The sequence below is a fragment of the Pleurodeles waltl genome, chromosome 3_1 (assembly GCF_031143425.1).
Source record: "Pleurodeles waltl isolate 20211129_DDA chromosome 3_1, aPleWal1.hap1.20221129, whole genome shotgun sequence".
NCBI classification, from domain to species: Eukaryota; Metazoa; Chordata; class Amphibia; order Caudata; family Salamandridae; genus Pleurodeles; species Pleurodeles waltl.
The window spans coordinates 330,361,343-330,433,431 of record NC_090440.1 but is presented as its reverse complement, the minus strand read 5'-3'; positions in this window follow the sequence as shown (position 1 = coordinate 330,433,431).

The window sequence follows — 72,089 nt, the reverse complement described above, 5'->3', positions numbered from 1 at the left end:
TAGGTAGTGACCTATATGTAGTGCACGCGTGTAATGGTGTCCCCGCACTCACAAAGTCCGGGGAATTGGCCCTGAACAATGTGGGGGCACCTTGGCTAGTGCCAGGGTGCCCACACACTAAGTAACTTAGCACCCAACCTTTACCAGGTAAAGGTTAGACATATAGGTGACTTATAAGTTACTTAAGTGCAGTGTAAAATGGCTGTGAAATAACGTGGACGTTATTTCACTCAGGCTGCAGTGGCAGGCCTGTGTAAGAATTGTCAGAGCACCCTATGGGTGGCAAAAGAAATGCTGCAGCCCATAGGGATCTCCTGGAACCCCAATACCCTGGGTACATCAGTACCATATACTAGGGAATTATAAGGGTGTTCCAGTAAGCCAATGTAAATTGGTAAAATTGGTCACTAGCCTGTTAGTGACAATTTGAAAGAAATGAGAGAGCATAACCACTGAGGTTCTGATTAGCAGAGCCTCAGTGAGACAGTTAGTCATAACACAGGTAACACATTCAGGCACACTTATGAGCACTGGGGCCCTGACTAGCAGGGTCCCAGTGACACATACAACTAAAACAACATATATACAGTGAAAAATGGGGGTAACATGCCAGGCAAGATGATACTTTCCTACAGCGCGCAGTTGCAGCAGTTGGTCAGAGCCTTACGCAGTGTGAAGGCATAGTCATGGGATACCCTCTAACAGTAATGGTTCCACATTCAGTTGAAATTTTGTTGACTCGAACCAAAACTCAGCACATGACAAATGCTTGACTTACCAAATATGAGACAATCATACTGGGGTCACCTAATGTTTCACTGAAACGATGTACTGTGTTGAACCCAGCAACTTTACTTCCCACCGAAAATGTTGAAGTTAATAATGAGGAAGAGGTTGAGCATGACTGTCTTGAGGTAACAGAATTATGTACCAAACTACGACCTGATATTCAAGATACACAGTTGAAAGAAAATGATTGCATTATGTTTGTCGATGGGTCCTGTTTGAGAGATTCCATCGGAACACTGAGAGTCGGTTATGCTGTATGTACCATAGCTGGCATCATTGAAGCCTCCTGGCTCGAGAAAGTGTATTCCGCACAAGTGGCAGAATTGATTGCCCTTACCAAGGCATGCCACGCAGCTGTAAATCTGAGAGTCACTATCTATACTGACAACAGATATGGATTTGGAATCGTACATGACTTCGGCCAATTGTGGTCACAGAGAGGTTTCATGACCTCTTCTGGTTCTCCTGTGAAAAATGGTGAACAAATAAAGGATTTGTTACATGCAATTCAGTTACCTCTTGAGATTGCCCTGGTGAAATGCAATGCTCATGTTAAATCACAAGACTTTGGGCCTGATTCCGCCCGCCTCGCGGGAACCGCCATATGGCCGCTCCGCGGTCGAAAGACCGCGGAGGCCATTCAGGCTTTCCCGCTGGGCTGGCGGGCGACCGCCAGAAGGCCGCCCGCCAGCCCAGCGGGAAACCCCTCCCCATGAGGAAGCCGGCTCCGAATGGAGCCGGTGGAGTGGGTATGTGTGACGGGTGCAGTTTGCACCCGTCGCGTAATTCAGTGTCTGCATTGCAGACACTGAAATACACAGTGGGGCCCTCTTACGGGGGCCCCTGCAGTGCCCATGCCATTGGCATGGGCACTGCAGGGGCCCCCAGGGGCCCCGCGGCACCCCCTACCGCCATCCTGCTCCTGGCGGGAGACCCGCCAGGAACAGGATGGCGGTAGGGGGTGTCAGAATCCCCATGGCGGCGGAGCGCGCTCCGCCACCATGGAGGATTCTCCCGAGCAGCGGAAAGTCGGCGGGAGACCGCCGACTTTCCGTTTCTCGACGGATCACCGCCAGCCTGTTGGCGGTGCTCCCGTGGTCGGTGACCGCCAGGGTCAGAATGACCCCCTTTGTGTCCATGGGGAACGGCTATGCAGATCAAGTCGCAAGGTTTTGCGCATTGAACTGCATATCGTTTAAGGACCAGTGGGAATTGTTACCACAGACCGAAAATGCCACATGCTTGAACCTTGCATTAAGGGTGGTCGATACCCTAGATGAGTTAAAGACACTACAGGGTCGTGCTAGCAAAGAGGAAAAGCGTTCCTGGCAAAGAATGCAATTTGTACAGAGAGCTGACGACTTGTGGGTCTCAGAGGAGGGGAAATTAGTACTGCCAAACAGTCTTCTGTCACAATTCGCTAGGTTATATCATGGACAGGCTCATCTTGGAAGGGATGCAATGATCAGGTCATTCAAAATTGATTGGTTCAACCTGAAGTTCAGACATGCCGCAGAAGTTACCTGTCATAGGTGCATTATCTGTCAACAGATGAATGCGGGAAAAGGGACTGTGGTAACTTTGAGCCACTTTGGGAGAGCTGGTGGTCCATTTAGCAAGATGCAAATGGATTTCATTGAGATGCCTGTTTGCGGAGGATTGAAATATGTGTTGGTGATTGTATGTGTTTTCAGTCACTGGATTGAAGCATACCCCACACGTAGAAATGACAGTCTCACAGTTGCAAAACTGCTGCTTAGGGAACTAATACCCAGGATCGGGTTTCTGGTCTCCATAGAATCAGATAGGGGCACACACTTCGACAATGAGGTGATTAAACTCCTGTGTGCTGCATTAGACATTGAACAAAAGCTGCATTTTAGCTACCGCTCTGAAGCATCGGGTCTAGTAGAGCAAATGAACGGTACCTTGAAATCAAGAATGGCAAAGATGTGCACAGCTACCAATATGAAATGGCCAGATGCATTACCCTTAGTGCTGATGTCAATGAGAAACACCCCTGATAAGAAGACAGGACTATCACCCCATGAGATACTCATGGGTAGAGCTATGAGGTTACCCGCAGTACTTGCAAATGCTCTAGTGAATATCACAGATGATATGGTGTTGGACTACTGCAAAGGTTTGGCTGATGTGATTCGCTCTTTCTCTCACCAGGTAGAAGCTAACACATTGCCACCGATCGGGGATCCAGGTCACACCCTGCAAGCCGGTGACTGGCTGGTTGTCAAGAAGCACGTGAGAAAGTCGTGTTTGGAGCCACGCTGGAAGGGGCCATATCAAGTAATCTTGACAACAACTACTGCTGTGAAATGTGCAGGAGTTCCGAATTGGATACATGCCAGTCACACGAAAAAGGTAACATGTCCAACTGATGAGGAACTTGAAGTTTCTGGCACAACAGTTCCAGAGAGGGAAGTCTCAGGGTCAGAGAACAGCCAAGAAGGAACTGAGACTACAGGAGAGGCCACTGAGAACAGCCCAGTCCCTCAAACAGTGAATGAGTTCAAGAGAGGTGACAATGTGCCTATCTCAGTAGAGGTAGCAGGAGAACTAAATCAAGGAGAAGTTCTACCAGAAGTAGACGGATACGGGTTAGAACTTGAACCCGTTACAGATCAAGAAGAAGAAGAAGGAGAAATAATAGAAGGAGACCACAGTGTACCGGCATCCCCTGAACCAGTTGCAGGTCCATCAAGCGAAAACACCATATTACAAGAGGAGGTGTGCTGTCTAGCGTCCTGAAAAGACAAATCGGAAGAAGACGCACAAGGGTGATAACTGGCCAGAGAAACCAGTCGCAAGGGTAAGAAGCATACCAGGTGAAACGATAACAGAAGAGACTGATACGTCCCGAATAGAAGATCTAAGTGAAGGAGAATTGCAAGGTAAACGCAGATTGAAAAGAAAGAGAATTGCAAATAGAAGGTACACAGGTAATGAGTGGGCGTATGCAACAACATCTGAATGGCAACAAGAATTCCTAGCGTTCTGTTTTGATCGAGAAGTACCAGGCCAATACTACGGTACCTGAAGTAATTCAAAGATCAAGACTTTGTTAAAATAGCAAACTGAAAAAAAAACTAAAGAAAAGAGACTTATAAATTACCGGATGAGACATTGATTACCTGATTTGACTTGAGAAACCTGATTATGACAAGCTTCTAACCTGATTTGACAAAAGCGTCCTGGAGTGAATGAAAACACTGTAAATACACGCAGGGAGAAAGAGTCTTATATCGTCCTCAGTCAATTGTTATTCTGCTATTTGATTCTATGCAGACATGGCTTATAATAGAGGTAGTAACAAGAAGGGTAAAGTATGTGGTTGGTTAAGACTTATAATAGGTATTGTGTGTGCAGTAATAATTGTGGGAGTGATTGTGGGAATGCGGTGGTTAGATAAGAAAACAACTAACGCTGTTTCGAAACCTGAGACTACAACATTAACACAGTGGGAAAGATTTGAGCAGGATGCAAGACACTTGCATGAGGGGACAAATTCAAAGGGGGAACTTTCTACTAATGTCTTCTATCGTTTGCTGAATGAGTATGTTGAGACTATGGATGCAAAAAACTGTTATGTGTGTACAAAGATTCCTTCATCAGTGCACGAAGGGGTCACTTATCACAGCCTACCGTTGACCTATGGGATAAGCTCTAGCTTGCTATTAACCCGATTCTATAATCAAGAGCATGTGCAATACTTTTATTCAAATCTGGATGTTGTGTTTTCCTTTGTGCCTGTGATTGAGTTTCTGAACAAGTTAGCTAAGGAGCATAGTATAAAAATAGTTAGAGGCTTCTTTGAACAAACGCTTACATTTGGAACAGCTTATGCACACCGCAACAATCTGACCTGCTTATTGTCACCTGTGGAGAAAAGCTTCTTGGATCACACTGATGATAGAAGCAAAGCATTAAATGAAAGATTAGAAAAGGGGCTAGAAAAACGCACATATGCAAATGATTATGCTTACACCGCAATCAAGACACAAGGCAAATTAGCTATAGATGCATTACATGTAGGGAGGCTTTGTATATATAGACCAAAATCTGAGCAGGACAATTTATTTGTGGGAACGAGCGAATGCAGACGTGTTTTTGTTTCAGAGCAATGGACATTTATGTTTAATGGACAGGATCCAGCTATCCCTGGGATCTGTTACATCTGTGGGCTAAATGCTTATTACCGTCTTCCTAAGGGATGGTATGGGACATGTTATTTGGGAATAGTTTTCCCAAAGATTTACCAGATTGATGACTTAAAGCAAATGCCTAAAACATCTGAATTACAACATGCAAGACAAAAACGAGAATCAGTGGCTGCTGTCATTGGTGATATATTTGGAGCCATAATCCCTTCAGTAGGGGTTATTTTGAACTCCATGAAGATGCAAAAGTTGTCTACTATTGTGGATAACATGCTAACAAATTTTACAGGGGCAATACTCCTGATGGATACTGAACTTGCTGCAGAAAGAGGGAGGGGTCTGCAAGATGCTCAACGAGCGTCATTGTTGCTCATTCATTCCAGATAATAGTAAAAAGATTAGAGGTATGCTTACTAATCTAACTAAAGATAGTGCAGATTTGAAAGATTTGAAGGAACCTGGAGTGTGGGAGAAATTTGGAAAGGGAATTGCCAGAGTATGGAGCTGGTTTAGCAACATTTGGAATGGGGTACTTGCGAAAATACTAATGGGTCTATTAATTGTTCTGGCCTGTCTATTAGGATTATGGGGAGCATGCAAAATTAATGATAAAATTAAAAGAAATTGGACAAAAAGAACCAGGAAGAACGAAGAAAGTGAAAGGGAGAAAATGTTCAACGAAATTTGGGAAAGTTCACCCAAGGGGCAAAATGTTGAAATGCGCATTATGCATAATGTGAAAAATTAAAGTGAAAGATCAAACTGGGGAAAAGTTTGTGTGATGACGAGCGTCATCAGAGGAGGGACTGAGAGAGCGTAGCATATATAATCTATATTAACATGAAAGATTTTATATATATAATGTGTGATAATGCTGCATAGAAACTGAATTGTGACCACGATGAGTGGCCGCCAATATATACGCGAACTAATATTGATGATTAAAAATGTTATGTTACGTTTAATTAAGCTTATACTAGTATTTGCGTTATTGAAACCGAGCTGAAATATTCATATGCCTTAAATTAGCGTAATCTGCAGCTTGGCTGCCTGGCACTCACATTAAATGCATTTTCTGTTTTTCAGTATGCTGACTCACAAGGGGCCATGACCCCGCAATGTTCTTTTTCTTCACGCTTGGAAGATAAATGTAATCATGTTAAACCGTTCCCAGACACATCTTCTGTGCTCTGGAACAATTGTTATAATATATTGAAACAAGTGTAGATTAATGTAATGTACAAGGTCATTCAAACCGGGACGACAAGGAAACTGCTGACCAAAAGATGTACAAAGAATTGCCAAGAGATGAAGTAACACCGGATGTGCCACCTCTGAAGACGTTAATTACAAAGACCAATCAAAACTTGTAAATTAATATGGGGTGAAGATTGAGATTACCTAATGTCAAATTTAATAGGTTAAAGATAGTGGGGTCTAACAAATGTCCAATAGAATTCTGGGGGAATGTACTACGAGAAAGGGATAAAAACCCATGTCACAGAAAGGTCAAAGAATTTAGGTAGGGAATGTTATTGATTTTATCCAGAAACTCTGTCACTCTGTTTGGTGACTCGAGATTTTATTAAAACCATCCTTGCCCTTAGGCTGCACATTTACACTTTTCCTCCTTATGAGGGAAGTGCTTCCTTATGCACTTTAGTTGAGTCCTGACTTATGGCGATGTGACTGATGTCCTGAAGACGAAAACTGAACCTGTGCGCTGACCTAATCTTTGGAGGGTAATTATGACAATACATTTGTAATTTGTCTGTTTGCTTTTCCTTTCTAGGTACCAACTGCTTGCTTTTGACAGTGACCATAGCTAGATGTTTTCCAAATTGATGTTCTAAATTATTTTGCATGAAGCCCAAAATGTGAATACTAATTAGCGGTTAGGACAGGGGTTTACCAAACTGATGCAAATAGACAAATGACTGACATTATGTTGTGTTGAACTGACGCGTATTTGACACTCTGCTATTCTTGATCTATGTTTACGCGTGCTATGTTCTGATGTTTGTGATTCTCGCGTTAATGAAATCTTATCACAGTTGCCACATTGTGACTATGCTCGTAGATTGTAATCAATAGGGAATAAAATTCATAAAATTCTACTAAACTGGTGTGGTTATTCATGGCTGCAAGGTCATGGTAGCATGTCTGAATTAATTCATGACTTTGACTAAAGTGAAATGCATTATTGTGATAAATATTGATGACATTATTGATGTATTGATTGATATATTGATTAGCTATCTCGTCCTACGATGTCTCTCGACTGGGTCAAAAGATTCATTGGCCTAAAATGAGTCCTGATGTGAAATAAAATTATCATAAAGGGACGCGTTATCAACTGTATGAGTCCGAAGGCAAAGAGACAAGGCCTCACTCTACTTCAATTATTATACTTTCCTAGTAGCGGCCTAAGAATTGCCATTGCAACACTACAGTATTGTATAAGTACATCGCAACAAAATGAGCATTTTGTCTCGCAATTTCCCAGCTTTCACGTACAAAGATCAAAGATCGGTGCTGGTTGTATTCTCTGTTTTTTTATTAGGGTAGGTCTGTACTGGGAAGATTCCAATTCCACATTTCAGGAAGTGGGATCCAGATTTCCTCTGCAATAGAGTACCAAGTATGATTCATAAGAGTCTGAGCATTTCATGGACAGTTAGGTGGTCATTAGACCGCCAGGGGTAATGTGGCGTCCGTACTGACAACAGGCTGGCGGTACGGAGGCCCTTATTACGACCGCGGCGGTAGAGCCGGGGCTGGCCGTTTCCTGCCGTTTTAGCCCCGGCGGTGATAATCCGCCAGGGCAGCGCTGCAAGCAGTGCTGCCCTGGGGATTATGACCCCCCTACCGCCAGCCTGTTTCTGGCGGTTTGCACCGCCAGGAAGAGGCTGGCGGTAAGGGGTGCCACTGGCATGGGCAGTGCAGGGGCCCCCTAACAGGGCCACGGCCAGCTTTTCACTGTCTGCGTAGCCACCCGCCAAGGTCGTAATGACCCCCATAGTCTTTTAGGAGGCAACCAAATGTCTATGCCCACTGAGCGTTGCAATAGCCCAAAGTGAAGGTTTTTGATGGTCTGCACACTAAGGGCTCGATTCACAAAGATAAACTTATACATTTGTATTAGGATACGCTTTTTCAGTATTCACAAAACTGCATTTTAATATTAAGCTTATAATTGTGAATATTTTGCAGTTGGAGCGAAGAACTCCGCACATAAAAAGATAGGGCAGGCCTGTCTTTTTATGTGTCGAGTTCTATACCCCCATATGTGGAGTTTCCGTATTCGTAAATGTACGATTAAAATGCAGTTTCTAGGAATACTGAAAAAGTTCAAACTTACATAAAAGTGTAAGTTTACCTTTGTGAATCAGGCCCTTTGTGCGGTCTTTACAGCAGGATTAGCCCAGTAATCAGACCATCCTATATTATTTATGTTAGTAGCTACATGGACCGACTCAATTTTTGATTGTCTTTTCCTTCAATACTGTCCAAAAGTACTACTTTGTAGTTGTTCAGACACATGTTGGTGCACGGCTTGACCCAATATAAAACATGTTTAATGAAAATTAAAGGCAGAAAGCAATGCAGGCACAGCCCAATCTTGAGAGCCACCTTTGGTATACCAGGCTTATCTGTTGCAAGAATTTCTTCTCTGTCGTTTATACATTTCTGATCGATCTGTGTCCCCATAATCGTGTCCCATTAGAGCCACCTAATTGTACTTTGGCTTCATAGGTGCAGTTCACTGAGTCCAGGGACTCACAGCTAAAGTTGCTAGTAAAGCAAATGATTGCACCAAAAATTTGATTCATTGCTATTTTGTTTTTGTACATTTGATTTCCCCACAACTTATCAAAGCAAATCCCTAAAATATTTAAAGTTCCTAGCTCTTTCCAGGTTTGCTTTATTAATTTTAATATTAATTCTAGCTTCCTTGCTGTGTTTAATAGCATCAATCTAGTTTCATTGGTGCCCAAAACTATATTTTAGCTGAACAATATCTCTCACATCTCTGGAGTAGTTGGTGCAATTACTATTTGGTCTGGGACATGATAAAACATCATCTACAAATAGCAAGATTGCTACTTTGTCTACTCCTAATTTAGGGACATCTAAATCGGTAACACTTTTGCCGATATCGTTGGTAAAAAAGATTACAGACTAGGGGCGAGTAAACACAAACTTGGTGCACTCCTTGATCGATGTTTGTCTTGGAATTATACACCCCTCCCGTGCGAAAATGCAGTCCCCCCATACAGGTTTTGTAGAGCAGATCTTAGTTTATACAGAATACTCTGTGCCCTCAATTAGCTTATAAGGATGGTTTATCCACTGTATCGAGTGATGATTTTAAAGCCATGAAGACCACATATGAAGGAGATTTCTTGATGAATCTATTATTTGGACATATGAAGTAAAGCCTCTCAGCCTCCCAGTTTACACATACAATGACCAGTACTGGCTTTATTACTGGTCCATTTATTAGCGCAAGCTTATATTGTCAAGATTTCAAGTCATCATTTCAGAAAGAGAGATCTGTTCTCCTCTTGGAATAGAGCACTTAATATGGTTCATATTTACTGAATATTTCATAGCGAGATAATGTTTCAGGAGGCAACCCGCCTTTTATGCCCACTGGGCCTTGCAATAGTAGATGTGAGGCTTTTTGATGATGTGAGCACTATATGCAGACATTGCAGCAGGATTATCCCAGCAATAAAAAAATATTTTTTTATTTCAAGTAGTAGCTACATGGTCAAACCCAGGCAACTTTATTGAGCCTTTGCATTCAATGATATCTCTAAATGCTTATCTTTGTAGTTGGTTGCAAAACTTGTTGATTCACAGCTTGATCCAAAATAAAACAGGCTTGATGGAAATTAAATGCTCAATTCGATATTGACCCAGCTTGCTTTGACAGCCACCACTGGTATATTTGGGCCTCAATGTAACATCTGTCACGATGATTTCTTCACTGCCATTTCTACATTTTTGAGTGATTTGTGTTCCCATAATTCTGCCCCAGGAGAGCCAACTGATAATACTTTGACTTTATTGGTGCAGATCTATGAATCGAAGGATCTATGGACAAAGTTAATGAGGTGAATAATTGCACCAACACCTTGATTCATTGACATTTTGGCCCTAATTTATACTTTTTTTTGCACCGCATTACCATCATTTATTGATGCAAAAGTGTCGCAAACTTAAAAAATACATGTGTATTTTGTAAGTTTGCGCCGCTTTTGCGTAAAAAAATGATGGTAATGCGGCACAAAAAAAGTATAAATCAGGGCCTTTGTGTTTGTACATTTGGGGGCATATTTATACTCTGTTTGCGCCACTTCGCGCACAACCCTTTCCCCATATTTAAAATATGACGCCCGACCCCGCGGACGTCAAAAAACCTCTGTGTGCGTTATTTTCTGGATGTGGGAAACCGCCTAGCATTAATGACATGCAAGGTAGGTGTTCCCGTCCAAAAAATGACTTTAAGGCCTGTGCGCCTTATTTATACTCCTGCGTCATTTTGACACACAGGAGGGGCGGGCCTTAAAAAATGGCGCACAGCCTGATGTGTGCTGTTTTTTTAACACCTGGGTGAGGGCAGGCATTAAGGGACATGTGGGCTCACTTCCATGGCCTCAGACCATGGAAGCAGTCCACAGGTGCTCTCCCCTGCCCCTAGGGACACCCCCTGCCACCGTCGCCCACCCCTGGAGGACACCCATGGATGGGGGGACCCATCCCAGGTAGGTACAGGTAAGTTGGGGAAAGTATAATTTTATTGTTTTTTTTTAAGTGGCATAGGGGTCCTAACTTGGGCCCCCCTACATGCCACTGTGCCCAATGCCTATGCCCAGGGGACAGAAGTCCCCTGGGCATAGCCATTGGGCAAGGGGGCGTGACTCCTGTTTTGACCGGCGCAGGTTTGCATCAAAAAGTATAAATATGGGCCTTGATTCGCCCACAAAAACTTCTTGTCAAAGCGAATGCCAAGGTAAGTGAAGTTCCTTATTCTTTCCAGGTTTACTTCATTAATTTTAAATATGGATATTATCTTACTTGTTGTGTTTAGTTGCATGGATTTCGTTTTACTGGTGTACATGGACGATTCTTCAATGGAATAGTATCTCTCAAATCCCACGAGCAGTTACTGCATTGACTGTTCCTTCTGGGGCAGGGTGACATCATCATATGCAAATAGCAATATGGGCACTTTGGCTCTTCCTAATTTGAGGGCATCCTGGTTGTTAAAACAGTTGCCTATGTTATTATAAAAAAGTTTAAAGAGCAAAAGCGAGACAGCACAACCTCTGGGCACTCCTTGATCGATATTTAGCTCGGAAGTATACTCATCTTTCATGTCAGAGCACATGCTTGCAGAGTTCCCTTGGTACAGATTTTGTGGGGAATGTCTTAGTTTATCCAGAACACCCTATGCTCTCAAAGTAACCTATAGTGATTTTCTATCCCTTTCATCAAATACATATAAAGCAAAGCCTTATGGCCTGGTCTACGTTCCCCACTGCCTTCCGGAAGGCTACCTCTAGGTTGCCTCATTGTTTTTGATCCAGTCTTGAAGGTGATTTACCAGCAGTTATCCTTATAGTTTACCAGCTGCCCATAGCATGATGATATCCGTTTTTCATGAAGATGGTATTTCTATGTGGCTCCAGATTGCATTGTACCCAGTCGTCCAGAGACCCAAGTGATTACGTTTTTCTTAAATACATCAACAGGCACTTACCATATTTATACTTTTTTAGCGCCGCATTTGCGCTGCTTTTTAACGCAAAAGCGGCGCAAACTTACAAAATACAATTGTATTTTGTAAGTTTGCGCTCCTTTTGCGTCAAAAAAATGGCGCAATTGCGGCGCTAGAAATGTATAAATATGGATCTGAGCCTGGTGATCTTTGTAGTTTCTGGCTCGAGGTTTCCCACCTACTTCTTCTCCGTAAATTCCTGACCTACAAAGTAAGAGTCTACCACAGCCCAGAACGTCTTTACATCAAGGATCACCTCACGAGTTGGAATGCTTAATTTCCAGGATGGAGCAATGAATAATTTCTGGTTCTCTGCTGGCAAACGGAGAAGTGGTTTACCCTTTCCTCGCAGTTGATGCCAGGCTCCAGATTCATTTTGACCTCTAAATCCCCATCTAACCAGATACTAGAATTGTTTGATGCTTTTTATCTTTAATTGCAAATTGAAGTCACCCTCAAGCTTTGTTTTTGAGCTGGACCTTTTTTTAACTTTCATTGAGGACCTCTACTTTTGCCTAATTTTTTAGCGTTTCTTCGCTCCTCACTGAGTTGTGTCTCAGCCATAATAAAATATTTTTAAAGAACAACCATTCTTCATCAAACCACTCAAGCCATGAGTTTGCACATCCAGTTGTTAATCCCATAATCAATTTCTTTGCATTACCTGAGGTTAAGGTCGAAAGGCACTTCGGCCCAGGGAGTACTCCTCTGTCCTTCAATTTAACCTGTTGAAGATGGTCCCAGAATTACTGCTTCCGTGACTTTACATTGTTTTCATTTGTTCCCTGTCAACTGGGTCGAACGCAGGCAGAGTTTCCCATATAATATTTTTCCAGTTGGGCTTTAAAATGAGTAACCTTTCTTCAGGACCTACTGTTTTTCTAGTTTTTTGGCTTGGCGTAGCCCAATTTAGTCTCCATTCTTTACACATTATCATTGCTCAAAATACACAAAATACGTATTTACATTTGGAATTAAATTTACTGTGTGTGCCTTAATAAAATTAACATATAACAAGCATGTAAAAGTAATAATGTAATGTAATCACTGAAGGAATAAAGTTATTAAAGTAAAAATGTATTCCTCTTCTTCATGTTTATATTTATTTTGAAAGTTAACATGTGCATCTATAATCATGTATTAAAAATGCATATTAAATGTTTAGTCAGAGTAAAGCTAACTTTTACTGACTAGAGGCCTTAGTTCTGGAATGGGCTTTGTTTGGATAGTGTGTTCTCTCTCTTTGCACGTGAGTTTCAAGGCTTGGTTGGCTAGAGAAAAGAGTATGGTCTTATGTTTTAATTGCTGATACTAAGGTCGGACAGAAGAAATTTTGGCAAGAGACGGGAAGATTTAATGAGCAGCTGAAGTCTTCTATGGGAAACAGCCTGAACACGACCCCTGAACAGCAAAGTGCATTGTCCACGAAAGTGGAAGAAACTTTTCCTGAACAATGACCCTGTTTTTCTGTGCCTTAACCACGCATATCCTGAACAACGAATATGCGTGATTAAGGCAGAGGAAAGCAGACTCAGGATCGGAGAGGACGCGGTCAGGTAAGTGGGGTTGGGGTAAGTTTGGGGGTAGTTTTAGGGGCAGGGGTGGAATAGTTTTAATTTTTCAGGGTGGGGGGTCTGGTTAGTTTTGTTTTTTTAGGGGCAGGAGTGGGGGATCTGGGTAATTTTAGTTTTTAGGGGCAGGGTGGAGGAATCAGAGTAATTTTAGGTTTTAATGGCGGGGTAGGGGGTCGGGGTAGTTTTAGGGGTGGGGGTTGGGGTAGTTTTAGGTTTTAGGGGTAGGGTGGGGGGTCAGGTAGTTTTAGGGGTGGGGTGGGGGAATGGGGTAGTTTAGGCTTTAGGGGTGGGATCAGTGTAGTTTTAGGTTTTAGTGTCGGGGTGGGGGGGTTGCAGTATTTTTAAGGGCTGGGGTAATTTTAGTTATTGGGGGCAGGGTGGGGGACCGGGGTAGTTTTAGATTGTAGGGGCAGGGTGGGGAGGTCGCAGTAGTTTTAATGGTGGGGTCGGGTAATTTTAGTTTTTAGGGGTGAGGGGCAGGGGTAGTTTTTGGTTTTAGGGGCGGGGTGGGGGGTCGCAGTAGTTTTGGGGGTGGGGTAGTTTAGGTTTTAGAGGCGGGTTGGGGTAGTTTTAGGTGCAGGGTAGGGGTTGGAGTAATTTTTGTTTTATGGGGTGGGATGGGGTCAGGGTAGTTTTAGGTTTTATGGGTGGGGTGGGGTTGTGGTAGTTTTAGGGGCAGAGGTAGGGGATCAGGGTAGTTTTCGGTTTTAATGGTGGGGATGGGGTCACAGTAGTTTTAGGGGCGGGGTTGGGGTAGTTTAGGTTTTAGGGGCGGGGTGGGGGTCGGTGTAATTTTAGGTTTTAGAGGTGGGGGTGGGGAGTTGTGGTAGTTTTATGTTTTAAGGGTGGGGTAGAGGGTCACAGTATTTTTAGAAGCAGCGGTGGGGGGTCAGGGTAATTTTGGTTTTAGGGGCGGAGTGGGGGCTCAGGGTAGTTTTAGGTTTTCTGGGTGGGGTGGGGTTGTGTTATTTTTAGGGGCAGAGGTGGGGGATTGGGGTAGTTTTAGGTTTTAGAGGTGGGGTCGGGGTCACAGTAGTTTTAGGGGCGGGGTTGGGGTGGGTTACGTTTTAGGGGCGGGTTGGGGGGGTCGGGTAGTTTTAGGGTTTAGGGGTGGGGGTGGGGCAGGGGGTCACAGTAGTTTTAGGGGCAGGGGCGGGGGCTCAGGGTAATTTTGGTTTTGGGGTGGGGGCTCAAGGTAGTTTTAGGTTTTAGGGGTGGGGTGGGGAGTCGTGGTAGTTTTAGGGGTGGGGTTTGGGGTAGTTTAGGTTTTAGAGGCGGGGCAGGTGTTGCAGTAGTTTTAGGGGTGGGATTAGGGGTCGGGATAATTTTCATTTTTAGGGGCAGAGTAGTTTTAGGGGCTTGGTGGGTGGTTGGGGTAATTTTAGTTTTTAGGGGCTGAGGTAGTTTTAGGTTTTAGGGGTTGGGGTAGTTTTAGGGGTGGGGTGGGGGTTGGGGTAATTTTAGGTTTTGGGGGGGTGGGTGTGAGAAAGTAGCCTCTTTCTAGCATGGTTACCCCCACTTTTGGCCTGTTTGTGTGTGTCAGTGTGTTTTTACTGTGTCACTGGAATCCTGCTTGCCAGGACGCCAGTGCTCATAGTGAAAACCCTATATGTCAGTGTGTTTTGCCTGTCTCACTGGGATCCTGCTAGCCAGGACCCCAGTGCTCATAGTTTGTGTCCTAATGTGTGTGTTGTCAGTAGTGCTTAACTGTGTCACTGAGGCTCTGCTAACCAGAACCTCAGTACTTCAGCTCTCTCTGCTTCTAAATTTGCCACAATAGGCTAGTGAATTCATTTACCAATTTAAATTGGCACACTGGACCCCCCCTTATAAGTCCCTAAAATATGGTACCTAGCTACTTGGAGCATTGGGGTTCCAGGAGATCCTTATGGGCTGTAGCATTTTTTTTGCCACCCATAAGGAGCTCAGACAAACCGTTTCACAGTACTGCTACTGCAGCCTGCGTGAAATAGTGCACACACTATTTCACAGCCATGTTCACAGCACTTAAGTAACTTATAAGTCACCTAAATGTCTAACCTTCATTTTCTGAAGGTTAAGTGCTAAGTTACTAAGTGTGAGGACACCCTTGCACTAGCAAAGGTGCCCCCATGCAGTCAAGTGCCAATTCCCTGGACTTTGTGAGTGCCGGGACACCATTACATGCGTGCACTACATATAGGTCAATATCTATATAAAGCTTTGCAATGGTAATACGAATATGGGCATATAAGGTGTCTAAGATCATGGAATTATCCCCCCATTGCAAATCTGGTATTGGGGAGCCAATTCCATGCATTATGGGGGCTCCCAATGGACCCCCAGTACTGTCAAAGCAGCTCTCTGAGGCTTGCAATGAATCTACAGCTGCTACAACCTCACAGGCAGGGTTCTGCCCTCCTGGGGTCTGAGCAGCCCAGTCCCAGGAAGGCAAAACAAAGCATTTCCTTTGGGAGGAGGGTGTTACACCCTCTCCCCCTGTAAATAGGTGTTACAGGCTTGGGAGGGGTAGCCTCCACCAGCCTCTGGAAATGCTTTTAAGGGCACAGACGGTTCCCTCCTTGCATAAGCCAGTCTACCCCAGTTCAGGGAGCCCCTGTCCCTGCTCTGGTACAAAACTGGACAAAGGAAAGGGGAGTGACCACTCCCTTGTCCATCACCACCCCAGGGGTTGTGCCCAGAGCTCCTCCATTGCATCACAGACTTCAGCCATCTTGTTTTCCAAGGTGTGGGGACACTCTGGTGGCCTCCGAGTGGACAGTGCCAGCTGTTGACGTCAGAGACCCCTCCTGATAGATCCATACCTGATAAGATAGCCAATCCCCCTCTCAGGGCTAATTAGGGTTTCTCCTGTGGGTTTCTTGTCAGATTCTGCTTGCAAGTTTCCATCAGGAATCCTCTGCTACTTCATCCTCTGACCTCGGATCGACCACAGACTGCACCAGGAACTGCTGTAACAGCAACAAAGTATCCAGAAGGGCTACTTTTCCTCTACAACTTCAGCTCCAGCCAGCAACTGCAACAGTTTCCACGGTGTGCACGCTCTGGGGACTCCCTGTTTTCACCCTGCACCAGAAGGACCAAAGAAATCTCCCATGGAGTGACGGAGTCACTTCCCTGCTCTAGCAGGTACCTCCTAAGACTACGACCCATTCTTTTGGACTCATCTCCTGGCGACGAGCGACAAGCATGCTCCTTGGAACACAGGTGTTGGAGCCCTTTGACACAGAATGTCCTAAGGTCCTGCTGTCCAAAAGTTGGAGGAGGTAAGAGGTGGTCCCCAGAGCTCCTCCAGTGTGTCCCAGACTTCAGTCATCTTGCTTAGCAAGATGTGGGGGCACTCTGGAGGGCTCTGAGTGTCCAGTGCCAACAGGTGACATCAGAGACCCCTCCTGATAGGTCCTTACCTGATAAGGTAGCCAATCCCCCTCTCAGGACTATTTAGGGTCTCTCCTGTGGGTTCTTTTCAGATTCTACTTGCAAGTTTCCAGCAGGAATCCTCTGCAACTACTACTTGATCCTCTGATCGCGGATCAACTACAGCCTGCTCGAGGAACCGCTGTAACAGCAACAAAGAACACATTTTGTTTTACATTTGGGAGTGGATTTGCATTAAATCAGAAACCACTCACATTGTTCTGTGGCAAGAGTGCTTGTGGAAACTTCATTACTGGAACTTGGGACACATTAGAATTCTACAATCTCCGTCTTCGTGCATTCTGTGGCTGTACACGGTTATTACGTGGAGGCTGTGCAAACCCTGAATTCAGAATCTGGTTCTCAATCATCATTCTATTTGGATTAAGACAAATTTCCCACTTCCAATGGCCTAACTTGTTGCAATAGTGACAAAGATTTGATCTGTTCAAAGTTGGCACATCAATTCCAGTACTCAAGTCAATTGGAAAGCCACAACCTCTACCTTATTGCGGGAACCCATTTCCACCTTTCATCCCACAATCTCCCTATAGAAAAGTACCCTCTTTCTTGGCATGGTTAACCCCATTTTCTACATAATGTCAATGTGCTTGACTATGTCTACTTGGATCCTGATAATCAGGACCCCATTAGTTATGCTCTATCCTTTAAAAATTATGGATAGGGAGGTCTTGGCTGTGTACAGGGAGAGGCAGGGGGTTGGGGTTAGCACCCCATGGTGGCAGCAGCAGCCGCTCAAGTTCCAGGGATTGCAGTGTCATGGAAAACTCCACTGATTCCAGAAACCTGCACAAGAGTGGTCCCCCAAACAAGGTGGGGATTGACATCTATCAAATCTAATCAAATCATTAACATTTATAAAGCGCGCTACACACCCGTGCGGGTCTCAAGGTGCTAGGGGAAAAGGGGGGGTTATCGCTGCTCGAACAGCCAGGTCTTTAGGAGTCTCCGGAAAGCGGAGTGGTCCTGGGTGGGGGTGAGGCTGGTGGGGAGGGAGTTCCAGGTCTTGGCCGCCAGGAAGGAGAAAGATCTCCCACCCGCCGTGGAGCGGCGGATGCGAGGGACAGCAGCGAGTGCGAGGCCAGAGGAGCGGAGGAGGTGGGTGGGGACGTAGAAGCTGAGGCGTCTGTTGAGGTATTTCGGTCCCTTGTTGTGGAGGGCTTTGTGTGCGTGGGTGAGAAGTCGGAAGGTGATCCTTTTGCTGACTGGGAGCCAATGCAGGTGTCTCAGGTGTGCGGAGATGTGGCTGCTGCGGGGTACGTCAAGGATGAGGCGGGCCGAGGCGTTTTGAATGCGTTGCAGGCGATTTTGGAGTTTGGCTGTGGTCCCGGCGTAGAGTGTGTTGCCGTAGTCCAGGCGGCTCGTGACGAGGGCGTGGGTCACGGTTTTTCTGTTGTCGGCGGGGATCCAGCGGAAGATCTTGCGAAGCATGCAGAGGGTGAGGAAGCAGGCGGAGGAGACGGCGTTGACTTGCTTGGTCATGGTGAGAAGAGGGTCCAAGATGAAGCCGAGTTTGCGGGCGTGGTCTGTGGGGGTCGGTGCGGTGCCGAGGGCCGTGGGCCACCAGGAGTCGTCCCAGGCGGACGGGGTGTTGCCGAGGATGAGGACTTCCGTTTTTTCAGAGTTCAGCTTTAGGCGGCTGAGACTCATCCAATCTGCGACGTCCTTCATACCCTCTTGTAGGTTGGTCTTGGCGCTGGCGGGGTCCTTGGTGAGGGAGAGTATAAGTTGGGTGTCGTCGGCGTAGGAGGTGATGATGTCGTGCTTGCGTACGATGTTGGCGAGGGGGCTCATGTAGACATTGAAGAGTGTCGGGCTGAGTGATGAGCCTTGAGGTACGCCACAGATGATCTCGGTGGGTTCTGAGCAAAACGGAGGGAGGTAAACTCTTTGGGAACGGTTTGCGAGGAAGGTGGCGATCCAGTCCAGGGCCTGGCCTTGGATCCCGGTGAAACGGAGGCGGGTGATTAGGGTGCGGTGACAGACGGTGTCAAAGGCAGCCGAGAGGTCGAGAAGAATGAGGGCGACTGTTTCACCGTTGTCCATCAGGGTTCTGATGTCGTCTGTGACTGAGATGAGGGCGGTTTCAGTGCTGTGGTTGGTTCGGAATCCGGTTTGTGAGGGGTCGAGCAGGTTGTTGTCTTCCAGGAAGGTGGTCAGCTGTTTGTTGACAGTCTTCTCTATTACTTTGGCTGGGAAAGGCAGAAGAGAGATGGGGCGGAGGTTTTTCAGGTCGCTCGGGTCAGCCGTAGGTTTCTTTATAAGTGGTTTGCTGCACTAGAGAGGGCCTGTAAAGTTCAGAGGGTCCCTCAAAGGCAGTGGGCTGATATTCTCTGGTTGTCCTTCTCTGACAAGGGGAGGGATAGACTTCTCACTGTCAGAGAGGAAGATTCAGACAATTACAGTATTCTTAAGACAGCACTCTTAGATGGTGTTGGTCTCACCATTGAACAATATAGGATCAAGTTCAGGGAGACCAGAATTGGGATGACTTTGTGGACTGTTCTGTTAAAGCTTTAGAAGGCTGGTTACATGGCAGCAAAGTGTCTGACTATGAAGGCCTGTATAATATATTACTCAGAGAGCATATTTTGAATAACTGTGTGTCTGACTTGTTGCACCAATACTTGGTAGACTGAGATCTGACCTCTCCCCAAGAATTGGGAAATAAGACAGACAAATGGGTCAGAACAAGAGTGAGCAGAAAAGCTTATACAGGGTGTGACAAGGACAAGAAGAAGGATGGTAAGTCACATGACAAAGGTGGGGACAAAGATAAAAACAAAGGGGGTTATTACAACTTTGGAGGAGGTGTTAATCCGTCCCAAAAGTGACGGTAAAGTGATGGATATACCACCAGACATATTACGAGTTCCATAGGATATAATGGACTCATAATACGGCTGGTGGTATATCCGTCACTTTACTGCACTTTTGGGACGGATTAACACCTCCTTCAATGTTGTAATAACCCCTAAAGAGTCTTCATCAGGCCCACAAAACTCTTCTGGGGTAGGTCTAAATCCTCTTCCCTCAACAATCAGAACAAGAAGTCTTGGTGCTATGTTTATAGAAACAAAGGCCATAGGGCAGGAGGCAGCTCTTGCCCTAAGAAAAGCACCAAAGCTCCCACTGCCACTACCCCACTGCTACAACTAGTGCCCCTAGCAATAGCAGTGGTAGTGCAAAAACTAATACTAAAATATTCAGTCCAAGAATGTAGCAGGGCTCAGTTAGTTAGGTAAACCACTGAGACTGTTTTAGTCTCTGATGGTGCCATTAACCTTGCTACCCTTGTTGCTTGTCCCCTTAATATGGATAATTACAAGCAATAACCCCTTATAAATGGTGTTCAGGTTGAGGCCTACAGGGACACAGGTGCCAGTGTCACAATGGTGACTGAGAAACTGGTGGCCCCTGGGCAACACCTACTTGGTCATCAGTACCAAGTGACTAACGCCCATAACAACACTGTAAGCCACCCCATGGCAGTTGTTGATCTCAACTGGGAGGGGTTACTTGTTGAAATAAAGTTATAGTGTCCACAGACCTACCTGTGGAGTGTCTACTAGGGAAAGACTTGGAGACTTCAGATTGGGCTGAAATGGAGTTGGCGGCCCATGCAGCCATGCTGGGCATTCCTGGGCATATCTTTGCTTTAACCAGGGATTAGGCCAAGAAGCAATGAGAAGAGGGAAGCTTGGATCCTGAAACAATGGACCAAGAGCTTCCCAAAAGTAGAGCTAGGAAGGATAAAAAGTAATCCCCTATCGCTCCCTCCACTGATGATCCCCCTTTGAGGAGGAGGAATCAACTCCCTGGACAGAACCTACAACTGAAGAACTTCAAGCTGACACAGTTGAACTCTTAAGTGTAAGGGAGCGTGCTAGAGAGGAGTTAAGTGGCACAGCAAACCTGCCCCACACTTGAGGGGTTTAGACAGCAAGCTCTCAAAGAAGAAGCAGGGGATGTCCGTGGCAGCCACAGGGTGTACTGGGAAAACAATTGCTTTTATTCAAAAGCTAGGGAGCCCAAACCTGGTTCCAACAAAAAAATTGTCATCCCTCCGTATTGCATAGAATTTTTGTTGATCTTGGCACATGACATTCCCCTTGCTGGACATCTGGGGCAAAGCAAAACATGGGACAGACTGGTCCCTCACTTTCACTGGCCTAACATGCCTGAAGATACCAAGGGGTTTTGTCGCTCTTGTGTCACTTGTCAAGACAGTTGCAAGACAGGTGGCACTCCAAAGGCCCCCCTAATCCCACTGCCAGTGGTTGGGATACCCTTTCGAAGGGTAGGGGCAGATATTGTTGGCCCCCTTGACCTTCTCACAGCTTCTAGAAACAGATTTATTCTGGTGGAGGTGGATCATGCCACCAGGTATCCAGAAGCCATACCTCTTAGGACCACTACAGGACAATTGCCAAAGCTCTACTGGGAATCTTTTCCAGGGTGGTTTTCCCAAAAGAGGTTGCATCAGGCAGGGGAGGGGTAGCAACTTCATGTCTGCACACTTGAAAGCAATGTGGAAAGGGTGTGGTGTAACATATAAATTCACTACACCTTATCATCCCCAGACAAATGGGTTGGTTGAGCGTTTTAATAAAACACCCAAAGGCATGATGATGGGCCTCTCTGAAAAACTCAGAAGGAGACGGGATGTCCTTTTACCATGCCTCCTCTTTGCCTACAGGGAGGTACCCCAAAAAGGAGTGAGCTACAGCCCCTTTGAACTCATCTTTGGTCACCCTATTAGGGGTCCACTAGAACTTGTCAAAGAGGGTTAGGAGCAACCCCTGAAGCACCCTAAACAAGATGTTGTGGATTATACACTTTGCCCAATATCCAGAATGGCTGAGTACCACAGGACCACAGTAGTTATGCTCTCTCCTTTAAAAATGCATTGTTGCTTACTGTTAACACAGTATTTCACCCACAATTAGCATACTAGTGCCCCCTCATAAGTCCCTACTATATGGTACCTAGGTACCCAGGGCATTGGGGTTCCAGGGGATCCCTATGGGCTGCAGCATATATTTTGCCACCCATAGGGAGCCCATGCAAAGGATTCTGCAGGACTGCCATTGCAGCCTGCATGAAAAGGTGCAAGCACCCTTTCACTGCCATTTACACTGCACCAGCTCACTTATAAGTCACCCCTATTGTAGGCCCTCCAGCCCTGAGGGCAAGGTGCAAAGTACCTGTGTGTGAGGGCACCCCTCCACTAGCAGAGGTGCCCCCATGGCCTTCAGGACCATTTTCCTAGACTTTGTGAGTGCGGGGACGCTATTTTACACGGGTACATAATGGTAACTCCGAACAACGGCATGTTTGTATCAAACATGTTGGAATCATACCGCAATGATTTTGCAAGCATTGGTTGTATGATTCCATGCACTCTGGGGCTCCTTAGACAACCCCCAGAGTGCCATTACAGCCTTCTGAGGTATCCCAGGCAGCCCAGATGCTGCCACCTCACGGAAAGGTTTCTGCCCTCTTGTTGCTTGAAAAGCTCAAGCCTAGTGAGGCATAACAAAGGATTTCCTTTGGGAGAGGGGTGTTACATCCTCTCCCTCTGGAAATAGGTGTTACAGGCTTGGGAGGCTTGGGAGGGGTAGCCTCCTCAAGCCACTGGAAATGTTTTGAAGGGCACATTTGGAGCCCTCCTTGCATAAACCAGTCTACACCTGTTTGGGGTCCCCCGGTCCCTGCTCTAGCGTGAAACTGGACAAAGGAAAGGGGAATGAACACTCCCCTGTCCATCACTTCCCCAGGGGTGGTGCTCAGAGCTCTTCCAGAGGGTCCCTAGGTTTTGCCATCTGGGATTCAAAGTTGGAAGGGAACTCTGGGGGTATCTGAGAGGCTAGTGCCATCAGGTAATGTCACAGCCCTCCCCTGATAGGTGCTTACCTGGTCAGGGCTATTTAGGTCTTTGGGTGGTTCATCAGATCCAGATTATAAGACTCCAGCAGAAATACTCTGCATCCCCCACTTCAACTTCTCGCTGAAGAAACTACATCTGGACCCTCCAGGAACTCTACAAGGTGGAAAAAAGAAGCAAGATGCCTTGTGCATCATTGAATCTCCGGCTCCTGCCAGCAACTGCAGCTGTTTCCCAGTCATGCATCTTCTGAGGACAGCCTGTCTTCAACCTGCACCAGAAGAGCACAGGAATCTACCTTGGGGTAAAAGAGTTACTCTCCTGCTTCAGCAGGCACTAACTACAATGAAGACCAGCTGCGTGGATCCCCTCTCCTACTGAGCTGCATGAATCCTGCATCATGGGTGGTAGACTGAAGTGGTCCCAATGGACCTCATGTCCCACTGTCCAACTTTGGTGGAGGTAAGACCTTGCCTCCATATTCAAGATAGTACCTCCGTGCACTGCGTGTTTTGCAGCTGCCAAGTCCTTCATTCATTCTGTAGCTCTATCCCCCAGCACTCTATCCTGTGATGTACAACTTCCTGAATGGTTCTCCGGCATCGTGGGAGCTTTTGTCGTTGTGCTGCATGGGTCTTATTTGCACTTTCTTTGTCCCCATGCTGTGGGACTCCTGTGCATGCTGCCTGGCATTCTGTGGACTCTCTGAGTTGCTGACAGCCCCCTTTGACCTCCCCTCTTGGGTAGAGTCCACCTGGTCCTTCCTGGTACCCGGTAGTGCCATTTTCCGCTAACCGTGAGCTTTGCATGTGGCAAGGCTTGTTGGCGGACTCCAGCGACGTAAACCAGACTGCAGTCCTCCATCTGGCGTGGGATATCACTTGCATCCTCCAGGAACCCAACTCCATCTTCTTGGGTGCAGTACTGACTGTTCTTCCTTTTGCACCTTCATCTGGGTTAGCAGGGGCTCCTGTTCTTCCTGGACTCTCCTGTGCTTCTAGGACTTGGTCCTCTTCTTCCACAGGTCCCCTGGTCCAGGAATCCACTGTTGATGTCTTGCAGTCTCTTAAGGTTCTTGCATAATACTACTTTTGATTTCTGTGTGTGTTCTAGGAAACTCACTGGGATTTACTCCTGCTTTCCTGGTCACTGGGGTGGGTTCTAGTACTTACCTTTGGGGTTTTCTAGTACACCCAGCTTCCCTCTGCACACTACACTTGCCTAGGTGTTAGACCGACTTTCGCATTCAACTTTCTTAGTATATGGTTTGTGCTCCCCTAGGCCCATTTCTAACTAATGTGATTATTACTAATTGCACTGTTTTCTAACTGTTTTTATGCCTATTTTTTCATACTAGTGTATACAATTTGTGTATTACTTACCTCCTGAGGGAGTATAGCTTCGATGGTAGTTTTAGTATTTGTGTCACCAAATTAAAGTAGATTTATTTTTGTAACACTGAGGCCCTCATTACAACCCTATCAGTCGGTATTAAAGTGGCGGTAATACCGCAAACAGGCCGGCAGAAAAAAAATGGGATTACGACCGTGGCGGAAACCGCCTACATAGACAGCCACTTTAACACTCCGACCGCCACGGCGGTACAAACAAACAGCACGGCGGTCACCGCCAACAGACAGGCAGAAGACAATGTACCGCCCACCCTATCACAAGATGCCTATCCGCCACCTTTTCCGGGATGGCATCAACGTGAACAAAAACACGGCGGAAACAGTACACGGAAGGGAAAACACTCACCTCTCCACACCCCATGAGGAACCAGGATGCCATGGAGCCTGAATTGCAAATACTGCCAATGCTGGTCTTCCTTCTCTTCTATCAGGAGCACCAACGATGGCGGCAACGACCACGGTGAGTAATGCACCTAAAACACAGGGGAGGGGGGAGGGAAAAGAGAGTGACACACACACACACAACATGCAACACCCACACCCACAACACCATATGCACAAATACATGCAGCAACAGTACACATACACCCCCCAACTCCCTGGAAGAACGCAAGGACAAAAGGAATTGATTTGAACGAATGTAATCATGTGAAATCTCATTATCAAAGTTCAAAATCCAGTAAATGTAATTATGTACACCAACTACACAAGTCCAGATAGCGCACCAATCAATGTCCGTGGACCACTGGGCCCAAAATGCATGGGCGAAGTCCACACATGATACCTGACTGGAGAGAACACTGGAGGGGCATCTGTTCGAAATGAAACAGACACCTCAGGGGGAGGGGGGCATCTCAGCCAGATGAACGCACAACGCCACTGCTGCACGAGGGGGCTCCATGCCCATTGATGTATCCTGGGGACTGCAAAGCCACAATCTCTCAAGTCTCTTCAGTGGGTGGTTTGCCCACTGCTGTATCCTGGGGAGTGCAAAGCCACAGTCTCTCAAGTCTCTCCAGTGGGTGGTTTGCCCACTGCTTTATCCTGGGGAGTGCAAAGCCACAGTCTCTCAAGTGGATGCCTTTCTCCACTGGTTCTGGAGGGGGCTTTGTGCCCAGAGTGCTTCATCCTGCCAAGGACTGAGGTAGTGGATGCCTTTCTCACTGGTTCTGGAGGGGGCTTTGTGCCCAGAGTGCTTCATTCTGCCAAGGACTGAGGTAGTGGATGTCTATCTCCACTGGTTCTGGAGGGGGCCTGGTGCCCAGAGTGCTCCACATGCAGTGTAGCCAGTACAATTCCCTGGGTGTGTGTGCCACAAGATTTCTGAGGTACAGGTAGCATGATATGCCATGGAGGCAGTGACATACCCCACACTGCTGCAGCTTCGCATTCCACCTGCGGGTGACAACAGTGATGACAGTGATGCTTCATGGAAGCTGCCCAGGGTCCTGGTACTCACCACCAGCCTCGGACGACTGACCACTGGGGATGGTAGGCATGTCAGCGGTAGTGTCACTGTCAGAGGATGTCGCGGGGCCACTGGCGGGGCCGCTGGCGTGGCTTGCGGCGGGGTCTGTTGCGGCGGTGCTTGCGGCGGGGTCTGTGGCAGCGGTGCTGGCTGCGGGGTCTGTGGCAGTAGTGCTGGCTGTGGAGTCTGCGGCGGTGGTGCTGGCTGCAGGGTCTGTGGCGGTGGTGCTGGCTGCGGGGTCTGTGGCGGTGGTGCAGGCGGCGGGGTACCAAGGGGTACTTACACTCTGCACCAGGTTCAGTTATCCCTTATTAGTGTAGAAGAGGTGTCTAGCAGCTTAGGCTGATAGAAAAGGGTAGCTTAGCAGAGCAGCTTAGGCTGAACTAGGAGACGTGTAAAGCTCCTACTATACCACTGGTGTCATATGCACAATATCATAAGAAAACACAATACACAGATATACTAAAAATAAAGGTACTTTATTTTTATGACAATATGCCAAAAGTATCTCAGTGAGTACCCTCAGTATGAGGATAGCAAATATACACAAGATATATGTACACAATACCAAAAATATGTAGCAATAGCAATAGAAAGCAATGCAAGCAATGTACAGTCACAATATATTGCAATGAGAGCACATAGGTATAGGGGCAACACAAACCATATACTCCAAAAGTGGAATGCGAACCACGAATGGACCCCAAACCTATGTGACCTTGTAGAGGGTCACTGGGACTGTAAGAAAACAGTGAGGGTTAGAAAAATAGCCCACCCCAAGACCCTGAAAAGTGGGTGCAAAGTGCACCTAAGTTCCCCAGAGAGCACAGAAGTTGTGATAGGGGAATTCTGCAAGGAAGACCACCACCAGCAATGCAACAACGATGGATTTCCAGACGAGAGTACCTGTGGAACAAGGGGACCAAGTACAAGAGCCACACTCAAGTCGTGAGTGGGCAGATGCCCAAGAAATACCAGCTGAGGGTGCAAAGAAGCTGCCACTGGATGGTAGAAGCTGTGGATTCTGCAAGAACGAAGAGGACTAGGAACTTCCCCTTTTGAGGATGGATGTCCCACATCGTGAAGAAGCTTGCAGAGGTGTTTCCGTGCAGAAAGACCGCAAACAAGCCTTGCTAGCTGCAAGGGTCGCGGTTAGGGTTTTTGGATGCTGCTGTGGCCCAGGAGGGACCAGGATGTCGCCAATTGCGTGAGGAGACAGAGGGGGCACCCAGCAAGACAAGGAGCACTCACAGAAGCAGGCAGCACCCGCAGAAGTGACGGAACAGGCACTATGAAAAGGAGTGAACCTGAGCTCACCCGAAGTCACAAAAGAAGGTCCCTCGACGCCGGAGGACAACTCAGGAGGTCATGCACTGCAGGTTAGAGCGTCGGGGACCCAGGCTTGGATGTGCACAAAGGAAATCCTGGAAGAGTGCACAGGAGCTGGAGCAGCTGCAAATCACGCAGTACCCAGCAATGCAGTCTAGTGTGGGGAGGCAAGGACTTACCTCCACCAAACTTGGACTGAAGAGTCACTTGACTGTGGGAGTCACTTGGACAGAGTTGCTGAGTTCCAGGGACCACGCTCGTCGTGCTGAGAGGGGACCCAGAGGACTGGTGATGCAGTCTTTTGGTGCCTGCGGTTGCAAGGGGAAGATTCCGTCGAACCACAGGAGATTTCTTCGGACCTTCTAGTGCAGAGAGGAGGTAGACTACCCCCACAGCATGCACCACCAGGAAAACAGTCAAAAAGGCGGCCGGATCAGCGTTACAAGGTCGCAGTAGTCGTCTTTGCTACTTTGTTGCAGTTTTGCAGGCATCCAAAGCAGTCAGCGGTCGATTGCTTGGCAGAAGGTGAAGAGAGAGATGCAGAGGAACTCTGATGAGCTCTTGCATTCGTTATCTAAAGAGTTCCCCAAAGCAGAGACCTTAAATAGCCAGAAAAGGAGGTTTGGGTACTTAGGAAGGAGGATAGGCTAGTAACACAGGTAAGAGCCTATCAGAAGGAGTCTCTGTCGTCACCTGCTGGCCCTGGCCACTCAGAGCAGTCCAGTGTGCCAGCAGCACCTCTGTTTCCAAGATGGCAGAGGTCTGGAGCACACTGGAGGAGCTCTGGGCACCTCCCAGGGGAGGTGCAGGTCAGGGGAGTGGTCACTCCCCTTTCCTTTGTCCAGTTTCGCGCCAGAGCAGGGCTGGGGGATCCCTGAACCGGTGTAGACTGGCTTATGCAGAGATGGGCACCATCTGTGCCCATCAAAGCATTTCCAGAGGCTGGGGGAGGCTACTCCTCCCCAGCCCTGACACCTTTTTCCAAAGGAAGAGGGTGTAACACCCTCTCTCTGAGGAAGTCCTTTGTTCTGCCTTCCTGGGCCAAGCCTGGCTGGACCCCAGGAGGGCAGAAACCTGTCTGAGGGGTTGGCAGCAGCAGCCGCAGTGAAACCCCGGGAAAGGTAGTTTGGCAGTACCCGGGTCTGTCCTAGAGACTCGGGGGATCATGGAATTGTCTCCCCAATGCCAGAATGGCATTGGGGTGACAATTCCATGATCTTAGACATGTTACATGGCCATGTTCGGAGTTACCATTGTGACGCTGTACATAGGTAGTGACCTATGTACAGTGCACGCGTGTAATGGTGTCCCCGTACTCACAAAGTCCGGGTAATTTGCCCTGAACGATGTGGGGGCACCTTGGCTAGTGCCAGGGTGCCCACACACTAAGTAACTTAGCACCCAACCTTTACCAGGTAAAGGTTAGACATATAGGTGACTTATAAGTTACTTAAGTGCAGTGGTAAATGGCTGTGAAATAACGTGGAAGTTATTTCACTCAGGCTGCAGTGGCAGGCCTGTGTAAGAATTGTCAGAGCTCCCTATGGGTGGCAAAAGAAATGCTACAGCCCATAGGGATCTCCTGGAACCCCAATACCCTGGGTACCTCAGTACCATATACTAGGGAATTATAAGGTTGTTCCAGTATGCCAATGTAAATTGGTGAAATTGGTCACTAGCCTGTTAGTGACAATTTGGAAAGAAATGAGAGAGCATAGCCACTGAGGTTCTGGTTAGCAGAGCCTCAGTGAGACAGTTAGGCATCACAGAGGGAACACATACATATAGGTCACAAACTTATGAGCACTGGGGCCCTGGCTAGCAGGGTCCCAGTGACACATAACAAACATACTGAAAACATAGGGTTTTCACTATGAGCACTGGGCCCTGGCTAACAGGATCCCAGTGAGACAGTGAAAACACCCTGACATACACTCACAAACAGGCCAAAAGTGGGGGTAACAAGGCTACTTTCTCACACAACCCCCCCCCCCCAAACGAAGGACAATAAGGCTAACCTTGGCCAGTTGAGACTTTATTGTCTAAGTGGTGATAAGTAGAGAGTAGCTCTGCAATAGACTGGTTACTCCCTTTATCATCCACTATATGGTTACTTCCCTATGGGGATGTAAACCACCCTGTTTGAAGTTTTTTAGCTAAGCAACAATGTGAAGACGTATTTTCAGAGTTTCTATCAGTAAGTTTTAGTTTGGAGCAGTGTGAATTATCCACTGAACCTATTTCTAGTGATGAGAATGCCAGACAGGGATGCTGTCTCAGTAAAGCCATAGCTGGGCAAAACCTTTGTCCATATGGCTGGAAGCGAGAACAGGGATGCTGTTTCTCTTTAGTTGGAGCAGGGCAGGGATGCTGTCCTATGAGCTCCACACTAGGGCAGGGATGCTGTCCTAAGTGTTGTGAGGCAGTGCAGGGTTTCTGCACTAAAGTTTCTCTGGGAGGGTTGGAGGGATACTCCATGTTAACTAAAATGGTGCTCTTTTTCTCACCAAAGTTAGTTATCCCACAGAGAGGTACTTCCACCTCAGGGAGTACAGCTGTGCCAGCTGATGATTCCCTTGGAACAGGTGCCACCCCAGGAGAGGTTTCTCCCACCACAGGAATGATATCCTGATTGGCAGGGTGATTAGGGGATACTGTGATACCCTTTTTACCTGTAGTTGGAGAGGGATCCTGAGTTTTCAGGCTTTCTCTCCTTTGCTTTTTCATTTCAGTAGAAATGAGAGGGAACAATTCCTCAGGGATACCCAGCATGGCTGCATGGGTATAAAACTCTACATCAGCCCAACCTGAGGCCTCTAGGTCATTACCTAAGAGACAGTCTACAGGTAAGCTGGGTGATACCACTACCTGCTTAGGGCCAGTAACTCCACCCCAACTAAGCTGAACTATAGCTAAGGGAAGAAACGTAGTGGAGTTATGGACATCAATAATCTTATACTGTTGTCCAATGATGTGTTGTTCAGGAGCCACAAGGTTTTCAGTCACCAAAGTGATAAAGGCACCTGTGTCCCTGTAGGCCTGAGCCTCAACACCATGTATTGAAACTGTCTGCCTGTACTTATCCATTGTAAGGGGACAAGCAGCCAGTGTGGCAAGGCCAATGCCACTAGGTGTGACAGAAATTGTCTTGGGACTGACTACCCCAGTTTCTATGATGGACCCATAAGTGAACACAACTACACCCTTAACTTGACTGTTGCCAGCAGTCCCACCACTAGTACCACTACTGCTAGGGGCACTAGAGGTTGATGTATTAGTGGTGGTAGGCTCAGGGTGTTTACCTGGACAGGAATTATCCCCTGGCCTATGGCCTCTGTTTTTACACACAAAGCACCAAGGCTTTTTAATGTGTGTGGGTTGAGAAGAAGAGGAAGAATTTATTTTATCCCCACCCCCTGAAGAGTGTTTAGGATTTGAAGAAGGATCTTTGGTTTTACCCTAATCCCCATGCTTATCCTGAGATTTCTCACCATCTTTCTTCTTGCCATCCTTGTCACCACCTGTATGAACTTTTCTGTTCACTCTTGTTCTGACCCATTTGTCTGCCTTCTTTCCCAATTCTTGGGGAAAGGTCAGATCTGATTCCAATAGATACTGGTGCAACAAATCAGACACACAATTGTTAAGAATATGCTCTCTCAGGATTAAGTTATACAGGCTTTCATAGTCAGAAACTTTACTGCCATGTAACCACCCATCCAAGGCCTTCACTGAATGGTCAACAAAGTCTTCTCAGTCTTGTGAAGACTCCTTTTTGGTTTCTCTGAACTTGATCCTGTACTGTTCAGTGGTTAAGCCATAACCATCTAGGAGTGCATTCTTAAGAACTGTAAAATTATTGGCATCACTTTCCTTCACAGTAAGGAGCCTATCCCTACCCTTTCCACTGAAAGATAGCCATAGGATAGCAGCCCACTGCCTTTGAGGAACCCCTGTACAACACAGGCCCTCTCAAGTGCAGCAAACCACTTGTTAATGTCATCTCCCTCCTTGTAAGGGGGAACTATCTTGTGCAGATTCCTAGAATCATGCTCTTTTACAGGATTACTATCTGTAATACTGCTGCTGCCACCATGGGGTCCAAACCCCAACCTCTGCCTTTCTTTTTCTAATTCAAATGCTTCCCTGTCTAGATCCAGCTGTTGCTTTTTCAGCTTCAGCCTGGACTCTTCCACTCTCAATCTATTGAGTTCCCTTTCTAACACTCTGTCATCAGGGTGGGTGGGTTGGGCATGCCTTGACACAGAAGATTGGTGTGAATGAACAGAGGGAGACCTGTCCCTAACAGATGGCACTCTAACAACCTGGCCTAAAGGAGTAACCTCCCTACTGTGATGTGAACTCACATCAGTACCAGCCCTGCTAGGTGGCCTGCTAAGGGGCAGGTTGGCAAGGTTCCCATCTAACACTTTTACTGGGGCTACCCCAGAGTCAGAGTGTGAACCATCAGCTAATCTGTCACCTGATGTGCCAGCTATGGCCTTATCATTTTCAATGAGCATATTAACTAACAATTCTCTAGAGGGATTCTTCCCTACCCCTAAACCTCTATCAATTCAGAGACTCCTTGCACCTTTCCAGCTAAGGTGGTCATAAGCAGTGCTGGTCAGATCCAGAGTTTGACCTGTACCAGACATGATAGAAAAAGGTTTAAGGGACCGAAAAAGAAAGACAAAGTTTCAGAACTTTTTAAAGAACAGGAAAAAAACATTTTCAACTTTTTAAGAACTTTTTGAAAGTTTTAGAGGTACTTTTCAGACTTAGCAATAGAGTAAGAAGAGAAAAGCAAAACTTTTTGGTTAGGTCCTTGCCTACCAAGATTGCCCTGGCCTAGGGGAATCCACTGGCCACCTTCCCCACCCACACACCCCGTAATGCCTGCAAAGTCAGCTGAATGAGAGTGTACTCACCCCCTTCTGGCTGCTGTGATGCCCTCAAGCGCCCATCTAACTCCGGATAGGCCACCGCCAGGATCCGGAACATCAGGGGGGTCATGTTGTGACGGGTACCCATCCCACGTTGGGAGGCCAACCCCAGCTGGGCCTCCGCTGTCTTCTTGCTCCAGCGTCGGAGGTCCTCCCATCTGTTATGGCATTGGAAGCTCCGTCTGTGGTGGACCCCCAGGGTCCAGTAGTCCTTGGCGATGTCACGCCAAATACCCTTCTTCTGGTGGGTGCTGACCTAGAGGAATGGTACTGGGGGAAAGGAAATTACTTACCCGTCCTGACCGTCATACTCATTGCCCCCCGTTCCCACCCTTGCCCTGACGCACATACACTCACCATCCGCACATGTTGGCCTCAGCCCCCCCATGTATCTTCCAACCACACCACTCAAAACAGGCATTGCCCATGCAGCATGCTCACAGTGTACTCACCTGTTTGTCTGGAGGACCGCACAGTTGCGTGTACTGGGGGAGGACCCCATCCACTAGTTTCTGCAACTCCTCTAAAGTGAAGGCAGGGGCCCTTTCCCCAGACACATGAGCCATCGTTGCTTCCAGCCTGAGGTCACAGCAGCACTTGCAGTGTAGGTCCTCTTCTGTTGAAGGTCAGGTATCAAGTGAGTGAACAGACAGAAAATGGCAGTCACGTCCGCAGCAGTGCGTACCGTCACCGCCGGCGTACATCGTCATTGGCTCCTGGCAACCATAGGGCCCAATGTTAACCAAGGCAAAATTGCGCTGCGGTCTTCGACCGCCCACGTAACAGTGTACAACGCCAGCGCTGTTACCTCATATCCCCTTGTCCCACCTTACAGGTCAGGCAGCCGCCATTTCAGGGGGCCACATAGCATTAATTATAACTGCGTCACACCTATGTAGGCCTGGAATACACACAGTTACAGGCACATTGCAGATTAATAATTTTGTGAATATGACATTTTGGGATACCTCAGTGTTGGCTGACTCTCTGCTCGCTGTTCTCCTCCATAGGGCACGTCTGCTGGGGCAGGTGATGAGATGGCTGCATCCTCCGGTGAACAGACCGCTGGTGGACCTGTCGACAATGGAAGAGAGACACATAATAGTCACATACAGGCTTGATCGTGCAACAATCCATGAACTTTGTCCCCAGTTGGAGCCAGACCCGATGTCAGCTATCCGCCATCCCACAGGGATACCCCCTCTGGTGCAGGTCCTGTCAGTACTCCATTTCCTGGCAAGTGGTTCCTTTCAAACAACAGTGGCCATTGCATCGGGGATGTCCCAGCCAATGTTCTCTAACGTGTTGCCCAGAGCGTTATCTGCCCTGCTGAAACACATGCACAGCTGCATTGCGTTTTCCCTCAGGTGGAGGATTTGCCCACAGTGAGAGGTGACTTCTATCCCCTGGGAAATATCCCCAACATCATTGATGCCAGTGATGGTACACATGTGGCATTAGTACCCCCCCGCAGGAGTGAACAGGTGTACAGAAATAGAGAAAGCTACCATTCGATGAATGTGCAGATGGTGTGTTTGGCAGACCAGTACATATTCCATGTGAATGTCAAGTTTCCATGCTCAGTGCATGACGCTTACATTTTGAGGAATAGCAGCATCCCTTATGTGATTGGGCAACTCCAGAGGCACCGTGTGTGGCTATAGGTGAGGCCAAGGACCCAATACAGTATGAATAGGTGTCTGGGTATGGGGTTGTCCCTGCGGGTTAATGTGTGTTTAACACTTGTCCCTCGATATTTACAGGTGACTCTGGTTACCCCAACCTGTCATGGCTATTGACCCCAGTGAGGAATCCCAGGACAAGGGCAGAGGAACGCTACAATGAGGCGCATGGGCGAACTAGGAGGGTGATCGAACGAACCTTCGGCCTCCTGAAGGCCAGATTCCGGTGCCTCCATATGACAGGTGGTTCCCTATACTACTCACCAAAGAAGGTGTGCCAGATAATCATGGCCTGCTGTATGCTGCACAACCTGGCTTTGCGACGGCAGATGCCTTTTCTGCAGGAGGATGGGCCAGCTGGTGGTCTTGTGGCAGCTGTAGAGCCTGTGGACAGTGAAGAAGAGGAGGCAGAAAAAGAGGATATCGACAACCAAAACAACATAATCATGCAATACTTCCAGTGAGACACAGGTAAGAAGATGTCACTGCCTCCCACATCTCATAGAATTTCCGGAGCTAGCATAAGTCTGTCATTTTCACTCAGTGTATGGACCCTGACTTGTCACTTTGCCTTTCCATTTCACAGATGTGGGTCCCACTTTGTGCCCTCTGCTACATTTCCTCCATGCCTACAGCTGTGTTACATCGGTATGTGCACAAGTAAATTGACATTGCTATATTCAATGGTTATTGCAATTACACATTTGTGAAAGCACAGACTGACTCCAGATTGTTTTGTGATTGAAGTGTGTTTATTTCTGTGCAAATAAGTGGAGGGGTTTGTGAAATGGGCTGGGGGGATGTTGGAGGAATATCCATGGCAGAGTCTAGTCTATTTGTTTTACAGGTGCATTGTCCAATGGGGCATAGGAAGTGGAGCAATGGCAATTTAAGGAAGGACAAGGTGACAAAGTGGGGCATAAGGGTTAAATCAGGGGGGTCTTATTTCCTGGCGGGGGTCTTGGAAATGTTCTCTGTCTTGTTCCTGGATCTCAGGGACCGTTTGCGGGGTGGTTCTCCATCTGCAGGGGGTGGGGTGCTGGTGTTGTGTTCCTGTGGTGGTGCCTCCTGTCCACTAGCGCTGGCAGACGTGGAGGACTGTTCATCGTCAAGGCTAGTGTCAGGGGCCCCTTGTTGTGCCACTATGTCCCTCCTGGTGTTGACAAGGTCTGCCAGCACCCCTGCAATGGGGACCAGGGTGTTCTTAATGGACTTCAAGTCCTTCCTGATCCCCAGGTAGTGTTCCTGCTGCAGCCGCTGGGTCTCCTGAAACTTGGCCAGTACCGTTGCCATCGTCTCCTGGGAATGATGGTAAGCTCCCATGATGTTGGAGAGTGCCTCGTGGAGAGTGGGTTCCCTGGGCCTGTCCTCCCCCTGTCACACAGCAGTCCTCCTAGCTTCCCTGTTGTCATGTGCCTCTGTCCCCTGAACCGTGTGCCCACTGCCACTGCCCCCAGGTCCCTGATCATCCTGTGTTAGTGGGGTTGCCTGGGATCCCTGTAGTGGTGGACACACTTCTGATTGACGTGTCCTGGGGACAGAGGGATAGGCCCACTGGGTGGGTGTTGTGCTGGTGTTTCCTGAGGAGGGAGGCTCTGTGGTGGCTTGTGACAGTGTCAGGGGAACCAACTGTCCCGAGGTCCCTCATGGGCCGGGCTGGTCATCTTGATCCAGTTGTGCAGAGCTGCTGTCATCACTGTGGGTCTCTTCTGTGGGGGGAATGGATATGTCTGGCACCTCCTGTCCGGTGACGTTGGGTAGGGGTCCTGTAGGGATGTAAAGGCATGATTATTACATCTGTGTGTGCCATTGTGTGCAATGGGTGAGTGACCCTGTACTCCAGTGCTTGCATTCTTGGCTTGGTCCTTGTGTGATAGTTGGTTTGGGATCTGTGTGGGTATCTGTACTGGACATGCTTTGGTGATGGGTGTCCATGCATTGGTGTTACATGCAGGGCTTGTTTTTGGGATGTGTGGGTTGTGTTGGTGGGGTATCTGTGGGTTGTTGGGGTGATGGGTGTGAGGGTAAGGGTGGGGTATGTGATGGCATGCAGGTAGGGTGGGTGATAAAGTAGTTAAGATTTGCCTTACCAGACTCCAGTCCTCCTGCTACTCCTGCAAGGCCCTCAGAATGCAGTATTGCCAAGACTTGCTCCTCCCATGTTGTTAGTTGCGGGGGAGGAGGTGGGGGTCCACCGCCAGTCCTCTGTACAGCAATCTGGTGTCTGGAGACCACGGAACGCACCTTCCTCCATAGGTCGTTCCACCTCTTCCTGATGTCATCCCGTGTCCTTGGATGCTGCCCCACTGCGTTGACCCTGTCGACAATTCTGCCCCATAGCTGCATCTTCCTTGCAATGGAGGTCTGCTGCACCTGTGATCCGAATAGCTGTGGCTCTACCCGGACGATTTCCTCCACCATGACCCTGAGCTCCTCCTCAGAGAACCTGGGATGTCGTTGAGGTGCCATGATGTGGTGTGGGTGATGTATGAGGTGGTGTCTGTTGTGATGTGTGAGGGGATGTGTTGGTGTCTGTTGTTTGAGGTTCGTGGATGTTGTGTAAGTGATGATGTTGTGTGTCTGTGGATGCTGGTGTTATTTTAGGTAGTGTCTCTCTGTGGCCTGCTTTCAAGTTTCTGGTAGTAAGGGTTTGTGGGTGATGTGGGTGTGTGCTTTATAGTGGATTGGGTGTGTGGGTGTGGTGTGTGTATCAGGTGTATGTACTTCGAATTGTCCAATGTGGTTGTGTTTTGTAAATGTGTGTTTATTTTTAGCGCAGCGGTGTGTACCTCCAATGGATTACCGCGGTTGAAAAACCGCCGCTTTGATTCGTGGGTCATGATACTGTGGGCGTATTCCTGTTTGCGTGACATTGGAGGTTTTTTTATTGCCAGTTTATCACTGACCTTTGGTGTGGCAGACTTGTGTGGGTGTTTGTATTATGGCGGATTCCGAGCTGTGGGTCGTAATACCTGGAACGGAATTCCACTGCAGCAGCGGTATGTTGGCGGTCTTCTGCACGGCGTAAGCGGCATGTACCACCAGGGTTGTAATGAGGGCCTGAGTGTTTTCTTTCATGTTTGTGAATACTGTAGGACTACAGTGGTATTGGATGAGCTTTGCATGTCTCCAAGATAAGCCTTGGCTGCTTATCCACAGCTACCTCTAGAGAGCCTGGCTTTGTCCTTATCTAAATTGTTTGGCCGATGGTACTGCATGACTAATACCATCAAACTTAGCAGACAATTGTAATACAGTGTCTACTACACTGATATCTTATTACTATCCTGCGATCTTAGACTAGATCAAGCCCGATAATCACTTTAACTTCTTTGCTTTAGGCGCTTTTCATCCACACAACAACTTAAAACATCACCACATCACTCCACACAATTTCAGCAAAGCACTGCAAGCTAGACAAAAGCAATTACAATGAGCAACCTTATTAATATTTACTTCTCTGCTGTTACAACTTCATTCCAGATTTCTGCAATACTGCTGCTCATTGAAATCGGAACATGGGCTTTGGAATTGGGAACAGTCTTGGACAAAACTTGGCTCTCAGATGGAAACATAAACATTAATTAAAACACACAGGACCTTCAACATCAATGTTAGCTTCTCCTCCTCTCTAAGAGCCAATCAATTTCTGAGCCGTTGTCTGCATTCGCAACACCACCTGAATTTCTCATCCTACAGAACTGGGACAGTTACTGTGACCTTGAAAACCCTCAGTTCCTGGTACACAATGAATAGAAGACAAATATACGTCTCAACAACGCGTGCTGGAACCACGCATGCCTGAACAATGCGGTCAGAACAATGACTGCGTTGTTACCAGAAAAGCCTTTACCACGAATGCCTTAACAACTATTTTTTTGTTCATTTTTCCTAAAACTACTGCAACTCCCCACTTTTGGAGGCTGGCCTAGTTTGTAGTGGGTACCTTGGGTACTTACACCTTATACCAGGTCTAGTTGTCCCTTTTTAGTGAAATGTAGTAGTGTTCTAGCAAAGTTCCTGCAATACCACTATAGTTACACAGTACTTATATACAATAAAAGACAATACTCAGTTTTACCAAAAATAAAGGTAGTTTATTTTAGTGACACAAGACCAAAAATATCTTAGAGGTAATAGTCCTTCTGGAGTGAGTATTATACACAATATATACACTAATAAATAAATAAGGTAAGTAGTTAGACATAGGATAGTGCAAACAATAGGAAATGCTATAGAATGCAATTGGAGAAAATAGGTCTAGGGGCAACTCAAACAATATACTAAGAAAGTGGAATGTGAACCACAAATCCACCCCTAAACAAGTGCAGTGTGTGCAGAATCGCTGGGAGAGTAAGAATACAGTAAAGGTAAGTAAATTACCCCTCCCCAGAGCCCAGAAAAGCAGGAGTAAAGCACTGCAAGCTTCCTTAGGACACACTACACCTCGTGATATCGATTACTGCAGTAACCAACCAAGTCTGCAAACAACAACTGCTGGATTCCTGGACCTGAAGACCTGCAAAGGAAAGGGACCAAGTCCAGAAGTCGAAAGAAGTTCCACGAAGTACAGGAGCCCCTGTCAACCCAGAAGAGGGTGCAAAAGAAGTGTCCCTGGTTGGACGAAGGCTGATGGAATGCACCCTAGAAAGATGCCAGTGGGTTCCTGCATGATTCAAAGGATGTCCCACGATGTGAAGATGGATGCAGACGTGATTTCGTGTTGGAAGTCACCAACAAGCCTTGGTTATGACAAAGTTGTGTTTTGCGTCAAAATGGTGCTGGCTGGACCCAGGAGGGACCTAGGGGCCTCAACTCGGTGTGAGGAGGAAGAGGGTGCTCTCAGCACTTTAGAGAGCCCTCGGCATGCCAGACAGCACCAATGGGAGTCCCAGGACACGGGGACAAAGGAGGTGCAATACGCAGTTGGTGCACTACAAAGAAGGGTCCCACGCTGCTGAAGGACAACTAAGCGAGTTGAGCGTCACAGGATAGAGCTGGGGACCTGGGCCAGGCTGTGCACAAAGGAATTTTGCAAATAGTGCAGAGAGGCCTCAGGAGGTGAAGAGGACGTGGTGCACAGGGGTACTGTTGCTCTCAGGGAAGGCAAGGTCTTACCTCCTCCAATTTGCGTCAGCAGGAGCTCAGGACAGGCTGTGTCGATGGGGTCTACCCTCTGTGTTTCTAGGAGCACGCTTGTTGCTGTGAGAGGAGTCCAGGAGTACCGGTTGTTGACTTGGAAGGTGCCTGCGTGAGCAGGGGAGTGAATCCGTCACCCCACAGGAGATTTCTATGGTCCTTCTGGTGCAGGATGAAGACGGGGAGTCCTCAGAGCATACACACCGTGGAAACTGTTGCAATTGCTGGCTGGAGCTGAAGATGTAGAAGAAAAGTATCCCTTGTGAATACTTTGTTGCTGTTACAGCGGTTCCTGGAGCAGCCTGCGGTGGATCCGAGGTCAGAGGATGAAGTAGTAGTTGCATAGGATTCCTGTTGGCAACTTGCAAGTAGAATCTGAAGAGAGCCCACAGGAGAGACCCTAATTAGTCCTGAGAGGGGGATTGGCTACCTTATCAGGTAAGGACCTATAAGGAGGGGTCCCTAACGTCACCTGTTGGCACTGACTACTCAGAGCCCTCCAGAGTGCCCCCACGCCTTGCAAAACAAGATGGCTGAAGTCTGGGACACACTGGAGGAGCTCTGGGCACCATCCCTGGAGTGGTGATGGACAGGAGAGTGGTCACTCCCCTATCCTTTGTCCAGTTTCACGCCAGAGCAGGGGACAAGGGGTATCTGAACCGGTGTAGACTGGTTTATGCAATGAGGGCACCATCTGTGCCCTTCAAAGCATTCCCAGAGGCTGGGGGAGGCCACCCCTCCCCAGCCTGTAACACCTATTTCCTAAGGGAGAGGGTGTAACACCCTGCTCTCAGAGTAAATGCTTTGTTCTGCCTTCCTTGGACCAAGCTGCTCAGACCCCAGAAGGGCAGAACCCTGTCTGTGAGGTGGCAGCAGCTGTAGCTGCAGTGCAAGCCTCAGAGAGCTGGTTTGGCAGTACTGGGGGTCCACAGTGGAGCCCCCAGGATGCATGGAATTGGGTCCCCAATACCAGATTTGGAATGTGGGGACAATTCCATGATCTTAGACACCTCATATGGCCAAATTTGTAGTTACCATTGTGAAGCTACATATAGGTATTGACCTATATGTAGTGCACATGTGTAATGGCGTCCCTGCCCTCGCAAAGTCCCGGGAAATGGCCCTGAACTACGTGGGGGCCACTTTGCTATTGCAAGGGTGCCCTCACACTTAGTAACTTAGCACCTAACCTTCCGCAAGTGAAGGTTATACATATTGGTGACTTATAAGTTACTTAAGTGCAGTGAAAATGGCTGTGAAATAGTGCGTGCACTATTTCACGCAGGCTGCAATAGCAGGTATGTGGAAGGGTTTGTCTGAGCTCCTTATGGTGGAAAAACAAATGCTGGAGCCCATAAAAATCTCCTGGAACCCCAATGCCCTGGGTACCTAGGTATCATATACTAGGGACTTATAAGGGGGGGTCCAGTGTGCCAATTGAATTGGTAAATGAAGTCACTAGCCTACAGTAACAAATTTAACAGCAGAGAGAGCACAAGCACAGTCAAACACTTCTGACAACACATACATTAGGCCACAAACTATGAGCACTGGGGTCCTGGCTAGTAGGATCCCAGTGAGGCAAGCAAAACACACTAACATATAGGTTTTTATCTATGAGCACTGGGGTCCTGGCTAGCAGGATACCAGTGACATAGTAAAAACACACTGACACACACTCACAAACAGGCCAAAGGTGGGGGTAACCATGCTAGAAAGAGGCTACTTTCTCACACAACCTCCCCCCAAACGAAGGACAATAAAGCTAACCTTGGCCAGTTGAGACTTTATTGTCTAAGTGGTGATAAGTGGAAAGTAGATCTGCAATAGAGTGGTTACTCCCTTTATCATACACTATATGGTTACTTCCCTGTGGGGATGTAAACCAACCTGTTTGGATATTTTTACCTAACCAACAGTGTGAGTGTAACTTCTCCGAGTTCCTATTATTATGTTTTAAAGTTGGGCAGTGGGATTGGTCCACTGGGCCTATGTCAAAAGCAGAAAATTCTAGACAGGGATGCTGTCTCAATAAAGCCATAACTGGGCAAAAACGTTGTCCATATACTGTAAGAGAGAACAGGGTTGCTGTTTCTCTTGAGATAGAGCAGGGCAGGGCTGCTGTCCTATAAGCTCCACACCAGGAGAGGGCTGCTGTCCTAGGAGGCAGTGCAGGGCTGCTGCACTAATGTTTCTCTGGGAGGGCTGGAGGGATGCTCCATATTTACTAAAATGGTGCAGTTTTGCACATCTGGATTAGTAATTCCACAGAGAGGTACTTTTATCTTTGGGAGTCCAGCTGTGGTAGCTGAGGGCTCCTTTGGTTCAGGTCCCACCCCAGGAGTGGTTTCTCCCACCACAATGGTATCCTTAGTGGCAGGGCGGGGGAGGGATACTTTGATACCCTTCTTACCTGTTGGTGGGGAGGGATCCTGAGATTTCAGGCCTTTTTCTCTCCTTTGCTTTTTCATTTCACCAGAAATGAGAGGAAACAATTCCTCAGAGATACCCAACATGGATGCATTGGTCCTAAACTCTACCTCAGCCCAACCTGAGGCCTCTAGGTCATTTCCTAAGAGACAATCTAAAGGTAAACTAGGTGATACCACCACCTGCTTAGGGCCAGTAAGTCTATCCCAACTAAGTTGAACTACAGCTAAGGGGAGAGACTGAGTGGAGTTATTGACATCAGTAACTTGATACTTCTGTGCAAGGAAATGTTGTGCAGGTGACACCAGGTTTTCAGTCATCAAAGCAATATTGGCACCTGCCTCCCTGTAGGCCTGGGGCTCAACAACATTTATTAAGATTGATTGCCTGTACTTATCCATGTTAAGGGGACAAGCAGCCAACGTGGCAAGCCCAATGCCACCAGGTGTGACAGAAACTGTCTTGGGACAGTCTACTCTAGTTTCTATTATGGCCCCAAAAGTGAACCCAACTACACCTTTAGTTTCACTATTGCCAGTAGTCCAACCACTATTACCATTACTGCTAGGGACACTAGAGTCTGATGTCTTAGTGGTGGTAGGCTCAGAGTCTTTACCTGGGCAGGACTTACCCCCTGGCTAATGGCCTTTACCTCTGCACACATAGCCCAAGGCTTTTTCTGATTGTGTGAAGAGTTAGAAGAAGATGAATAAGTTTTATCGCCACCCCAGAGGAGTGTTTTGGACCTGAAGAAGGATCTTTGTGTTTACTTTTATCCCCATGCTTGTCCTGAGATTTTTCACCATCTTTCTTTTTGCTGTCTTTGTCACCCCCTGTATGAACTTTTCTGTTCACCCTTGTTCTGACTCATTCATCTGCCTTCTTTTGCAGTTCTTGGGGAGATGTCAGATCTGAGTCCACAAGATACTGATATAACAAGTCAGACACACAATTATTCAAAATATGCTCTCTTGGAAACAAGTTACATAGGCTTTCATAGTTAGTCACCTTACTGCCATTTAACCAACCTTCTAGAGACTTCACAGAGCAGTCTACAAAGTCTGTCCAGTCCTGTGATGACTCCTTTGTGATCTCTCTGAACTTAATTCTGTACTGTTCAGTGGTTAAGCCCATACCATGCAAGAGCACATTTTTCAGAATGTGATAGTTATCTGCATTATCCTCTCTGACAATAAGAAGTCTGTCTCTTGCCATGCAAGAGAAGGATAACAAAAGGATAGCAGCCCACTGTACATGAGGGACCCTCTGAACTTTGTAGGCCCTCTCAGGTGCAGCAAACTACTTGTAGATGTCATCACCATCCTTGTAAGGAGGGACAACTTTGTACAGATTTCTAGAGTCAAATGAAGGTTCCCTAACAGTTGAATTTCTAAAACTGCTGCTGCCACCACGGGGAACTAACCCCAACCCCTGCCTTTCTTTCTCCATAGCCAGGGATTCCCTGTCTAAGGCCAACTGTTGCTGCATTAGCCTCAGTATGGCCTCCTCTAACCTCAGCTTTCTGAGTTCCCTATCTAGGGACTGGTCCTCAAGGTTAGATGTGTGGGATGCCTCTGAAACAGAGGTAGCATGTAAATGTGCAGAGGTAGATCTATCTCTAACAGGGGCCACTCTAGTGACCTGGACTCCAGGGGTGAAGGGAGCCCTACTTGTGTGTGAACCCTTCCTACTACCAGTTGTACTAAGTGCTAAGTGGCTTTTTGACAGATAGATCTGTGGAAGGACCCTCCCTAGGATTTTCAGTTTGCTCCTCTGAGCTTTCTTGTTTGGAATCATCCTCTACCTCTTGCCCTGTTTGATCTGGACCAGTGCTGAGTCCCTGGTCATCTTGGAGGAGAAGATTTAAGAGGAACTCCTTATTGGGGTTGTTCCCAGCCCCTCAAACTTTTAAAGTTAAGATTTTCATATGTTGTTTTTACAACTCTAGGGGTACCTTCTAGAGAAGACATATTGAAAGAGAAACAAAATTGGGGAAAGTGAGTAAAAAGTTAGTAGAATAATTGAGCTAACAGAGAAACTTTACAAAGCTAAAATAACTTTTAAGAAAGTTAGAAAATTATTTCTAGGTATATATTACATATGCTCTAAGTATTGGAGAAAGATTTTCTTGTGAAAAGCACCAGTAACAAAGTGGTAAAGCAATTGCAAGTACTTATCCCACTGCTGCACGACCAATGTAGGAGGCTGGCCTGGTTTGTAGTGGGTACCTTGGGTCCAGTTATCACTTGTTAGAGAATGTAGTAGTTTTCTAGCAGCTTAGGCTGATAGAGGTAGCTGTAGCAGAGCAGCTTAGGCTGAACTAGGAGACATGCAAAGCTCATGCAGTACCACTTATAGTTACACAGTACTTATACACAAGTAAAGACAATACTCAGTGTTACCAAAAATAAAGGTATTTATTTGGATGACACAGTACCAAAAATATCTTAGAGGCAATACTCCTTCTGGAGGTAAGTATTATACACAATATATACACTAGACACCAAAATAAGGTAAGTATTTAGACACAGGATAGTGCAAACTGTAGGAAACACTTTAGAATGCAAAGGGAGAAAATAGGTCTATGGGCAACGCAAACCATATACTAAGAAAGTGGAATGCGAACCACGAATCCACCCATAGACAAGTGTAGTGTGTGCAGAATCACTGGGAGAGTAAGAATACAGTAAAGGTAAGTAAATTACCACACCCCAGAGCCCAGAAAAGCAGAAGTAAAGTACAGCAAGCTTCCTTAGGACACACTGCACCTCGTAATATGGATTACTGCAGTAACCAACCAAGTCTGCAAACAACAACTGCTGGATTCCTGGACCTGAAGACCTGCAAAGGAAGGGGACCAAGTCCAAAAATCGAAAAAAGTTGCAGGATGGACAGGAGCCCCTGCCAACCCAGAAGAGGGTGCAAAAGAAGAGTCCCCGGTTGAATAAAGACTGCAGGAATGCAGCCTAGGAAGATGCCAGTGGGTTCCGGCATGATGCAAAGGATGTCCCACAATGTGAAGAAGGGTGTAGACATGATTTCTTGTTGGAAGTCGCGAATAAGCCTTGGTTATGACAAAGTTGTGTTTTGCATCAAAATGGCACTGGCTGGAACCAGGAGGGACCTGGGGGCCTCAACTTGGTGTGAGGAGGAAGAGGGGGCTCTCATCACTTTAGAGAGCCCTCAGGATGCTAGACAGCACCCATGGGAGTCCCAGGACACGGGGACAAAGGAGGTGCAAAATGTGGTTGGTGCAGCACTACAAAGAAGGGTCCCACGCTGCCGGAGAACAACTCAGCAAGTTGAGCCTCGCAGGATAGAGTGCTGGGGACCTGGGCCAGACTGTGCACAAAGGAATTTTACAAATAATTCACTGAGACTTCAGGAGGTGAAGAAGACGTGGTGCACAGGGGTACTGTCGCTCTCAGGGAAGGCAAGGTCTTACCTCCTCCAAATTGGGTCAGCAGGACCTCAGGACAGTCTATGTTGATGGGGTCTACCCTCTGTGTTCTATGAGCAGGTTTGTCGCTGTGGGAGGAGTCCAGGAGTACCGGTCATCGACTTGGAAGGTGCCCGCGTGAGCAGGGGAGTGACTCCGTCACCCCACGTGAGATTTCTTAGGTCCTTCTGGGGCAGAATGAAGACAGGAAGTCCTCAGAGCATGTATATCATGAAAACTGTTGCAGTTGCTGGCTGGAGCTGAAGTAGTGTAGTGAATCCTAGTTTGTTTTAACGGGATAACAGGAGTTAGCTTAGCCGTCGGCTTGTAAACTCGTGCCCCCGTCACCCAGTGACTTTTAACCTACTTAGCTTGCTCTGTCTTAGTCCATTTAATTATTTATTTCCTTTAAAATGGCGGCCTTGTTTATAGTTAGGCCACTTGTTATGGGTTCTATTATCAGTGTCACTGCGCCAAGGCGTCAAGATCAAGCACGAAAGACAAACATACAGTAGGCATTCACACTTAGGGATTTTCCCTCTCTATACTTTCGAGGGATTGTTGATATTAATTGCCGTCCCAAGCATGCCTGTTATCTATTGTTATGAATAACACTTATGTCAGGGGACCTTATAGATCTGTATAAATACAACACACTTTTAGATAGATAATCAGAGGGATTCCGACCAGAGGGCATCGCCACCATCGCTGATACCGATGCTGCAGTCATCTTGACACAAACCCAGTCTTCGTGTCCCTGCGGAGTCTGAAATAGAGACCTCATTCCAAGGTAACGAGGGTTGGGGGCTCCTCTCATGGACACGGCTTTGGCAGATTAGGTTTAACGAACCCAGCTCTCCTTTTTTAGGTAGGAGGTTAGACCTACTCTCCTTGAGGTATTAGGGCTTGTTCCATCTTTTACATATACATATATTTCTTTCATATATTGCATAATGGTGGGGGTCTTTATAACAATGACTCTCCTCTTCACAATACTGTTGCTTGGTATATACATTATCCTAATCATTGCAGTTCATGCAACTTATCACAAATTGCAGTTATGTTGAATAAAAACTATTATAACTTTACTGCATCTGTGTTATTGCCTTTGTTTGTATGAGACATAATAAATCTGTGAGAAAAGGGTAATTTCCGTTTAACCACGACAAACCCTGAGATATTGTACTTTGAGTCCATGCGTAAGCGACTGCTACAAATCACCTTTGACTATTGTGTTTATGGTGAGGTACTGCTAGTAAGCCGGTAAGGTTTGGACAACAGTTACAACTAGTTGTAGGAAGAGACTTAGGGGGTCATTCCTACCCTGGCGGTCTATGACCGCCAGGGTAGGTGACGGAGGAAGCAACGCCAACAGGCTGGCGGTGCTTCCGGGGGCATTCTGACCGCGGCGGTAAAGCCGCGGTCAGAAAAGGGAAGCCGGCGGTTTCCCACCGGCTTCCAGCTGCCCCAGGGAATCCTCCACGTCGGCGCTGCAAGCAGCGCAGCCATGGGGATTCCGACCCCCTTCCAGCCAGCCTGGTTCTGGTGGTTTTCACCGCCAGAACCTGGCTGGCGGGAACGGGTGTTGTGGGGCCTCTGGGGGCCCCTGCAGTGCCCATGCCACTGGCATGGGCACTGCAGGGGCCCCCTAACAGGGCCCCACATAGATTTTCAGTGTCTGCGTGGCAGACACTGAAAATCGCGACGGGTGCAACTGCACCCGTCGCACCCCTTCGACTCCGCCGGCTCCATTCGGAGCCGGCATCCTCGTGGAAGGGGGTTTCCCGCTGGGCGGGCGGGCGGCCTTCTGGCGGTCGCCCGCCAGCCCAGCGGAAAACTCAGAATGACCGCCGCGGTCTTTTGACCGCGGTACGGTCTTCTGGCGGTTCCCGCTTGGCCCGCCAATCTAGGAATGAGGGCCTTAGTCACCTACAAACGAAAGTACTGTCATCCTGAGACCAGCAGTCTTGCTCAGAGCAAGAGTCCAAACTACGACAGTAGCAGAAGAAAAGTCAAAATCAGAACTCATTTCAGCAGTTTCCTGTGGTTGATGCCTTTGAAGGCTATACTTCTGACCAGTCACAATGAGAGTGCCTGAGAAGGAAGCAATCTTAGAGACAGACCAGAGTGGCCCATTCATGGAAGGTGAGGTGAATGGCCTCCCATATCATTTTTAATTGATACTGGTGCTACCCACTCTACTGTTGTGACAGTGGTGATTCCAACCTACCCCTCTCAGGAAAAAGGATCCAAGTGTTAGGATTTGCAAAAAAACAAATGACTGACCCCGTAACAGAAGAAGTACCTGTTAACATTTTATCCTTTGAGGAGAATCACTGGTTCGTGGTGTGTGATTTGAGTCCTGTGAGTCTACTAAATGATGAGTCAAAGGCCAGAGATTGAGTTGTATCCTATAATGACAGCCGATAATTTACCACCAGATCTTAGAGATACAGAGAAGCAAGAGTTCTGGGACTTTTCAGGAAAGGATATTGGTCTCATAAAAGGAGTTGAGACTGTTTGCATAAAAGTAAAGCCTAATTTTGAGCATCCAAGAACCTCACAATATAATTTGACCCCCAAAACAATTGCTGGAATTACTTCTCTGATTGATTCAATGATACAACAAGGCACTTTGAAGGAGATAATGGGGAGTACATGTAAATAATCCATTATGAGGTTACAGAAGCCTAGCCGTAAGTACTGCTTAGTGCAGGACCTGAGAAGTATCAACAACATTGTTATTACCTGGTGTCCTGTGGTACCGAATTTAGCCATGATTTTGCTTCAGATTCCATGTGAGGATGAGTGGTTCACTGTCATTGATCTGTGTCAGGCATTCAAGTCCAATGAAGGTATACAACTACACTTCTCAATAAGGTTCTCAAAAACAGTCTTGAGGTCCTAATCAATGAATTCACACTGAGCTGGTGATCCATTGATTTCTGCAGCTGTGAGGTAGGCGCTGCATCGATCTTAAAGCTGCGAGGCAGGTGCTGCATTGATTTTTCTGCCACTCAGCTCTGCTGAGTGTATTTTCACTCAGGTTCTGCCAGCTCCTCCTTCCAGGGGCCCATGGACTGGATGTGGCACCACTTGGCAAGCCAAGGGGTCTCAGCAATACAGCAGGATACACAGCAAAGTCCAGCCTTTGCCCTCTCTAAGGCAGAAGCAGCAACTGCAGGTCAACCCAACAAACCACACACAGCAAGGGACAGTACTCCTTCTCACAGCTCTTTTCCATGGCAGAGGTTCCTCTTGATTCAGAAGTGTTCTAAAATTGTAATATCAGTAGTCCAATACTTATTCTCACTTCTGCCTTTGAAGTAGGCAAAGACCAAAGGAAAGTTTTGTTGTGCACAAGACCCTGCATCTTGCCCTGCCCCAGCCATACTCTAGGGGGTTATTGTGAGGGGACAGACACAGTACTACCATGTGCAGGTGACAGTTCTTCCCTCCCACTCTAACCCAGGAAGAATTATAAGGATATGCAGGACACACCTTAATTCCTTTTGTGTTACTGCCTAGAGTGAATTCACAAACAGCCCAACCATCAGTCTGACACAGTCTTGGATTCAACAGCTAAGCAGAAGCACAGTTAAGCAAGAAAATGCCCACTTTCTAAAAGTGGCATTTTCAAACAGACAATCTAAACCCAACTTTAGAAAAATATGTATTTTTAGATTGTGAATTCAGAGACCCCAAACTCCACCATCGATGTGCTCTCAATGGGAACCTGCACTTACAAGATATTTAAAGGCAATCCAATGATAACCTATGGGAAAGATAGGTCTTACAATGGTGAAAACTGACTTTTGTCAGTATGTTGCTCCCAAGACATGTAAAACACACAAGTACATGTCCTACCTTTTAAATACACTACGCCCTGCAGCTAACAAGGGCCTATGTGTTGTAAAAGGGAAGATTTGGACCTGGCAAGTGGGTACCCTTGCCAGGTCGAAGTGGCAGTGCAAAACTGGACACACAGACACCCAGCGGCAGGTCTGAGACATGTTTACAGGGCTACTCATGTGGGTGGCACAATCAGTAATACAGGCCCTCTAGTGGCATTTGATTTACAGGCCCTGGGTACCTCTAGGGAACTTTACTAGGGACTTACTATTAAAACAAATATGCCAATCAGGAATAACCAATAATAATCACAATTTACACATAGAGCACTTGCAATTTAGCACTGGCCAGCAGTGGTAAAGTGCCCAGAGTACGAACACTAGCAATACCAGGTCAGAAAAAATGGGAGGAAGAAGTCAAAAATGGTTGGGTTGACCCTTCAAAAAAGGGCCAGGACTGGAAGGAAGTTCTGTATCTCAGACATCACACTGAGAAGGGAGAAAGGAAGGTGTCACAAGAAAGGATAATGGTGATTCTTAAAATGAATCCTCCAACCACCCAGAGAGATGTCACAATGTTTTTTTGGAATGGTGGGCTACTGTCGCCATGGGATATCCAACTTTTCCCAAGTGGCCAAGCCTTTTCAGAGGCTGACACACAAGTATGTTTCTAATCTGATACCATGGAATAAGGAGTGCTTGGTTGCCTTCCTAGAGCTGAAAATCTCTGTCTTGCCCCATCATTAGGAGTGCCTGATTACAATAAAGCTTTTAGTCTTTTCTGCAGTGAGAGAGAGCGCTGCGCTTCTCAGTACTTACACAGATGCATGGAAATACAAGATGCCCTGTGGCATACATTTCTGCTACTGTAGTCTCAAGAATGCCTGGTTGTCTTAAAGCTGTGGCAGCAGTAGATGTCAGCATAGAGCGAAGGAAGAATATTGTGATCGGACATCCTCTGTTTTTGTGCCACATTCAGTTGCAATATTGTTGAGCCATACTTGCATCAACACCTTACAAACAGCTACTTGACGAAGTATGAATGGATAATACTTGCAGCAGAAAATGTCACTCTTAAAAGGTGTGATACTTTAAATTCTGCTACCCTCATGCCTCTTTCAGAGAGTGAAAATGATGTTGGAGAGGTTGAGAATGATTGCCTCGATATTACTGAACTATGCACCAAACCAAGACCAGATATACGGGATGAGCCACTGGTAGAGTCTGATTAAATACTGTTTGTAGGTAGGTCTTGTCTAAGAGCCAATGAGTTGAAACTTGAGAGCTGCTTATGCAGTCCTATACAGTTTAAGGAATAGTCAAATGTTCCTGTCGTTGAGGGGTGTTTTCTGCACAGGTGGCTGAATTGGTAGCTGTTACTCGAACTTGCTGTGTCTCTGACCAATTGAGAGCGACTATATTTACAAATAGTACAGTTTTATTGTTATTCATGATCCAGGCAGTTATAGTCACAAGGAGGAATTATAACATCATCTGGCTCTCCAATTTGTAATGGGGTGTATGTTCTGAGACTGCTGAAAGCACTACAGCTACCTGTACAAATGTGTGTTGTGAAGTACTTTGCTGACTGAAATGGTGCTGATTATGTGATCGTGGGCAACTGATGAAGTAGTCCGATATTGTACATATGAGTCAAGAGCATTCAATGGTTAGTATGTGAATGAATCTGAATGTGAGACCAACTTGAACCGTTTTTTGTCAACAACTGAAACCTAGGAGGAAATTAAAAGATTGCAGAAGGAAGTGTCAAAAGCATCACAGCGGGGTTGGATCAGAGCAGGATGTATGAAGAGAGAGAGGATGATATATGGTTTCTGTAGATGACAGACGGGTATTGCCTGGCACATGCTCTCTGGCATTTCCATGGATCCACACATATTTGGATGGACGCTATGGTCCAGTTATTCAAACAACATTGGTTGGTGACTGAAGAATTTTGCCATATATGTGTTTTGTATCAAGAGGTGAATATAGGAAAAAGAACTCCTGTGACATTGAGCCACATAGGAAGATCAGGAGGGCCATTCAACAGAATGCAGACAGGCTTCATCAAAATGCCCGTGTGCAATGAGCTCAGACATGTCCTAGTGATTGTGTGCATATTTTTGTGTTGAGTAGAGGCCTACCCAACCAGGAGAAATGACAGTCACACACTAGCCAAATTGTTGTTGAGGAAGTAGATACCTAGGTTTGGTTTAATAGCTTTGCTGGAGTCAGACTGAGGAACTACTTTCAATAATGAGGTCCTGAAAATGTTGTGTGCACCATTACAGGTGGAGCAAATACTACATTGCAGTTATCGACCAGAGGCTTCTGGCATCGTGGAGCTGGTGAACAGGATGTTGAAAGCCAGATTGGTTAACGTGTGTGCTTCAACATTTCTGAAGTGGCTAGACACTTTGCCTCTTGAGCTAATGAGCTTTAGCAGTGTCCCTGACAGAAAAACAGGATTGTCAACACATGCAAAAATCATAGGGAGATCGGGGAGACTGCCTGCAGTGCCTACTCATGCACTTGTGAACATTGGAACTTTGTGGGTGACTTGGTTCTTGACTATTGCAAGGGACGAGCTGATGTGGTCCATTCTGCGTCCCACCAGGTTGAAGTTGTTACTGCCTCTCCATGTCTGGAGCAGTGCCATAAGCTCAGTCCTGGCGACTGGGTCCTGGTAAAGAAACATGCTCAAATATCATGTCTAGGGCCTAGATGGCACTGACTATCCCAGGTTGCCTGTGATGAACGTTGCTCTTAAGTGTGGGAGTCTTCCCAACTGGATTCATACAGCCCGCACTCGAAGAGTGGAATGTCCTCTTGATGATGTGACAGTATCAACTCTAGAAGTGCAACCTACAACTGAGAGTCAGCAGAATGAGGGTGCACAAAGTACTGAAACTTGGCAAGAGCCTGTGACAGCATATCCTCAGGCTGATGGCGGTCTTGGTGAACTGACATTTGAGGGAGTCGTGACCTGAACTGCTACCTAAGCCAGACTCAGATACTAATGAAGGCCCTAGCGCTGTGTCACACGAAGTGGAAACTGGATAGTTGGCTGAGGGTGCAGGAAAGAGAGAGATTATGATTGCCTACAGACTGTGGACTGAGCACTGCTCCAGAGGATACTGAGGAGTGTGATCTGAGTGACAGTGAAAGCGGGCAACCAGCACACAGGAGATGAAAAAAAGCTAGAGTGCCATGTTGGAGGTATTCGGCCCCTGAACAGACTTTGTCGGTAATGATGATGGAGGGTAAACCTATGATTTAAAAGACAAAAGTGAGATGCCAGTTGAGCCTCCATGATTTTGAGCTGCAACCTGAACTGAGTTTAACATGCACTCTCATTGAACAGACTGAGTTGAGGAATTACTGATCATTTGAACTGAACTTGGATTTGTAAATAATAGAGAAAATGACATTGTTTGAAAGAATTAAGAAGAGTCCCCAGGCCTGAGGCAGCAGAAGGAGCATAAGGGTATCATTTAGAAGACGACAGAGTAGGGCTAAGGAAGCTTCACAAAGAGTTTGGACATCATTTTATTGCACAGTGTTTGAACTTAATTTTGTTGTCTGCACAAGTAGAAACATATAGAGAAGACTATGGCCCTCATTCTGACCTTGGCTTTCGGCGGAGAGGCGGCGGTCGGACCGCGAACAGACCGGCGGTCAAAAAAATGGCATTCTGACCGCGGCGGTCACCGCCGCGATCGACCGCCACTTCCCCACTCCGACAGCCACGGCGGTCATGACCGACGGGCTGGAGTCTGCGCACTCGGTCCGGCGGTCGACCCAAGACCGCCAACGGTATCATGACCCTGCTTACCGCGGTTTCTGGCGGTCGGGAACCGCCATGCGAACCATGGCGGTAGGCACTATCGGGCCAGGGAATTCCTTCCCTGGCACTGATAGGGGTCTCCCCCACCCCCCACTGCCCCCCTGAGTCCTGCCCCCACACCCTCCACCCCCCTGCCACCCCCCAGAGGTGGTACGAACCCCTTCCCCACCCCCACCCCGACATGCACATACACGCACCCCGACATGCACACACCCCCAACATGCACATATACACACCCCCTACACACACACATACACAACGGGGACACATACCCGCACACATACATGCCAACATGCGCACCCGCCGAACTACACACATTGCCCATAGGCACAGCAGCACTCCCCGCCCGCATGCACGCACTCACACACCCCCTCTACACACTCACACGCACACCCACATGCACGCACACATCACACAACACCCCCCCACCCCCTCCCCTCACGGACGATCAACTTACCTTGTGCGTTGGTCCTCCGGGAGGCGACAGGAGCCATGGGGAGGTGACCGCCAACAGAAGACCGCCAACAGAAGACCGCCACACAGAAATGTGGGTCGTAATTCTGTGGGCGGTGTTCTGCTGGCGTGGCGGTGGAGGTTGACCAGTCTCCACTTTCCCGCCGACCGCCAATGTGGCTGCTGGCGGTTTTCCGGCGGAACGCTCCCAGCGGTCGGAATGCGCACAGCGGCATACCGCCGCGGTCGGCGGTCTTCACCGCGGCGGTAACTCGGCGGTCTTGCGAAAAGACCGCCAAGGTCAGAATGACCCCCTATGTTTGCTGCTAATTTCTACTCAACAGTCTGATTTCTGGATTACCAGTGGGGTGCTATGTTGACAAGTGTTCAGTGGTTACCTCCTTGTTTGTGTACAGAGACAAAAGACAATCTTGAACTGAGAAATGTGAGAAACTGTTGCTGTTAGAAATTGGGTCTCTTGTTGGCAGTCAGTATGCACTCTGTCCAAGCAGGAACCCTCACTCTAGTAAGGGTAAGGGAAATACTCACTTAAGATAACCCCTGCTTACTCCCCTGGTAGCTTGGCACAAGCAGTCAGGCTTATCTCAAGAGCAATGTGTAAAGTATTATTTACCAACACACACAGCAATACAGTGAAAACACTACACAATGGACACAACACAACAGTTTAGAGAAATAGCTCATATTTATCTAAATCAAACAAGACCAAAATGACAAAAATACAACATACACAAGTGAAGTTATGAATTTTTAAAGTAAAAAGATTTTCACTTCATAGAAAACAATGGAAACGCTGTTGTTACACAAAGTACCTGGGTTATGTAAAAAAATAAAGCCTCACCGGCGAGCATGAGTCGGAAAATCAGCGGTGCGTCAATACCTTACTTGCAAGTGAGGCCATGTGTCGTTTTTCTCTGGTCGGGTAGGCGATGCATAATTTTTGTCTCTCAAAATAGAGCTATGAATCGATTTCTAGACAGGCACTGTGGGTCTGGGAAGGTTCAGGTCGATTTAGACTCCCAATGAAGTTGCATGTGAAATCCGGACACTCAAGGATGAGAATCCGTGCTGCGTGGGGTTTGTGTCGATTTTAGCAACCGCATGCAGGTGTTGCGTCGATTCTCCAGCCTTGATGCAGGTGGTGTGTTGATTTCCCAGCCGCAATGCAGTTGGTGCGTCGATTTCAGCGGCGATGCAGTGCATGTCGTTTTTACAGCCGCGTTGCAGGTATTGCTTTAAAAGTACGGCTCCTGTACATGGATTTCCACCTTGGTTTTACCAACTTCACCTTTCAAGGGCCCTGGGACTGGATAGGGCACCACTTGGCAGGGTAGGAGTCTCAGCAGAGAGTCCAGGTGCTGGTAGAGGAAGTATTTGAGGGCCCTGAGACTTCAGAACAGGAGGAAAGCTCAGTCCAAGCCCTTGGAGACAATTCACAAGCAGGAATATATCATGAAGTCCAGTCTTCGTCCTCTTTCAGGCAGAAGCAGCCACTGCAGGCCAACCCAGCAAAGCAGTCACAGGCAGTACTCCTCCAGCTCTTTCGCTCTTCTCCTTGACAAAGATTCCTCTTGGTTCCAGAAGTAATCTAAAAATCTGGGGTTGTGGATCCACTACTTATAAGCCTTTCTGCCAGTGAGGTAGGCAAATTTCAAAGGAAAGTCTCTGTTGTTCACAAGATCCTGCCTTGCCCAGGCCTGGCCCCAGACACACACCAGGAGGTTGGAGACTGCATTGTGTGAGGGTAGGCACAGCCCATTCAGGTGTAAGTATTAGCTTCTCCCTCCACTCTAGCCCAGATGGTCCATCAGTATATGCGGGCTACCCACTAGCTCCCTTTGAGTCACTGTCTAGTAGAGATTCAAAAAGAGCCCAACTGTCAGTCTAATCCAGACAGGGAATACACAAGCAGGCACAGTCACAGAATGGTTTAAGCAAGAAAATGCCCTCTTTTTAAAAGTGGCATTTTCAAACTGACAATCTAAAAAACAACTTTATGAAAAGATGTACTTTTAATTGTGAGTTTCGAGACCCCGAACTCCAAATTTCTATCTGCTCCCAAAGGAAAACTGCACTTAAGAAATATTTAAAGGCAGCCCCCATGTTACCCTATGAGATAGATAGGCCTTGCAACAATGACAACCACATTTGGCAGTATTTCACTGTAAGGACATGTAAAACACACCAGTACTTATCCCACTTATAACATACACTGCACCCTGCACAAGGGGCTGCCTAGGGCCTAACTTAGGGGTGCCTTACATATACAAAAAGGAAAGGTTTGGTCCTAGCAAGTGGGTACACTTGCCAGGTCACACTGGCAGTTTAAAACTGCACATACAGACATTGCAATGGCAGGTCTGAGCCATGTTTACATGGCTACTCATGTGAGTAGCACAATCAGTGCTGCAGGCCCACTAGTAGCATTTGATTTACACTAGTGCACTTTACTAGGGACTTACTAGTAAATCAAATATGCCAATCAGGGAAAAGCCAATTACACACGCAATTTACACAGGGAGCACTTACAGTTTCGCACTGGCCAGCAGTGGTAAAGTGCCCAAAGTACCAAAATCAGCAAAAATTAAATCCAGCACACAATCAAAACATGGAAGAGGCAAGAAGACATCGGAGACTACGCCAAGGATGTGAGGTCTAACCGTTACCTTTTTCAATCACATTAACTCTGGATTAGTGTTTACCTGACATATTTGGTCCTGATTAAGACCCAGGCAAAGTCATAATGTTTGGGGTCAAAACTTCAACTTTTCTGGGTCCAGAAAACCCTGATTATAACACATAGGACACTGGAAATATTTGATTACACTTTCAATAGTGTCAGTGAAATTCTGCACTTGGACTTGACCCGTTTATTCATGCCTACTATCTATATTTGTTGTTTTTCATGCTTGTTTGTTGTTTGTCATGGCACATTTTTTTTTCAGTATTCACTGTATCGTAACTTGAAGCACCTTATTGTTTTGTTTGTATATTCTCCAAATTTGGAGTGATGGATAATCCTATACACATATGAATGACATTTTATATGCTCTCATAAATATACAATTTCCTTATAAAAGTAGTCATAGCTGACTCTACTTGACACATTTCTTTCACAAAGTTATTCTTGTATTGTATCACATAACCATGCAATTTTTATTTTAAGAATTCTTATTTCCCGACAGAAGAATTGTGCATTTTGTATTTGATTACCCTTGTGCTTTGGATTACAGGGTGCTCCTTATTTTATTATATACACTGATTCTAGTGAAGTCATGGAAATTAACAACACTGACAGACATAGATATATATTACGAGGGCTGTTGCTTATCACTATTGTATATTAATCATTCCCTTCTGTAGGATTATCTTCACCCACATCTTCTACAGAAGCTGAACTTAAGCATGGTGTTGCCCTCCTTGACCCTGAGTCCTGTAGATAATAGTTTGCATGCACAAGATTATAAAGCTTTACATGTAGTTGCATCTACAGGGGATTGTTCATCAGATGCCTATTTTAAATTACTTTATGAATATGTTGACTATGGATGCAAGGAACTGTTATGTCTGTAAGCAGATACCTAAATCAGCAGCTCAAGAGGGAGTTACCTATCTCCACATTCTTCTTTCATATAGTGTTACATGTAGTCGTCTGTTAAGTCTGTTTTATGTATCGGGGCATTTCCAATATTATTTTTTGAATTATGATTTGGTATTTACTCAAGTTCCTTTGTATAAGCATTTGAATTGTCATTTCCATAATAAGACAATGGTACAGATGGAGTTTCCTTAAGTCGCTTACAACACTGGACATGGTTTATGCTCAGAGACATAATTTTACATGTTCTTTAAATGAAGTTCAGAAGAACTTTTGAGATTCAGTAGAAGAAAGGAAAAGAGCAATAGGTGAAAGGAGGATGACAGGATGGGATGAGAGATGTAAGGGACAATGGGATAAGGATGCGGCAAAACATTGAGACTTAGGAGATATGCCAGAGCTACTTTCAGATTGGCAACACAAAGTGAAATTATGTGTGATTAGGGATGAATCTTCCCTTATTACAATTTTCATGGGTAAGAGCGAGTGTGATCATGATTTCAAATATGGAAATATTTGGCTTACATTATTGGGAGGAAGCAATCCTGTCATTCCTGGAGTTTACTTGTTTGTGGGGGTCGTGCATATTTTAAGTTGCCCAACGGATGGTATGGCACATGTAGAACATCTGAATGATCCTGTATGAGAGACAAAAGTTAGAATTAAGTAAAGTGCTAGTGGTGCTGAAATTTGCGGGAGACATTTTGGTGCAGTAATCCCAAAAGTAGTTGTAATTTTTAATTTAAGGTTAAACTGTCCACCATGGTGGGTAAATTGTCCATAAGTACAGCAAGTTCCTTGTTGGCTGTAGAAACTGAAATGACAGCTATGAGATCTGTGGTTTTGCAGAATTGTTTTGCACTAGACATCCTTCTCGCAAAGGAGGGCTGAGTATGCAGGATGTTAAAGGTCTAGCAATGCTGCACCTATATCCCTGGCAAGAGTGAGGACTTGAAGAAATACATTAAAAGCATTACTGACTTGAAAGGAGATTTCCAAGAATTGGGAGCTACAGGCACTTGGAAGCAAACAGAGACAGTTATTTTAGGATTGGCAAATGCTTTGGAAACCTAGGAAGTGGAACAGTGGGTTCTGTCTTGGGACCTCTTTCTGTTATTGGCATCTGTGCGATATGTCCGTTCATCATTTTCAAGTGATATAAATATGTAAAGACAAGGAAGGAAAGCACAGGTCAAAAGGGATTGAAGAGAACTATAAGGGATATGGAAATGGAGGTGAGTCCGTTTAGATTTTATGATTACCTTAATCTGGAAAATACTAGGTAGAAGTTGTTAAAATCTTCAAGGTCTTAACTTGATCTCACCTGACATGGATTCACATTAGTGTTATTGTGCTGGCTATCAGCGCCATCAGAGGGGCGATTGAAGTAGCTTAATTTAGGCTCCACCCTTTACACGTCATTGTGTCCCAAAATGTGCATTTACATTTGATATATTTAATATGTGCCATAATAACATTTGTGAGTATGTTAATGTTATAATGTAAGGTAATCACTGAAAGACTGAAGTACTTTACTAATGTTCATGTGAAATGCTTACATGTATTCTTTATTCCCTTTTACAATTATTCTTTAAGTTGCATTTATTGAAGTAAAGTATATTACTTTTTGTCACTTTTATGATTTTTTTAAAGTTAACTTGTGCATCTATAATCAAGTATTCAAATGCATGTTAAATGTTTAGTTAGAGTTGGGCAAACTTTAACTGACTAAAGGCTTTAATTCTGAAATGTGTTTTGCTTGGATAGTGTGTTCTCTTTCTTCGGAGGTGCATTTCAAGGCTTCATTAACTAGAAAAGAGGAGTATTGATTTATGTATTGGTTGCTGATAGTACGGTCTGAAAGAAGACATTTTGGCAAGGGACATGAAAATCTAATGAGCAGCTGAAGTCTCCTATTCATCCTGTACAAAGAATGGGGGTGTTCAAGGGTACAGTAACTGCCCTAGTTCTGAGGGATGAGAAATTCAGGTAGTGTTGCAAATGCAGACAATGGATCAGAAACATTTTGGTTCTTAAAGGGGAGGACAAGATAACATTGATGTTGAAGGATCTGTTTGTTTGAATTAATGTTTATTTTGTTAGATGTTAAGAGCGACTTCCCTTAGATTTCAAAGGGTACAGATGTCTCTGCTTCTCTTATTCTTCCAAGTGTGTAGCTTTATGCTAAACACTTAGGGGCAGATTTAAGGAAAGTGGTGCTGCATCCAGTACAGCGTCACTTTCCTTGCACCAGTCAGCACCCCTATCGACACCATGTGTGCGCCATATTTAAAATACGGTGCACCATGGCGCAGGATGGGGGCAATAGCATAATTGTTTTGATGCTATTGATGTACTCTGCAGGAGTGGCGCCAACATTCTGGATTTACTCCTGCAGTGTACATAGAGGCGCATTATAAATAATGGTATGTCCCCTTTTAATGCCTGCTCTGAGCAGGTATTGAAAGTGCTGAAAGAAATGCAGCAAGGAAATCTCTTTCATTATGCTGTTGCCTTCTCACATTTCTGAATTTTCTTAGGATTCCATTGCAACCATCCTCAATTCTGACTTTGATCTCTGACTAGATGAATTTAGAATCCTTTCATATTTAGAAGAGAGAGCAGTTTTTTTTTTTTATGGGCACATATTTATAATTCTCGTTTCTGTATTGCTGTGGTTGTTATAACTTTATATCTTAATTTGATGAGACGGAACAGACTGCAAATTTTCAGCTTGCCAGCTGTAACTCTATACCTTTTCAGCACTTTCATGACTTGCATATATATTGAATTGATTATTGGTTGGAAATGAATTACCTAACTTAAATTATTGATTCTTGATCCTTATTGAAGCCAAAAGGGCTTCACAGAAATCTAAATTGCTTAATATTGTTGACTCCCTCAATGTCTCCATCAGCTCAAAAATATCCATCAGAGGAGAGACTGTAAATCACACTCCTTTGTGCTTTCAGATTAGGAAGCAAAGTTGTGCTACTGAGAGGTCATGGACACTTTCTATCCTTTGAGTTATTCTCATATCTATTCTCATATTTCTTACAGTTTCAGGCTTCTAGGTTGATTATAAAGTAGTTGTTATAATTAGCCTTATTATGTTTATCCTCTTTCAGTTAACACCACTTGTCACGGCATGTTATGTGCTGTAATGCTACAGCTCCTTCTCACCTCTCCTGTACTCTTTAATAGAACATTCCTTCCGTTGAGAGAAGGAGTTTGCACTATAATCTTGCGATGCAGGCATTCTAACCTGTCAAGTGAGGAGAGTGGACTGAGGTGGAGAGAGGAGATGCTAAATAAACCTTTCTACAACTAGTCCTGTCTTCATCTGGTGATTCTGCTTCAACACTGGTGACGACTGCTCTGTGTAAGGGGGCAGTGAGGCCTCCTCCCCTTCCTGTGCCCTCTACTGGGACTCTCTATGAGACCCTGCACCTAGTTTCTTTCCAGATACGGAAATCAGAGTTTCTGTCATCCATTCTCTTCCGGCCTGGCATTCAAGGTACCGTAAACAGCTCACCTTCAATTACATTCCACCCACCTTGCTTTTGCCGTGTTCCTTTGTTTTGATGCACTTTCTGATTGGCCGGAGCACTCTCCGATCGGCACTACTGCAGCCTCCCTCGTAGCCCTCTGCGATCCTTCTGCACACCAGCCGGCAGTGAATTGAAGTTCGAAGGAGTTTTGGGTGATGGCAGTCTTGGATCCTGCACCTCCCATAATATGCGTGTCCCCCACAGCCCTCCAGTCTAAGAATTTGTTAATAAATGTTCCTTGTCTGCTCATCTCTTCTACAGTAAAATGCTCACAGTACAGTGTGCGTAGTGTGTCACGGATGTCTTTTTGGTGACACGCACACCACCACACATCATATGATATATAACTGGCTTCTAGTAACTTCTCTATCAATTCAACTTTCCATAACAACTGGTTATTTTTCCAGTATTTAGGGGCATATTTATACTCCGTTTGCACCGAATTTGCGTCGTTTTTTTCGACGCAAAACTAACTCCATATTTATACTTTGGCGTTAGACGCGTCTAGCGCCAAAGTTCATGGAGTTAGCGTCATTTTTTGGCGTGAACACCTTCCTTGCGTTAATGAGATGCAAGGTAGGCGTTCCCGTCTTAAAAAATGACTCCGAGGCATGTGCGTGGTATTTATACTCCCGGGCAAAAATGACGCCCTGGAGTGGGCGGGGCAAAAAACCCTGCATTTGCGCCTCTTTTTAACGCCTGGGTCAGGGCAGGCGTTAAGGGACCTGTGGGCTCAGAATGAGCCCAGAGGTGCCCTCCCCTGCCCCCAGGGACACCCCCTGCCACCCTTGCCCACCCCAGGAGGACACCCAAGGATGGAGGGACCCATCCCAGGGAAGAAAAGGTAAGTTGTGGTAAGTATTTTTTGTAAAAAATTTTGTGGCATAGGGGGGCCTGATTTGTGCCCCCCTACATGCCACTATGCCCAATGACCATGCCCAGGGGACATAAGTCACCTGGGCATGGCCATTGGGCAAGGGGGCATGACTCCTGTCTTTGCTAAGACAGGAGTCATGTTAATGGCGTCTGGGCGCCCAAAAAAAATGGCGCAAATCAGGTTAAGACGATTTTTTTGCCTCAGCCTGACTTGCCCCATTTTGGGACGCCCAAACGCCATTTTTCCCTACGCCGGCGCTGCCTGGTGTATGTCGTTTTTTTTCACGCACACCTGGCAGCGCCGGTCGGCTAACGCCGGCTAACGCCATTCAATAAATACGGCGCCCGCATGGTGCTTCAGAATGGCGTTAGCCGGTGCTAATTTTTTGGGCCCAAAACTGCGTTAGCGCAGTTTTGCTTCAAAAAGTATAAATATGGCCCTTAATCTTATAGTGACAAATAATCTATTTGATCATTATCGTATGGACAATTTCTCCTTTTTGTGAAAGTATTCTTTCATTTTTATACACTGTGACACACTTTCCTCCCACATTTCACAGCGTACCTAATAAATTATTATGTAAAACCGTCACATTTCCAATTGCTGTAGTACAAGATATGATGCAGGCATTTTCTTAACCTAGAGTGCCACCTACTGGCCTATAAGAGTACCAGTTCCAGTGTTTGTGTAATTCTTGTGTAATTCTTATAAATGATGGCCCTCATTACGACTCTGGCGTTCGGTGATGAAGTGGTGGTAATACCGCAAACAGGCTGGCGGTAACTACCACCAAATTATGACCATGGCAAGAAGTTCTCCGAAAGACAGCCAATGTACCACACCGACCAGCAGGGCGGAAACAACAGCCACCTCAGTGGTAGCCGCCTACAACCAGGTGGAAGACAATGTTACACCCACCATATTAAGACCCTGCAAACCGTCACCTTTTCTGGGGTGGTACCAACAACATCAAAAGCCTGGCGGAAACGGACCTTAGAAGTGAAAGGACTCCCCATTGGAGGCACAGGGAAGAACCACGTCACCATGGAACCAGAAAAGCATGTTTTTCCAATTATATTCTATGTTCTGCTCCATCACGAACACCAACACCGTTGAAGACGATGACGGTGAGTACAGCTGCCTAGCACACAAGGGAGGGGGAGAGGAAAAAGAGAGTGACACACACATGCACAACACACACCCCACACACACACACCATACACATAACCAGATACAATTCAAAAACAAGTTGACCCCGTAACTCGGCTGAAGGACAAAAAGATTTTACCAAAGTGAATGTAATAAGATCAACACAGCATAAATAATAAGTTAATCAAGATAATAGATATATACACATTTACAGAAAAAGGGACACAGTCCAGTCCTCAATTTGCGTGGGCCGCATGGCCACAGGCCAAAGTCCAAGGCCACACTTGTCACTTGCTTCAAAATGGAGAGAACACTGCATGGGCATCAGTTGGTAAATAGGCAGGCACCTCAGGGGGACGGGGCACCTCAGCCGGGAGATGAGACAAGACCACTGGTTCTGGAGGGGGCAACATGCCCCATTCTTGATCCTGGGGAGTGATGGGCCACAGACTCTCATGCGGGTGTCTTGCCCACTGGTTCTGGAGGGGGCAACATGCCCTGTGCTTGATCCTGGGGGGTGATGGAGCACAGACTCTCATGTGGGTGTCTCACTCACTGGTTCTGGAGGGTCCAACATGCCCTGTGCTTGATCCTTCGGGAGTGATGGGCCACAGTCTCTCATGTGGCTGTCTCGCCCCCTGGTTCTGGAGTGGGCAACATGGCCTATGGTTGGTCCTGCGGAGTGCAAGGCCACAGTCTCTCGAGTGGGTGACTTGCCCAACCTGGAGGGGACAACATGCCCTGTGCTTGATCCTTGGGAGTGAGGGCCCACACTCTCTAATGTGGGTGTCTTACCCACTGGTTCTGGAGGGACCAACATGTGCTTGAGCTTGGGGAGTCATGGCTACACTCTCTCATGTGGGTGTCTCACCCACTGGTTCTGAAGGGGGCAACATGACCTGTGCTTGGTCCTGGGGAGTGCAAGGCCACAGTCTCTTGAGTGGGTGACTTGCCCACTGGTTCTGGAGGGGGCAACATGCCCTGTGCTTGATACTGGGGAGTGATGGGCCACAGTCTCTCATGTGGGTGTCTTAACCGCTGGTTCTGGAGGGGGCAACATGACCTGTGCTTGATCCTGGGGAGTGATGGCCACAGTGTCTCATGTGGGTGTCTCACCCACTGGTTCTAGAGGGGCGACCATGACCTGTGCTTGATCCTGGGGAGTGATGGGCCACAGGCTCTCATGTGGGTGTCTTGCCCACTTGTTATGGAGGGGGCAACATGCCCTGTGCTTGGTCCTGGGTAGTGCAAGGCCACAGTCTATCATGTGGGTGTCTTGCCCACTGGTTCTGGAGAGGGCAGGCCGCACAGCAGCCCATGGAGGCAGGATTACATATTGTCCACCGGCGGTGACAGCTGCACAGTGGTGGTGCTGCTGGTGGGGGGAGGCTCCTGCACATCCCCTGCACCCTAAGATGGATGCACAGTAGTGGTGCTGCTGGTGGGGGGAGACTCCTGCACATCCCCTGCACCCTCAGACGCATGCACAGTGGTGGTTCTGCTGGTGGGGGGAGGCTCCTGCACATCCCCTGCACCCTCGGATGGATGCACAACCATGGTCTGTGGTGGGGGCTCCGTCACAGGTCCTGGTGCAGGCTCCTTGCTCATCCTGCCTGCTGGTGCACACTCCGTGCTCCTATGGCCTGCTGGTGCAGGCTCCTTGGCCTTTGGGGTGGCAGGTGCAGGCTCCTTGCCCTTCTTGAAAGCTAGGGCAGGCTCCTTCCACTTTAGGCTAGCTGGTGCAGGCTCCTTCCCCTTCAGTACATGTGGCATGGATCACTTTCCTCCACAAGTGGGTTCGGTTAGGACTAGGAATGTGGACTGTGTGTTTGAGGTGGTTGGCTGGGTTCATGATACCCTAGCCATACATGCAGGACGGTGGAGGTAAGGGTAGGGAAGAGGTCAATGGTGGATAGGAAACGTTTTTTAGGGACATTTGGGCGGGAAGAGGGAGAAGGAATAGGAGTGGATGATGAGCAAGTGGTTGTTGAAGGTGTCTGTCTGCTGCTTTTGGGTGCAGGTGCATGGGCTGTATGCTGTTGTGAGGTGGATGGCTGTTGGGTGTCTGAGTGCTTGTGTTTGTGTACCTTAGGAGAGGGGGACAGACACAGTGGGAGAGGACACAGGGGACGTGTACATGGCTGTTGTGGAGGTGCCTGCCAGCGAGGTGTGTGCTCTGCTTGGTGTGGTGATGATGCTGGTAATGGATGATGATGTAGTGCATGCAGGTGTGAGTGTGGACGTGGTTGGGAGGGAGGTAGTGGAGGGGGAGGAGTGGAGACAATGGAAATAGTGGATGTTGTTGTGTCTACAACTGGATGGTGTTTGTGTGAGTACCTGTGGAATGAAGTGTAGTGCTTGTGTTTGCCTGTGACACTTTTGGGTGTTGTCTTGTGTGCATTCTCATCTGTATGTGTGCCTGGGATAGGTTGGGGTTGAGGGGAATGGGACTGGGCAGTGGAAGTTGGAGGAGGGACGGTAGAAACAGGGACAATGGCTGCCATTAGAGAGAAGGCCAGAGCCTGATTCAATCTCTGTTGGGCCACCAATCCAGTGTGAATGCATTAAATTGTTGCATCTGGGCTGCCAGTCCCTGGATGGCATTCACAATGGTTGACTGCCCTACAGAGATGGATCTCAGGAGGTCAATAGCCTCCTCACTCAGGGCAGCAGGGCTTCATTGGGCAGGGCCTGAGGTGCCTGGGGTGAAGGAGATGCCCACCCTCCTGGGTTAGCGGGTACGGGCAACTTGATGAGGGGCTGCTGGGAGGCCGGTGCTGGTACGGGGTGGCGGCTGTACCTGTAGCTGGGGTGGTCACAGAAGTGTCCACCACCACCAGGGAGCTTCCATCGGAGGAGGTATCTGTGTCTGAACTTTCTCAGCCATGGTGCTCCCCTCACCCTCCGTCCCACTAGTGCCCTCACCATCGGTGGACACTGCCTCCTGGGTCCTGTGGGATGCAGCTCCCTCTGTCACAGGTGCCTCTGCTCTTCCGCTAGATGATGCTAATGCACATAAGGACAGGATGACAAAATAAAAAGGGGGGAAGAGACAAAGGATACACTGGGTCGATGGCTGCACCAACACCACAGTTGGCGTACACAGCACACTCACACAGAGGGGACAGGCCTACGCAATATGCATTGCTCTTCCAGTCATATGGCTAGCCACCAAGGCATGATGAGGGGCACACACCGCCAAATGGAGCACACCTGAGACCCACACAGCCCTGACCAGTACTGGATGCCTACTAGCTAGGTATCAAGATTATCCCTTCAGAATCCTAGCCACCAGGGGACCTTCACCGTAATGTCAGGACTGGCCTAGGGGCACCCACTGACACACTTTCCCCACCTGGATACCACCCTACCATGCGTAAGTTGCAAGGATGGGCACTGTACTCACACCCTTGTGGCTGCTGTGATGCCCTCAAGCACCCATCCAGCTCTGGATAGGCCACCGCCAGTATGCAGCCATCAGGGGGGTCAGGGTTCAACTGGCACCCCTTCCTCGTTGGGAGGCCATCCCCAGCTGGGTCTCCACTGTCTTCTGTGCCCAGCGTCTCAGGTCCTCCCTGCCGTTTGCGACAGTTGGTGCTCCGCCTGCCTAGACACCCAGGGTCCGCACCTCCTTGGCGACGGCATGTCATACACCCTTCTTTTGATGGGCATTGACCTGAAGAGGCAATACACACAGAAAAATAACATTAGACAAACAGTCTTGTTTGTTACACATATGAGCCACCATACCCCTTCCCATTACCAATTACACACACATGTCCCAGCGCACAATGTGTATGCCACCAAGAGGACATCCACCCACCCCCCTTACACGAGGCCTTCACAGACACAACTCCATGCAGTCATGCCACATGCATCGTGCCCACAGTGTACTCACCTGTTGGTCTGGAGGCCCATACAGTAGTCCGAACTGGGGTAGAACCCCATCCACCAGTCTCTCCAAGGCTTCCGAAAGTAAAGGCTGGGGTCCGTTCCCTGGTCACACGGGCATAGGTAGATTCCAGACACAGGTCATAACAGCACATGCAGTGTAGGTCCTCTCCTGTGGAAGGTCAAGTAGCAAGTGAGCAATATGATAGAAAATGGCAGTCACGTCCGCGGCGGTGCATACCGTCACCACCAACGTAGGGGAAGAGGTGGCGGTCCACTGCCAGTCCTCTGGATAGCGAGCTGGTGTCTTGCTGCTATGGAACATACCTTGCCCGTAGGTCGTTCCACCTCTTCCTGATGTCATCCCTAGTTCTGGGGTGCTGTCCCATGGAATTGACCCCGTCCACGATTCTCTGCCATAGTTCCATCTTCCTAGCTATAGATATCTGCTGCACCTGTGCTCCAAATAGCTGTGGCTCTACCCTGACAATTTCCTCACCATGACCCTTAGCTCCTCCTCTGTGAAACAGGGGTGTCTCTGTGGTGCCATAGGTGTTGAGTGATGTGTGTTGGTGAGGGTGTGTTGGGTAATGTGTTGGGGTGTGTGATGTAGAGTGCATGAGTGGTGTGTAGGTGTGAATAGTGTGTGACTCTAGTTGTGTCAGTGGTCTCGGTGTCTCTCTGCTGGCAATGGTTTGTAATCGTAGAGGACTGTGGTTAATGTGAGTGTGTGTTTTATAGTGGTGTGGGTGTGGTGTGTGTATGGGTGTCTGGTGTGTGTTGTTTGAATTGTCCAGTGTGGTATTGTTTTGTCTGTAGGTGAACATTGTGGGCACAGCTGTATGTACCGCCAGTGGTTTACCGCCGTTGAATGTCTGCTGTGGTTATTCGTGGGTCATAATGTGGTGGGCGTAGTTCTGTTAGTGGAACAGTATGGGTTTTGATACTGCCAGTTTATCACTGACCTTTGGTCTGCCGGATTTGTGTATGTAGCTGTATACTGACGGATTGGTGTGTGTGTGTGTCATAATATGGTGAACGGATATCTGCCAATGCGTCGAAAAGTTGGCGGCCGTCAGCGTGGCGGTAAGTGGGATTTACCATCAATGCCATAATGAGGCCCTATATGTATATTTTAATCATTTTCACTTAAGTTATCATCACATCCTGGTGAATTACTGTGCTTCTTTTCTAGTGCATATCTATTTGTTATTACTGTATTATTTGAAGGTTTTTCAGCATATTAAACACTGTTACTCATGTACACTAGTCATAAAAGTTTTTATGCAGATAGATATTTTATGCTGTTGTTATTTGTTTATGTGATGGGAAAAATGCATCTAAGCTAATTATAGTTCCTACATTGCCCAGTTATCTCTACACTGTTTGCAGGAAAGTATTCTCCTATCACAATGGCAGCTGCTAGTATGTTACAACTGCCACCATTCTCAAACAAGTTTGGGGAACCCAATGAACCATGGGACGAATGGGTGCACGTCTTCAAATCCTACCTTATAACCATTGGTGGTGAAAAGTTGAGCCCAGTAAGAAAGCAACACATTTTATTGCACAATTTAGGACCCCATGGCAGGAGGAACATTTTTGAAACACTTCTAGAACCTGAGAATGTGGATAACAAATTAGATGAATACAAAATTACTTTACTAAAGCTTCAAAATCAATAGGGGGGCAAAATCAACATCGTACTGTAGCGCCACAAATTCTTAAGCTGTGTTCAAGGCAAACAAGAAAGCATAACAAGTTATGTAGCAGTACACTGAGGCTTAAGCTAGTTGTGTGATTTTAGTAATCTCACTGATTCATTAAATAAGGGATCAACTGGTTAGATGTACAAACAAATCGAAAAAAACAAGAACAAATTTTGCAAATACAACCCAACTTACAGGATGCTATAGAAGTGGCTAAATCCATGGAACACACAGCGATGTGATTGAAAGAAATAAAAACCCTATCACAACTGAACAAATTTCTGAAATAACAGAAGAGGAACTCGAAAGCAGTGAATGCAAAATTAAACTCAAGAATGATTCAAGGAATAGTACAGTCAAAAGAATGACCTTGAATACAATAAACCTAAGTGTTATTGTTGTGGTAGCAGTAACTTAGCTAACTACTTTAACTGTCAAGCCAAATCTGCCACATGCAGGAAATGCAACAAGAAAGGCCACTTCGCCAGAGTATTCAGAGACATATCTAAAAACATGAAAGGAAATGAAAATAATTTACCTGAAGAGAAATCCCAAAGTGTAAAGAAAATAATTCTACAAATAAGAGAAGAAAGCACAATCAATCAAATAAAATATCCAGAATGCAAAATCTACCTAGAAGGCAAACCTGTGAAAATGTTCGAAGACTCTTGTTCTCCCTTTACTCTTATCAATATTTCCAACTTCAAGTCCATGACCAACAATAAGAATCCTACTCTCATAACCTCAGATATTTTGCCTAGTGGATATACTAATGACACGATCCCCCTCAAAGGTGTGGTACAAACACACATTACTTTTAAGAATAAACCTACCTTTGGTAAAGTGTATATAGTACAAGAAGGATCAAATCTCCTTGGATGGCAACATCAAAAAGAATTAGGAATAAAATTAGATCCTAACAACCCTGAGCAAGTACTAATAGTAAATCAATCTACTGCAAGCGATCATATATGTAATGATTTTTCCGGATGTATTTTCATAAAAATGGGACTTCTAAAACAATACCAACACAAAATTAAACTAAAGGCAAACTATAAGCCTGTGGTGAACAGAACAAGACCCATACTACACTTAATGTGGGGTCCTTTAGAAAAAGAGCTAACCAGATTGATATACTAAGAGGTTATACAACCCATAGACTGTTCTGATTGGTTGGCCCCAATTGTAATAGCCAAGAAGGGGCATGGTGATGGCATCAGGCTGTGTGTTGATGGATGTGATCTTAATGAAAACACATGTATTGAGAGACACCCTTTACCCCGCATTCATGAAATGCTGAGCACCATTGGAGAAGCTACATGTTTTTCTATTCTTGACTTGTCTATGGCCTACCAACAAGTAGAATTACACCCTGAATCTAGATGCTTAACAGCGTTTACCACACCTATTGGCACATTCATGTTCAGCAGGATGCCTTTCGGTCTTGCATCTGCGACCTCAGTATTCCAAAAATAATGTAGCAGATTCTAGAAGGGATACCCAAAACTACGTGTTTCCAAGATGATGTCCTCATATATGGTTCTACCATAGAGGAACACGATAAACTATTACGTAAAGTCCTCATCAGACTCGGAGAAGCAGGCCTAACTCTAAAAAAGGACAAATTCAAAATCGGAGTCAGTGCTCTGGATTACTTAGGCCATAACATATCCAAAGATGGTTTTAAACCTAACATATGGCTACTTGAAGCAATAAGAGAAGCCCTTGCCCCAGGAACTAAAGATGAGCTCAAATCATTCTTAGGTTTGACGGAATGTATGGCAAACTATGTTAAAAACTTTGCCCGTATAACAGCTAATCTGAGGGAACTATTGAGGAACCTCACTCAATACAAATGGTTGGAGGAACATCAGGAATCTTTTGTAAGATTGAAAGAAGCCATTCTTACAGCTCCATATCTATCCAGCTTCAACCCCAACAGAAAAACCATACTTACTCTGACGCCAGCAACAAAGCTTTAGGGGCTACTCTATCCCAAATAATTTATGGCAAAGAAAGAATTATTGCATTTGCCTCACAGTCTCTCAATAAATCTGAAATGAACTACTCCGTAGTTAAAAGATAAGCTCTGGCATGCTTCTGGGGAGTCAAAAACTTCAAATTCTTTTTATGGAGACTGCAATTTAAAATATGCACAGATCTAAACCCCTTACGTACATGTTTACAAACAAAGGTGCTTCCAGCAGTACTACACGTATAGCTAGGTGAGTATTAGGTTTAGAAAGCTTCTGCTTCAAAATAGAATATGTTCCTGGAAACCTCAATACAGCTGCAGTCTTCCTTTCCAGAGTTCCATTGAACAAAGAAGAGGAATAGAAACCTTTGAATATCCCATTTTAGAAATCAATTCCTCAGCCATCACTAACAAAGAATGGGAAGAGTGTACTCCTAAACATGCAGTGTTACAACATTTAAAAACATACATATTACAAAGTAGGCCTAAAAATATCCAGTACACAAAGGAATCAAACAATTTTGGGAAGTACACCAGGAACTCAACATGAACAACAACTTAATAATGAAAAACAACAAAATAATACCCCTGGATGTATTCAAAGAAAACTTTTGAGATCTTCTACATGAAGGCCATTTAGGCAGGAGCCTCAGTAAAGCTAGACTAAGAGAACATTACTGGTTCCCCGGCATGGATTCAGCAGTAGAATCACAAGTAACAAATTGTACCATATGTGCAAATAGTGACAAATCCAAAGTAATTTGTAAAATTCCCATATCTCCAGTATCTTTTCCAGATAAACAGTGGGAAAAATTGACTCATGACATAATTGGCCCCATTAACCGTAAAGGACTATTAAAATGATTTGCATTTGTATAAGTTGACTATTCATCCCATTGGCTAATTGCAAGGATGATAAATCAAATTACCACTGACTCCCTCATAACATTTTTAACCTGTTTTGTGCCTTGGAAGAGATGACCTCGTCCAAGGCTACAGTTACCCTGTGCCTTGGACGAGATCACCTCGTCCAAGGCACAGGGGAACTTGGGGGAGCGCTAGCGCACCCCCGTGCACCCCCCTCAACCCCCAAGGCGGGGATGGAAGGGGAAGACCTTCCCCTTCCACCCACGACCACCCCGGCAATCCGATGACGTCAGCGCGCGCACAGTGCGCCGACGTCATCTAGTGTTGCCGGGCGCGCTGGAAGCCATTTGCTTCCAGCGTGCGAGGAGGAAAGGTGAGTCCCTTCCATTTTTGGGGGCGGGGGGGTGAAAACAGACACGGGGGGAAGGAAAGGGTTTTTCCTTTCCACCTGTGCCTGTTTTCACAAGATTCCTGCTCGATCGTGGAGCAGGAATCTCCACTAGACCCCAGGGATTTTTCCTTTTAGGTTTCTTTTGGGGGCGACCCCTTGGGCAAGGGTCGCCCCCCTGGGGGGCAATTTTTTTCAGTATTTGGCCCCCCCCTTCGGCAGATCTGCCCCCGGGGGGGGGCGAAAACCACTAGACACCAGGGATATTATTGTGTGTGTGTATTTTGGAGGTGACCCCTTGGGCAATTTTTTAAAGTATTTCGCCCCCCCCCGGGGGGCAGATCCGCCGATTTTTCTAGTAAACCACTAGACACCAGGGAATTTGTTTTTATTGTGTTTTTTGGGGGTGACCCCTTGGGCAAAGGTGGCCCCCCGGGTCAATTTTTTTTGTGTTTCGCCCCCCCCCCCCCCCGGGGGCAGATCGCCTTTTTTTCAGTTAATCTGCCCCAGGGGGGGGCGAAATCCACTAGACACCAGGGATTTATTTTTATTGTAAAGTTTCTTTTGGGGGAGACCTCTTTGGGCAAGGGTCACCCCACTGGGGGGCTATTTTTTTAGTATTTCGCCCCCCGTGGGCAGATTGCCAATTTTTGGGCTGATCTGCCCCCAAGGGGGGGGGGGGGGCGAAATCCACTAGACACCAGGGATTTTGTTTTTATTGTTTATTTTGGGGGCAACCCCTTGGGCAAGGGTCGCTCCCCTGGGGGGCTATTTTTTTTTTCTGTTTCGACCCCCCCGATGGCAGACCAGCCATTTTTAGGACGATCTGGCACGCGGGGGGTGGAAGCACACTAGGCGCCAGGGATTGTGTGGTGTGTGTGTGTGTGGTGTGTGTTTGGGGACACCCCTTGGGCAACGGTCGCCCCCCTAAAGTGGGGAAAGTTCGTATTGGCCATCTCTGCCCCTATTTTTGTAGGCCCATCTGCCCCCAAGGAGGGCAGAAACCACCAATACGGCAGGGATTTTTTTGTTTTGTTTTGTGTTGTGCTGGGGGTGCCCCCTTTGGGAAGGGTCGCCTCCCTAAAGGGGGCACAGAGGTGTTGCCCATTTCTGCCCCCCTTGGGGGCAGAATGGCCAATTGTTTTACGCCCATCTACCTCCGAGGGGGGCAGGATCCACTTAGGTACCAGGGACAACTTCTAAGTTCTTGGTGGTGGGGTGTTTGTCAACTGGCAAAGTATTTGTATTTGTGATTATAACAATGTATTTCTTCTTTTTCTTCTAGTTCAACACTTTTGCTTCCTTTGCTGTGGATCTTTGCGGTTTTGGCAGTAGTTGTCCTGCGGTTTGCATAGTTGCATGTTTTAGGTAAGTGAAAGCAATTTACTCCAAAGGAGTATTGTGACATGCA